The sequence below is a fragment of the Oncorhynchus nerka genome, linkage group LG25 (assembly GCF_034236695.1).
Source record: "Oncorhynchus nerka isolate Pitt River linkage group LG25, Oner_Uvic_2.0, whole genome shotgun sequence".
Taxonomy (NCBI): domain Eukaryota; kingdom Metazoa; phylum Chordata; class Actinopteri; order Salmoniformes; family Salmonidae; genus Oncorhynchus; species Oncorhynchus nerka.
The window spans coordinates 55254455-55326543 of record NC_088420.1 but is presented as its reverse complement, the minus strand read 5'-3'; the positions used below and the strand labels follow the sequence as shown (position 1 = coordinate 55326543).

The following is a 72089-nucleotide window of genomic DNA, read 5'->3' as shown; positions in this document are numbered from 1 at the left end:
GAGAGATTCGCAGCCCTAAAGGCGCAGCTCAGGGAGCTGCAGGAGCAGAAGGCTCGAGCTTTCCTGGAGCGTGCGCATAGTGGCTTTCTAGAACATAATGAGACTTGTTCCGCGATGTTCTTTAAGTCGGTTAGGGCCAGGCAGAGTAGGAAGGTAATGCATGGAGTTAGGGAAGAAAATGGTAGTATAGTAAGTAAACCAGAGGAAATGGTCAGGGTGACAACTGATCATTTCCAAGGTTTATTTAAGGAAAGGGAAATAGATGTAGAGCAGGGAAATGTGTTTTTAGAACACTTGTCCCGGCGGTTGCCAGAGGACATTAGAGACGTGATGGAGGCCCAGATCTCACTAGAAGAGGTTGAGAGCGCTCTTAGGAGGATGGGAAAAGGGAAGGTGCCTGGGATGGATGGGCTGCCGGCTGAGTTTTACCTCAAGTTTTGGGGTATACTTGGACCAGTGGTTCTCGAAGTCTTGAAGGCCATCCTTGAGACGGGGGGTCCGGGGGGATCAATGGCTGTTGGTGTGCTGTCACTTCTTTATAAGAAGGGGAAGCAACTGACCTTGGCAACTGGCGGCCATTGACCATGCTGTGCGTAGATTACAAGATTCTTGCAAAGGTTTTAGCAGACCGGTTGCGCACAGCCCTTCCCTACGTCGTCCACGAGGATCAGACGTGCGGGGTAGAGGGCCGCTCTATAAGATGGAACCTACAGTTGATCAGGGATTCCATCGCTTGGGTCGAAGATAGAGGGCTGCCTTTAATGGTAGCAGCGCTAGATCAGGCGAAAGCTTTTGATCGCGTGAATAGATCTTTTCTATTCAGGGTGTTAGGTAGATTAGGATTTGGGGAGAAGTTTATAGGATGGATCCGTACTTTATATGTCGGAGCGGGGTGTCGAGTTAGTGTAAATAGTCACTTAGGTGACGTTTTGACCTCTCGTCTGGGGTCAGGCAGGGATGCCCACTCTCGGCTCTCCTCTTCATACTGTACATGGAGCCTCTGGGGGCTGCCATTAGGGCAGACACAGGGGTGGAAGGCTTGTTGATCCCTGGAAGTGGTGGGCTGCGTGTTAAGATGACGCAGTACGCCGGCGACACTTCCTTGCTGTTGTGCAAGGACTCGTGCCTGACAAGGTCCCTTGCCATCTTTGGGGATTTTACCCGAGCGTCGGGAGCAGTTCTGAACCATGCAAAGTCTTCCGTCAAGTTTTTCGGAAGATGGCGCGGTAGAACGGATGTGCCTGGGGGGTTATCTCTCTGTGTAGGGGCCCAGAGGATTCTCGGGGTTCATTTTGAGACCTCCGGCTCAGCGACGCTAAACTGGAACATGCGTATCGCAGTGGTACAGAGGAAGCTAGCAATGTGGAAGGCTAGGTATTTGTCTTTTATGGGCAAAGTCCTGGTCCTAAAGGTGGATGTGTTGCCGTCTCTTTTGTATTTGGCATACATCTACCCATTGCCGGCTTGTCTGAGGAGGCCTCTAGTGAGGCTTGTGTTTCAGTTTATGTGGAGTGGCAGGTGCGAGTGGGTCGCCAGGGCACGCATGATCTGTCCCATCGGGGAGGGAGGTAGGGGGGTACCACATTTCCCCCTCAAGCTGGACTCAATTTTTGTTTCTTTCTTGTTAGCGGAGCTTGCTCAGCCAGTGATACACCCGTCCGGTTACCTCCTGCGGGTGTTCTTCTCGTACCAGGCGAGCGTAATGGTGTGGTCTAACGCGGGTCCTCGGGCGGAACAGCTGCCGTGGCACTTTGGCCATGCGGCCAAGTGGCTGCGTGCGCACCCGAGGTTGAAGTTGCCCGAGTAGGTTTAGACCACAGGCACCTGTACGAGGAGGTCAGGCAGGCAGGGAGTCCTGCGCCTGTAGCGGGCATCTCGTCAGTGGTCTGGGAGGGAGTGCAGGCGCGGGGCCTGGACAACGGGCTCAAGGACCTGAATTGGTTGAGCCTTCATAAGCGCTTGCCGGTACGTTCCATCTTGTACCGGTATAGTTTGGTGCAATCCCCCACCTGTCCAAGATCCTCTTGTGGCAGGGAGGAGACTGTGCGCCATGTCTTTTGGGACTGTGCCTTTGCCGGACTAGTCTGGGCTAGGGCACGGGTGATGCTAGGTGTGGTTAGGAGTGATTTTGTTTTGACATGGGCTAGGCTAGAGAGGCGTAGGGAGAGCAAAGGGAACGGATAGGGACAGGTTTCTGCTCTGGCTTCTCATGAGTCTCTTTAAAAGGGACTGTGGGAAGCCAGGAAGAATTTTGTCAAGACAGGGAGAGATTGGGGGTGGAAGGGATAGTGAGAAGGGTGGAAGGTGATTTGAGGGGAGGATGAAGAGGAGGAGAGGAAGTGGGGGAAGCATGCGGCACGGGAGAGGTGGAAAGGGGTTTAGGGCTGGGAGTGTTAGAGTGAGTTTGGTAAGGGGATAGATTAGGGAAGGGGAGATAGGGAAAGGGTTAGGTATTGGTTAGGTATGACGGGGAGGGACGATGCTCCCCTGAGGTTTGTTTTTGTTTGGTGTTTGGTGATTTGGTTTTGTAAATAAAAGTAAGTAATTAAGAATGAATGATAGATATGATTTTGTAAAGTGTGAATGGTATTGATTGTAAATAAATTATTTTAACCACCTTTTTGGCTTGCTGTTTATTCCTGTTTTTGATTTGCTTCCTGTTTCTAAGTTTGAGGTGGTGGGACGGGTGCGCCATCGTCCGTGAGGAGATGGCGCAAAGTACATATGGACCGTCGGTTCGGGGATTGGACTGGCCAACACGGTGCGCTTTTCTTGGCGGGGAAAAGAGATGGAGCCTTGGGGAGAGAAACCTTCGGGAGGAACATCCTAATGGGGCACCTAAAATTGAAGGTTAAAGATGTTCTATGCCTTCAGGGAACCCAATGGAGAAGGGGTTTGATGTAACCCTATATTTGGAAGAAAAACACAATGAGATTATGAAGACGGTGACGGAAGGGAAAGAAGAAGGTCCCTGTGTCATTACACGGTGACCAGCCTGGCAAGAAACAACTTCAGGGTGGTCACCGTAACCATGTACAATCCGCACGTGAAGGACGAAGAAGTGAGGGCCTTTCTGGGGAGGTACATGGACAATGTCTCCTCAGCGAGGTACCTCAGGGACTCCCTGGGTTTCTGGAATGGGAAGAGAGGCTTCCAGGCGTTACTCAGGGAGTCCCGAAGAGTGTGGATGGCTACCTCCATCCTCCGGCAATGTTCTCCCTGGGGGCTGACAGGGGAACCCTATACTATGCACGTCAGCCCCGTTCTGCAGGCGTTGTATGGCCTACGGCCATACCCTGGCCTCGTGCAGTAACAAGAAATGTCGGTTTTGTGGGTCGGAAGAGCACGAGGCCAGGGAGTGTGACGAGCCCAAGGCTTGCCACGGGTGTGGCTCAAGAGCACACCTGTGGCGTGATTGCCCGGCTCGTCACAGGTCATACGCGTCTGCAGCTGGGGGGGGAGCGGGGGATGGGGGAGGAAAGAGAGGGACGCATGCGGATTGTACGGATGGCACAGGGGAAAGGACGGAGAAGGACGAAGAAGGGAAGAATGAAGAGGCGAAAAGAAAGAGGAGAGAAGATGGACCCGAAGGAAAAAGAAGGAGAGAAGAAAAAGAAGGCGGAAGAACGGGAAGGAGCAGAGAAGAGGGAGAAGGGGACAGTGGTGCGAGAAGGAGTGGAAGAGGGAACGGTGACAGTGACGGGGACGGAGGGAGGTGTGGAGGTGGGAGGGGAGGATGGGGGGGGAAGGAGTGGGGGACAGCCTGCCAAGCTTCCTCGAGGACGAGACAAGGGAATTGGTGGGGGGGTTAGCGGGGATGGGACGTTGTGTCTCCCCGCTACCTCCTACACCAAAGAAGAAGGGGAAGAAGAGGGGAAGTTTGGCAGGTAGTGAGAGGGAGGGGGGTGTGGAGGGGGAGGGGGGCTAAGAGAGTGGCGGGGGGGGGAGGGTAATTTGTCCTCCCTGTTTGCCTCAGCCCCTTGCATTTTAGTGGATGACTCCAGTGAGGGGTCGGTGGGCTGTTTGCTAGAAGGATCCCAACTCCTCTTTGAGGAGATGGGGTCCCCTACATGCAGCCCCGAGGCAAACAGGGAGGGGGATGGGGGTGGGGAGGGAGGACCCAACACACTGCCTGGGTCATGGGTTGGGATGGAGGACGGGGGCGTCAGGAGTGGAGAGGACGTCCCCGCCGGTGGAGATGGACCAGGGGAGCATTGGGTGAGTCTCCTGTTTTTTCTTTGGTTTTTGGGGTTTTATTTGTTGTTAATAATTAAATGAATAGTTCTGTTTCTTTTTTAGTCTAAATGTTAGGGGGATAAGGAATAATGTTAAAAGGAGGGCGGTTTTTGTTATTTAGAGGGTGTGGGGTTTGATTTCTGTTTTTTACAGGAGGTTCACCTGAGGGATGGTGGGGATGTGTGTAGATTTAAGAGGGAGTGGGATAAGGGGGAATCTTTTGGGGGCATAGGAGGGTGCACTCAACAGGAGTAGGGATTTTGTGTGGGCATAGAGAGGTTAAAATAGAGAACACTTTTGTAATAATGCAGGGTAGAGTTTTGGGGATAGATGTTAAGTTTAGAGAAGCTAGATATAGGTTAATTGGGGTGTATGGGCCACAGGTGGCGGCAGACAGGAGGAGATGGTGGACTGTCTGGCGCCCCTGTGTGTTACAAACAGGCACTTGGTGATAGGAGGAGACTTTAATATAGATTTAGGGGTAGGCGGTGATAGCAGTGCAGGTGCCATCTCTGGGCTAATGGCTTGCCATGGTCTGGTTGATGGTGGCCTGCACACTACTCCGGCAATGGTCGGTCCTACATGGCGCAACTCCAGGGGGGTTGCGCGGAGGCTCGACTACATTTTTGTATCCAGGTCTTTGGGTCAGTTGTCTGGGCGGCTGTTGCCTGTTTTCTTCACGGATCACGACGGGGTGTTCCTGCAGGTGGGGTCGCCAGTCTGCCTCTTCGGTAGGGGGTACTGGAAGTTAGATCGGGATATACTGGAGGAGCAGGCTTTCGTTGACGCATTTTTTGTTTCTTTCGGAGGCTTGACGGCCTCCGGTCTATGTGCGAGGGGGTGTTAGAGTGGTGGGATTTAGTTAAGGGGAGGATTAGGGCTTTTATAATAGGATATTGTAGAAGGAAAAAAAGGGAGGAAAGGAGGGAGGTGGATCGTATCCAAGGTTAATTGAACTCGAGTACGAGGCAGGCAACCTCGGCGGGTCGATTGACTGGGAGAGATTCGCAGCCCTAAAGGCGCAGCTCAGGGAGCTGCAGGAGCAGAAGGCTCGAGCTTTCCTGGAGCGTGCGCATAGTGGCTTTCTAGAACATAATGAGACTTGTTCCGCGATGTTCTTTAAGTCGGTTAGGGCCAGGCAGAGTAGGAAGGTAATGCATGGAGTTAGGGAAGAAAATGGTAGTATAGTAAGTAAACCAGAGGAAATGGTCAGGGTGACAACTGATCATTTCCAAGGTTTATTTAAGGAAAGGGAAATAGATGTAGAGCAGGGAAATGTGTTTTTAGAACACTTGTCCCGGCGGTTGCCAGAGGACATTAGAGACGTGATGGAGGCCCAGATCTCACTAGAAGAGGTTGAGAGCGCTCTTAGGAGGATGGGAAAAGGGAAGGTGCCTGGGATGGATGGGCTGCCGGCTGAGTTTTACCTCAAGTTTTGGGGTATACTTGGACCAGTGGTTCTCGAAGTCTTGAAGGCCATCCTTGAGACGGGGGTCCCGGGGGATCAATGGCTGTTGGTGTGCTGTCACTTCTTTATAAGAAGGGGGAAGCAACTGACCTTGGCAACTGGCGGCCATTGACCATGCTGTGCGTAGATTACAAGATTCTTGCAAAGGTTTTAGCAGACCGGTTGCGCACAGCCCTTCCCTACGTCGTCCACGAGGATCAGACGTGCGGGGTAGAGGGCCGCTCTATAAGATGGAACCTACAGTTGATCAGGGATTCCATCGCTTGGGTCGAAGATAGAGGGCTGCCTTTAATGGTAGCAGCGCTAGATCAGGCGAAAGCTTTTGATCGCGTGAATAGATCTTTTCTATTCAGGGTGTTAGGTAGATTAGGATTTGGGGAGAAGTTTATAGGATGGATCCGTACTTTATATGTCGGAGCGGGGTGTCGAGTTAGTGTAAATAGTCACTTAGGTGACGTTTTTGACCTCTCGTCTGGGGTCAGGCAGGGATGCCCACTCTCGGCTCTCCTCTTCATACTGTACATGGAGCCTCTGGGGGCTGCCATTAGGGCAGACACAGGGGTGGAAGGCTTGTTGATCCCTGGAAGTGGTGGGCTGCGTGTTAAGATGACGCAGTACGCCGACGACACTTCCTTGCTGTTGTGCAAGGACTCGTGCCTGACAAGGTCCCTTGCCATCTTTGGGGATTTTACCCGAGCGTCGGGAGCAGTTCTGAACCATGCAAAGTCTTCCGTCAAGTTTTTCGGAAGATGGCGCGGTAGAACGGATGTGCCTGGGGGGTTATCTCTCTGTGTAGAGGCCCAGAGGATTCTCGGGTTCATTTTGAGACCTCCGGCTCAGCGACGCTAAACTGGAACATGCGTATCGCAGTGGTACAGAGGAAGCTAGCAATGTGGAAGGCTAGGTATTTGTCTTTTATGGGCAAAGTCCTGGTCCTAAAGGTGGATGTGTTGCCGTCTCTTTTGTATTTGGCATACATCTACCCATTGCCGGCTTGTCTGAGGAGGCCTCTAGTGAGGCTTGTGTTTCAGTTTATGTGGAGTGGCAGGTGCGAGTGGGTCGCCAGGGCACGCATGATCTGTCCCATCGGGAGGGAGGTAGGGGGGTACCACATTTCCCCCTCAAGCTGGACTCAATTTTTGTTTCTTTCTTGTTAGCGGAGCTTGCTCAGCCAGTGATACACCCATCCGGTTACCTCCTGCGGGTGTTCTTCTCGTACCAGGCGAGAAGCGTAATGGTGTGGTCTAACGCGGGTCCTCGGGCGGAACAGCTGCCGTGGCACTTTGGCCATGCGGCCAAGTGGCTGCGTGCGCACCCCGAGGTTGAAGTTGCCCGAGTAGGTTTAGACCACAGGCACCTGTACGAGGAGGTCAGGCAGGCAGGGAGTCCTGCGCCTGTAGCGGGCATCTCGTCAGTGGTCTGGGAGGGAGTGCAGGCGCGGGGCCTGGACAACGGGCTCAAGGACCTGAATTGGTTGAGCCTTCATAAGCGCTTGCCGGTACGTTCCATCTTGTACCGGTATAGTTTGGTGCAATCCCCCACCTGTCCAAGATCCTCTTGTGGCAGGGAGGAGACTGTGCGCCATGTCTTTTGGGACTGTGCCTTTGCCGGACTAGTCTGGGCTAGGGCACGGGTGATGCTAGGTGTGGTTAGGAGTGATTTTGTTTTGACATGGGCTAGGCTAGAGAGAGGCGTAGGGAGAGCAAAGGGAACGGATAGGGACAGGTTTCTGCTCTGGCTTCTCATGAGTCTCTTTAAAAGGGGACTGTGGGAAGCCAGGAAGAATTTTGTCAAGACAGGGAGAGATTGGGGGGTGGAAGGGATAGTGAGAAGGGTGGAAGGTGATTTGAGGGGGAGGATGAAGAGGGAGGAGAGGAGGTGGGGGAAGCATGCGGCACGGGAGAGGTGGAAAGGGGGTTTAGGGCTGGGAGTGTTAGAGTGAGTTTGGTAAGGAGATAGATTAGGGAAGGGGAGATAGGGAAAGGGTTAGTTATGACGGGGAGGGACGATGCTCCCCTGAGGTTTGTTTTTGTTTGGTGTTTGGTGATTTGGTTTTGTAAATATAAGTAAGTAATTAAGAATGAATGAGAGATATGGTATTGATTGTAAATAAATTATTTTAACCACCTTTTTGGTTTACTTCCTGTCTTTAAGTTTGTTGTGGGTTTTTCTTTTGTTTGCTGCTTCTTGGGCAGATTTAGTGGGTCTCATGGTGGGTGTCTTTCATGTCCCAGTTGTTGTTACTAGTCAACTTCCAGTGGACACCCCCATAGTGTCTTTCAGAGCCCTCCTAAAAAACAAGCTAGTATATTGCATCCAATTAATATTTCAATCAATGTAATTTCCTTAATGTTCATTAGTCTTTCAGTTGTTAATCTTCTGTTTGTTGTGTACTAAATATTGTTTATTTTCATTGTTTTTTTCCTGTGAAGCCATTGTGTTGCATCCATGTCTGAAATGTGCTGTATAAATAAAGTTTGATTTGATTTCAACAAATGAACCCCAACAGACTCTTGGTATGAAAAACAGTATCAATCCCACTTTTCTAGCGTGGTGGAGTAGTAAACACCACCCCCAGCTCTGCTTATGTCATGCTCTGTGGCCTTGCCGTTCCATTTCTTGACTGTACCTGCAACACAGAAATAAACATATTTAGTCATATTATATAAAACATAAGTAATGGATATGGAGCGTCTATGAGTTAAAGAGTTAAAGATGAGGACAAGGACGTTTCAGTGAAAGAAAAGATGACTGTCACATCGAAAAATGATGAAGAGGAAACTGGATATCTGGGCCCGGTTTCCCAAGGGTATCTTAAGGCATCCAATGGTTTTAAAGATGAATGGGCCCTGATTAACACTAGTAAGTACTGTCTTAAAAACAGAAGCACAAACTCTGCGGTTGTTGAACTGATGTGTGGTGTTAAAGGGGAAATTTCCAATTGCTACATCCATATTTTGACTTTTAAATTATTTATTTATAGGCATTGATTCTTGAAGAATATAACACATGCCTCATGAGCTTAGTTCAACTGTTGTACCCCATCAGAACCACAAATAAGCTTTTTTTACGCCAATGTTTAGAAACAATGTAAACCAACACTGTAGAGCCTCAACATGGTTAAAACTATAATGCTGATATTATGGATGGTCAGTCCTTGCATCCATAGGTCTGTCTATGCATTTGAGAGTAGTTACATTTCTCAAGCCCCATCCATCTTATTACCAAAACAGTAGTGGAAATACAGCTTCGTTATTGGTTGAACTGCAGATTGGTTGGTTGATTGATTGTTGTGTGGCTTTTTTAAAGGGGCAACCTAGTTTTTAAACAAACAAAATGAGCTGTGTTAGAATACGCATACTAACCATACTATTTGTGATGTTAATTGAGTATATAGTATGCTTATTGGTCATACATCATAATGTAGTTAGTATGCCAAAAGTTCCCGGATGTCGTACTAAATTCGCCAAAATATGACATATACACGCAGTACTTTAGGGCCCATAATGCAATTCTTCAGGAAATGGGCGTGGCTACACCGCGTTTTCAGATTTGAGGAAAATATGCAGCCAAAGTCCAACAAGAGCCGAGACAAATGTTAAGAAAATGTTGAGCAATGTAATAAAGTAATGACTTTTCAAATAAGTTACGTTACACATTGTTAGCTACACTATCCTTACAAAACGCATAGCATATCTTTACAGCAGTATGTATCGGTATGTTAACTAGCTACCTAACGTTAGTTGGCTACTTATACATCAAACTTGTCAGTATAGTAACTATATTCTAATTAACTACCCAATGTTTATTGACTTGATTAGAGCGCAGAATAACTGATGAATTTAATAACGCTCAACACCCGTTGAATATGGCCGGTGTCAGTAAACATCTGCAAAAAAGCTCAAATTAAATTGTTGCCAGCAGCACAGTTAGTCACCAATGTTCTGGATAACATGAAAACAGCCTAACCAGCTCTGCTAGGGCAAGTAAAATGGTAAGAGTGAGGTTTTCTCTGATTTGTGTCTAGCAAGCTATCCAACGTTAGCCAGTTAGCTTGGGTGCTTTACTGTCATTGTGAGGTCAGAACGCTTGGATCGACCCTACTCCTCAGCCATATACTATTGGTTTACAAACAGTGGCATTATACGAGCTTATGTTTTGGTTTCTGGTGGGGTAATACGGTTGAAATATTTGAGGCATTTATAAGTTCTATTCTTCAAGAATCAATGATTATATAGTAAATGGCTCTTTCTATAACTGCCCGTGTAGATTTCCTGTAGGGGGCAATTTGTTACAGCTGTTGATAAGTCATTGTATAATATTCTGGCAATTCTTTTCATGCCATTACATTAAAGGCAAAAGATTGTATATGTATTGTCTTAGCAAGGTGCTGCTCAAATAATGTTAGCTGCTAAACGCTAGTTAGCGGGCTAAATGTATTAAGAGTCAGAGCAAACGTAGCTAGCTAATACTGCCTGGTACCGGTGCTATTGTAGGCCTAGATAAGCATGTTTGTGCAGTGGTATCTTATCAGAGAGGAGTAAGCGAAGTATGAATATGTTGGCTGGCTAGCAGGCTACATGAAGTAAGAAAACAACATGTAATGTAACATCTAATTAGGGTCAACCGGAAACACTGACCAACACTTAGGTTCCTACCATGTCTTCTTCTCTGAGGTTTATAGTCAGACTACACTCAACATGTGTATTGCTGCCACCTACTGTAAGGGGTTGTAAAAAATAACCAAAACGCCAAAGAATTGGGATTAACAAATCATACTAATTATGTAAAATAAAAAATAAACACGGACCAAATTCACTCCACTACCCTGATTTTCCAACAAAAATGGTACTATTCAGATCCCTACACAGGTTCATGAACCTGGGAGGGGGGGGGGAACATCTTCATTCAGTACTCCCTGTAACATTTCGTCTCTGAAGTCCTGGAGATCCAGAAATCTATTTGCCGCCTTCACAATGATGTCTAGCTTCTTAATGTTTAATTAGTTTATTATATAATTTATCACTGTGGCAGTGAGGGCAATGCAAACTCAATTTTGTTGAAACTCCTCCATACTAATGCGGAAACTGCTAGTTTTGGACGAAGGTTACTAATAATTTATTAATGCAATTTATCACTTGCTCTATAAACACAAAGTCCACCTCGTTCACTATTTGTCTGTTGGGATCCTTCTCCTGCATAGCTTCACTGCAGACTGTGGGACATGAACTACCTTCTCCTTTCTACTCCTTCGGCTATTTTCACTGCCTCTACATAGGACACCTGCTGGATGGGCCTGATCATCCTAGCTACTACGACCTCCTTCATCCGTACAGGGCACTCCGGGAACGTGATTCCCAACACAACTATAACATGCTTCATCTGACTACGACATATGTATTCCTTCGACAAACACTTGCCACATGTCCAAACTTTTTTACAATTGTAACACTGCAGCAGCTTCTGAATATCTCACTTACCCAGGTTTTACATACGATGGGAGAACCACTTCACCAAACCACAGTAAAACCTTCCGTCTATCATTCATTTTAATCAACGTGCAGCTAACTGAAATGTTTAACCTAAACCACACAAAGCTTTCTCCTTTTACGCTGTTGACACACAATCGGCATCATACCACTCCTGGTCACTCAAACCGATTCCACTTTACCCAATTCATCCTACACCTTCTCTTTCCGTGACATAGACTAATCAGGTGAAAGCTATAATCCCTTATTGATGTTAAATCTTCTTCTCAGTGTAGATGAAGGGAAGGAGATAGATTTTTAGACAATTGAGACATGGATTGTGTCATTCACAGGGTGAATGGGCAAGACCAAAGATTTAAGTCCCTTTGAACAGAGTATGGTAGTAGGTGCCAGGCGCACAGGTTTGTGTCAAGAACTGCCATGCTGTTGGGTTTTTCACGCTCAACAGTTTTCCCTGAGAATCAATGGTCCACCACCAAGGGGGGGGAAACTCAATAGGAAGGTGTTCCTAATGTTTTGTTCAATCAGTGTAGATCAATCCATAGCATGTACTGATATTGTAAATACACAAATGATATTAATGTTATCGACAATATATTATAATACCGTAAGCCTCCCTGCTGCAGGGGCATTTCCTCCTACAATTTTGAGCTGATTTTCTTCACTTTAGCAATATTTTTTATCTTCTATCTTAACACATTTATTGTGTTTGGAATGGCACTGTTACTACAATCATAAAGTATTTGATGTAAGTATGTAGGATAATGCTCACTGACTGAACATCCCAAATTACCATGGCAATTATTGACGCATTCACATGCCACTTGGAACCTCAGAGTTAAAATGAATGTGTAGAGCTTCCTACTGGTTGATTCTGATACCTCACAAGTGGGAAACTTGGAGTTAGCGAGTCATAAGTTTCCTAGTTCCGACTTGAAGGGCCTTCTATGGTGTAGGGCAGGTCAGTAACCAAATTATTTTATGGTCACACAAGTTTCCACCGGTGGATTCAAAATGAGTAGCCTAACAATTATTTACATGGCCCCGGGTACATTTGCAACCAAATTATTTTTCTGTGAGAAATCAATACTAGTTGCACACATTGGGTAACAGTCAGCAATTGACAGTGAGCGATGTGAAATGGCTAGCTCGTTAGCGGAGGTGCACGCTGGTGGCTTTTCAATCGGTGACGTCACTTGCTCTGAGACCTTGAAGTAGTGGTTCCCCTTGCTCTGCAAAGGCAGCGGCTTTTGTGGAGCGGTGGGTAACGATGCTTCGAGGGTGACTGTTGATGTGTGCAGAGCGTCCCTGGTTCGCGCCCAAGTCGGGGCGAGGGGAACTGTTACACATAGACGGGAAGTTGACAATAGCTTATTATTAGTGTAAATAAATTGTATTTCTATGGTTGTAGGCCTCAAAGATTGAATTGCATTGAATTTAATTAATCAGATCCAATGATTTACAGCTCGTAGGGTGGGGTACCGCTAGTCATCATTATCACCATACACTTATTCTTCTGTATCTGACACTACCTTAGACATGGCAGTCTGCAACTCAATACACTGCCCCTGCATGGTGTTCAGCGTCCCCTGCATGTGGTTAATCGAATGCTTAACATCATTCAGCAGTATCTGAATCTCAAACCTGCAAGAAATCAGGTGGTTCAACATACTGAGATGACGAGAGGCTTCAGACCATGCCCATTGGACCATCTTTAGGATTCTTTCTCACTTAACACCAATCTTATTAAGAATGTAACTTTGTGCAGAAGATGTTACTATAGTGTTATTTAGAAGATAAAAAGTGTACTTTGTCAGGCGCCAAAAGGATGACGGCATGTCTCCCTGCTGTGACCTCTGCTGGCAGGTCTTGCTCACTGTTGGAGGAAAAGGAGCCAAAATAGAGGAAAATATCTATGGTTGTTCAGCAATGAAACGTTCATGACATAATGGGGATTGTCCTTCCCTGTGAAAAGAATGACAGCCGGGGTTTACTTTCTCACTATTAGATAATGTAATACAATCTTTAAACCCATCAGAAGTGTAGTGCTTACCTCCATGAAAATATTGGTCCATGTTATTTATGGCTGCATTGTCCCAATGTTGACCACTTGTTCCAACTTGTGATGAGAAGGTCTTGATGAAACGATCAAGTCAACATTTTGTTAGACATTTCAGAGATAGCATTAACAATTGTACATGAGACAGTGCTTCCAGATATTGAGGTATCTTCCTTCTGAGGTATGTAAAAAAAAAAAATCTGGTGTGTGAGTACTCACATGAAAGGTATCCATGATTCTAGATTAAGCCAATCATGTATGTGATTACCATCATATGGGTCAGCAATGGAATGATTGCTACACAGCTTTCAGGTGACTTTATGTCTTGGGCCTGGATGAATCATTGATATACAAGTAATATTGTGAATTTGTGATGAATAATTGCCATTGTAATTTGGAATATTAGTTTTGACAGTCAAAACAGCTAACTCTTACGATTAATCACTTGACTGGAGTAACTTGAGTTCGGAACTAAAACATTCAAAGTAGGCTATAGCTTGATGCATATCCTTACCTTGGACAAGCGTATCCGAAAGGCCTACTGTTAACCTCTTGCTCCTACCTGACACACAGGCGTCCCATCTAGACATCTGGAAATGCAAATGCGCTACGCTAAATGCTAATAGCACTCGTTAAACTCAAACGTTCATTAAAATACACATGCAGGGTATTGAATTAAAGCTACACTCGTGAATCCAGGCAACAAGTCAGATTTTTAAAATGCTTTACGGCGAAAGCATGAGAAGCTATTATCTGATAGCATGTAACACCCCAAAAGACCCGCAGGGGACGTAAACAAAATAATTAGCATAGTCGGCGCTACACATAACGCACAAATAAAATATAAAACATTCATTACCTTTGACCATCTTCTTTGTTGGCACTCCTAGATGTCCCATAAACATCACTTGGGTCTTTTTTCCGATTAAATCAGTCCATATATAGCCTAGATATCGATCTATGAAGACTGTGTGATCAACAAAAAAAATAGCGTTTTATAACGTAACGTCATTTTTTTTTAAAAAAGTCAACGATAAACTTTCACAAAACACTTCGAAATACTTTTGTAATGCAACTTTAGGTATTAGTAAACGTTAATAAGCGATCAAATTGATCACGAGGCGATGTATAGTCTATAGCTGTACGTCTGGAAATAATGTCCGGGTAAATCTCAACCAAAATATCCGGTCGGAGACCTGAAGAAATGGGCTGTCTCTTGTTCGTTTGACCAAGAAACAAAGCCTAGGCAAATGACAAGACTGTTGACATCGTGTGGAAGCTGTAGGTATTGCAACCTCAGCCCCATTTAATGTGGTTCACCTTTATCAATCGGTTGAAGTGGCGCATGTTTTATATTTTATTGTGCGGTTTGTGTAGCGCCGACTATGCTAATTATTTTGTTTACGTCCCCTGCGGGTCTTTTGGGGTGTTACATGCTATCAGATAATAGCTTCTCATGCTTTTGCCGAAAAGCATTTTAAAAATCTGACTTGTTGCCTGGATTCACAACGAGTGTAGCTTTAATTCAATACCCTGCATGTGTATTTTAATGAACGTTTGAGTTTTAACGAGTGCTATTAGCATTTAGCATTTGCATTTCCAGATCTCTAGATAGGACACCTGCGTGCCAGGTAGGAGCAAGAGGTTAAAGTACCAGGCCAGCTGCTGGCCAAACATGTCATCTAGCAGAGCCATCAGCCCACCCTGAAGAGAAAACCACACATAGAAAATGGCTCTGAGTTACTAGCTTATCAAGAGGAGAGAGACAATTAGAAATACTCTCCCTAAAATGGCATTGGAACCTGGTTAACCATGAATAAGGAAGTAAACAGGAAGTACACTAAGAATATTGAAGTAAACAGGAAGTAACCTCTTGACTCTTACATTGAGCAGCAGCAGGTATCTGTCAGCCTCTGGCTCCATGTTGGCAGCAGTAGGCAGGAAGGAGTACAGGAGAGCGTACAGACGCTCCACGAACCCACCAGGGTGCTAAAGGAAACAGGAGGAGAAAAGAGGAGAGAAGAGGAATTTAAGTGAAACTGCTAATAGAGAGAGATCAAAACATGTACCAGTGAGATGCTACTTACCACCATCAGGGACTTCTGAGCTGTCATCATCCCAAACAGCACCAGCTCAAAGAGGACATCTATCATGTTCACATGATGGATCTAGGACAAGAAAACACATTTGGAGAAAATAGGAACGATTTCATATAGATCAGCTACTGTGATGTATAAAAGACATGCATGTGGAAGAACTCAGTGAGACTTGAAAGAGTTAATGAACTCACCTTTGCTCAGCCAGCTCCCTCAATGTCATTCCGCTTGGAGGGGTCACTCAGGTAGTCCACAAAGTCGTTATAGGTACGGATGAATTTGGCCTCGTCCTATGACAAAGAAAATAGCATCTTAGTGAACAGAACACATTTCCCCTCAGGGATGCTCTAATTCCCTTGAAGGAGAATGAGTTAGTGAGTTACCATGTGGTTGGCCTGAACCAAAGCGCCCAGGAGGACCTTTCCCGCCACAAACAGATGGTTCCTGCTCAGGGTGGAACCAAGCAGGGTCTAGGAAAGAGGGAAGAGTTAGGGTGATACATCTTCCTCTAGGAGACAGAACAAGAAGTCACAGAGAGAAAAAGAAGTGGGTCCACTCACAGTGAAGGCCTGGCGCAGGGAGACGAGCCTCAGGGCGATGTCCTCCACTCTCTTGGTGGTAAGGTAGAGGATGTGAAAGGGAGGGAATGGAGCATGTCAACCATTAGAGTCAATGGGGGATAACAGCATTATGACCACTATCCTTCAGCATCTGACAAGCCCAGACTACACAGACAATTAGAGGAACTCACTTTAGCAGAGGAACCTCCCTCTCCTCAGGCAGCAGGTCCTCCTCCCAGCACTACGACAACAAAACAAGCATTCAAAATCAGTGACCATTGACAAAAAACAAAACAAAAAAAAGTCAATGGAAGGATCTTAATGCTCCTAGTCAATAGTATGTGTGTGTAACGTCTGACCTCATACCAGTTGTGGCCATAGAGTGGTGGGCGTAGAGAAGGAGGCAGCCTCCGACCACGCTGAAGAGGAGAGAAGCCCGTCCAGCCCCATGTGGAGAGTGGCGTACACCACTGAGTGTCAGGGATTTCTTCTTCCGAAGAGGAGAGGCGAAAAGGATCAGATGACCAATATGCGGCGTGGTAAGTGTCCATGGTTCTTTTAATACGTAAATGGACACATGAACACTACAAAACAATAAACATGGAAAACCTAAACAGTCCTATCTGGTGCAAACACAGAGACAGGAACAATCACCCACAAACACACAGTGAAACCCAGGCTACCTAAGTATGATTCTCAATCAGAGACAACTAATGACACCTGCCTCTGATGGAGAACCATTGGTAGGCTGAAACATAGAAATACCCTCTGGAAACATAGGAAAACAAACATAGACTGCCCTGGGCCCTACTCACTGCCATGACCATACTAAATAATGACAAAACAAAGGAAATAAAGGTCAGAAGTTCTCTCCAGACATCAGTCTGCTGCTCTCCAAACACACACAACACACCTGTTGCTTACCACACACACGTTATTAGAAAACACACCAAAATCTAATGGAAAAATGCCCAGTAATGTCTAGTCTATATACAAGGAAATTGTTTATTTACCTGGTAGCAGCTAAGCATCACGTCCATGAGGAAGTCTTCCCGTGGCGGAGGTGAGACCCAATGGTGGAACACCCTGCCAGCCACACGCTGACAGAGAGAGAATACATGTTAAGGCCAAATGGAATAAGTGAAGAAAAGACTCATCTAATACTATTTCAGTAGTATTTACTTCTTACCTGGATCTCAAGTGATGGACTGCACATTGGTGGCACAGTAGGGGATGCCCTCTGGACTAAGCCTGGCTGTCTCCTTGGAGATGGCCCACACCAGTTGAGTCTCCAGGCCTCTCACCCTACTCACGTGGTGCATCCTCACCACCACCTGCTGTTGAGATAAACAACAAGACAACATCAACAAAACCACTTCAGCAATGGCTGTGACACATTTCCATCAAGATCAAATGACTGACAATGTAGATTAGGTAGTTACAAAGACACATACCTGGGATCCCCCACGCATGTAGGTGATGATGGGGCTGATGAACTGGAAAGTTCTCCAAGCTTTAACCACCGGACCGGCATTGTTCTGCACATTACAATACATTCATGTTGTAAACAGTAAACATTGTAACCGTGATGTGACTGTGTGTGACTGTGTGTGGGGGTGGGGGTACTCTGAGGTGTCCATGTTTGTGTCTGTCCTTCCAGAGGGATCTTTCTTGGCCTCATCACATGTCTCATTGGCTGGGTGTTTGGAGGGAGGGGGACACCACCACGGGACAGACCCCACAGCCATCGCTAGAGATCGAACTTCAGACTCCCTCCAAAACCACTGAACCCCTCAACACACAAAGAGATTACGGTGCACACCCTTAGAGGAAGTCGGAACAGGATAACTCCCTCCAAACTCACAAAGACACAGAGGAGGAGGAACTATCCAACACCCAGTGAGAGAGAACAAGTCAGAAAGAGGAGGTGGAAGAGGCGTTAGATAGAGGAGGAGGTTACCCCAGAGGCCATTCCTCCTGTTCATGTGAGCAAGAAAGAGCAGAATGCTTCTGATTAGCCAAATGGCAGGTAGAGGGAGAGGTCATGGTGATTCACACCCACAGAGAGAAAGACAACCCACACAACCTCTTGGATTAGATGAACCACACAGAGGTAGAGGCAGAGGGCCTTCAGGGCTAGCCAGTCAGCCTGCCTGCTCTGATCCTCAAGTCAATTGTATTTAAATTCATGTTCATTAAAGACTTTTATTCAAGAATTGACAAGTCCCATTTATTTAATGATCATTTTCACTGTCTTCAACCCTCAAGAACCAGGGTGAGTCTGGGTCACCCTTTTCCTGGGCAAACACAACTTGCATATCATCATAGACTAGGCCGAAACGTTAAACTTTTAACCTTGCCTGAATAAAACAATGCATTTTTTATAGTGAGCAAGAGTTGCGCTATTTCCTTTTCTATGATGATTCAAATTCAACTCAACGTTGGTTGAGCTCCCTGTTTTTTTGTTGTGAAATAATACATATTTTTTTTTAATGTACAAAGTAAATTATTAAAAGCATTAAAATTGGGATGTTTCCCACTTATTTACACAACCTACTCCACACTTGCAAAGTGAAAGTTTATAGAAATTTTCTGAAATTAAGTAGTAAACAGAAGAAAAGCAGAATTGAGTCCAATTATAATTTAATAGTTTAATGGTCTATGGTTCCATCCCATTTCTGAAGGTCTGATGAATAATTAATATTGTTCCTCCTCTTCCTTGTGGCAGGCGCAGCAGCACACTGCCCTCCAAAGCCTGCAAAATAATCGCCGGACTGCCCCTTTCCTAGTTTTGCATGGAACATCCAGTGTCACGTCCTTGGTGACGGGTGGGGTGACATCCGAGATGACCACAGCAACATCCTCTGGAAAGGGAAAAAAGAGGAACAGAATGTAAACAAATGCAAACCGTAGCTTCTAAACACTGGCCAGTTGAAAGGTTCTACTAAGATGTCATGACAAACGGCACCTGTCAAGAGTGCTCTCTAAGTGTTACTCACCTGCTTGGATGTCAGCTGGCAGAGTGGCGAAGACGGCCATCGTGAGAGTCCTTTCTTCAGGTTTGACGTCCACAACCTCCAAGAGGGAAGAGATGGGCTCTGCCTCTGTATTAGGGGTTATGTCCACAACATTCAGGTGGGAAGAAGCCGGGTCTGCCTCTGTATTAGAGTTGATGTCCACAACATTCAGGTGGGAAGAAGCCGGGTCTGCCTCTGTGTTAGAGGGGATGTCCACAACATTCAGGTGGGAAGAACCCGGGTCTGCCTCTGTGTTACTGGTGATGTCTACATCCTCCAGGTGGGAAGAAGCCGGATCTGCCTCTGTCTTACGGGTGATGTCCACAACCTCCAGGTGGGAACAAGCCGGGTCTGTGTTATGGGTGACAACAACAATCCTGATGAGCTCTTCTACTACAAGGCACCAAGATGTCATCAGAACAGGCGTCTGTCAGAGTGCTCTCTATCATTGCTACTCACCTGCTTGGATGTCAGCTGGTAGTGTGGTGGAAACGGCCACCGCGAGGACAGGGGGGACTGGTAGGGTGGCTGCAGGGGGCTGGAAGCAGCTCTGCACCTCATCCGCCACAAAGGCACAAACAGAGCTCATATAAAAAGGGCTCTGCAGGTCATCGGTGGAGAAGGACTGACTGATTCTGTTGAGGATCGACCGCACAGAGTCAAAAGCAGCAGCCCGGGAGAAAGGGATGTGAGGGGAAGGGTCCTTTAACATGCAGGAGAGCTTCTCCACTACGGCCGCCACCATGCCCACGGCCATCCCGCTTATTAGGATTGGGTGCTCTGAATGTCCTTCCTCTGGCTGCAGCCACAGGGCCAGGAGGAGCCTGGGCACCACCTCCACCACCACCTGAGATGGGCTGAGCAGGTTGCTACGGGGCTCATTGGACTGCTCGCCCAGAATGCTTCTCACGGCTCTTTCCACGATGCTGTGGACCTTAGGATCGCTGAAATCAACAAAAGGAGAAGACAAAGCTAAACGATGTGCAATGTGCTCACATAGAACACTGTCTTAGTCTGTTTCTGCGTAGTTCCAGATGTGTAGATAAATGGATCAAGTCATATGCAGGGCAGTACATGGAACTCACATGTCAGCAGGCGAGGTGGGGTGCATGGAGCGGCGGAGCTTGCAGAAAGCCTCGTGCTCTATGTTCATCATTTTTAGGCAAGTGTTTACTTCCCAGGCCTGCAGTATGAAACAGGAAGTCGCATTAGTGTAATTTCACAACAGATCTATTCTGCTGTGCTAACTCGTTGTTGAAAGGCTAGTAAAAGAGCTCACTAACTTGTAGTATGTTTTTAACTGTCATTCTCTTACCAGCCGAGCGAGGTCATTTCCCTCCTCCAGGGTTTCCTTCCACACCCTTCAAATAAAACACAGAGCAATTCAACTTTCCTGGCTTCTGATTTTTCTGTTGTTTATTTTACCCACATCTCCTGGAGTGCTGCTGGTGGCAGGGAATGGCAGTGAAGGTGAGTGCTGACGTGGTACTCACCTCTCCCTAAGGGATTTTTGCCCTGAGACACCAGCCAGTTGCTCATGTGCTCTGTGGTGACATGGGGCGGGACCTGGCCTTGACTCTGGAGCAGCAGATAGTGGACCATGAGCTTCTTCTGCAAGATGAGGTAAGGTGTGAGACCGTGCCACGAAATACCATATAATGTGCTTTCAGAAGGGCCTCAGGCAACATTTCACAACTGCTCATGCCTCACAATTTGCAAGTGATATTAAGAACTCTTATGACCACCTTCTCTAAACTGTCTTGAAATACAACTCTCTTTCTGTTGTTTATGTTTTTGTGGGATGAATCTTACCTGTTTATTGTAATATGTTTCCTCCCAGCAGGCCTGCAGAGTCTGAAAATAAAGGCTGCTTCTACAGAATTCCTTTGAAGATAATGAAAATAATGATGCTTTGTTATGAACATTATGCACAGGCATTTACAGTATGCTAAAATTAATTTCTCCTAAGATTACCTTTGTGGGACCATAAGTGAACTCCGGAATGCACCAAACCCTATCCATGGTAAGATGGGGAAGAAATGCAGCGCTATAGATATATGGGATGCTCTAGAGATAGCAGGAATGACTTAAAGTCGCGAATGATCAATGACTGTGGAGTCGTCCAATATGCTGCACTTAGAATGGAGTTGTAGGCGATGTTTGGCGCACAAATTAGAATGTTTACATTCTATTGCCATGGAGAAATGGAATGTGTAGAACCTGTATAAATGGGTATGCTTCTATGTCTTTATTTCGTGAACGATTAAACTCTTTATTACGTCATAATGTGTATATGAGGATGTTGGAGCCTGTCCAGATTCATGACGCGATTATCCAGGTGCATGTTGCTTAGACCAACTAATCCAACCTTGCCTTACAAGTTAAATACATTATTTATATATGCCTATGTTGCGTGGTTCGTTCTGCGTTGTGTACTTTTAATTAGGACGCTGCCACAACTGGAGGTCTGCTAGTTGAACAATGTTTTATTTGCCCTGCACACGAAGAGACAAGACACATTATGTTAACCCTTGGCGCAGTCCTAGCTCTCAGGCACCTGCGCAAGCACACGGACACTCACTCAAACACTGTCCCAAGTACTCACAAGTTACAATAGATACCCCAGTTAGCGAGCTTTGTGAACCTTGTTAACATAAATCTTTATATTATCCACATTCTAACAAACGTATGGTTGCATAACAGTACATTGTGTAACATTACCACGGTTTAAAATATTTCCAAGCTCTGAATTGACACAAGGAACACCTTTGCAAAGATATTCGGTTAAAAATAAGAGCATGAATGACAATAAACGTATGACTTGTATTGTATGCATAATAGTGTAGTAAACAATATCGCTCAGCGTGGGAACTTTTGAGGTTTGGAAAGTATCCGTTATAAGTCTCCATGACACGTATCACTTCGTTGTCTTGTTGGTAATAGTAAAAATGCATGACAGTCCGCATTGTAATGGTCTAACAGGTGTTTTTCATTTTGTTTCTCACATTAAACAGACATTTGAGAACGGAATTGCTTACAGTTGTACCTACGACCTCAACACCAAATCTACTCACACGCGCAAATACTCACATTCATACTCATACATACAGCTGTCCTTCTCTCCCCTTACCTTCGTTGGCCTCGATTTTTTACATTTGTCCGAGAAAATGACCATTTTCGTGGTGTTGCTTTGTGCACTGACTTTACTGAACTCTGGAGAAAACGAACATTGCCGCTGGGTGAGTACATCTGACAATGTGCTCTCCCGTCCATTAGACATTTTGTCTGCAGGAACTCGCTCTTTTTCACTCGGTCCACTCGTCCAAGTGCCGATGTATTTGTGGCCTGATGTGAACAGTACGAATTTGTGTCACTACCAAGGTCGAATGGTTTTAAATGACTGTTTTGTATTGTCTGGAAACTCACTTGTAGATTTCGCTTGCAGTAGGTCTCTTAAAAAAGAGAGGCCGTGCAAGGTTATTAAACCGAGGTGCCTAGTTATTCTTCTTTTGTTGATCAGGTAACGTGCAACCTAACCCTGGCTCTGATATGCAATGTCTCCAAACTCTCTCTGATTTTAAATCAATATCTGGTTTTGGAATTTTTCATTTAAATGTACGCAGTCAAAAATGGAAGGGGTTAGGATTTGGGCTAAATCAACTGATGCTGGTGTAATTGTGTTTTCTGAAACCTGGCTCAGCAAGTCTATTTTTGTGGTTACAATGTTTATCGCACTGATCGGGTTAAGAAAGGTGGAGGTGTGGCTAAATTTGTAAAAACTAAATTCCCTGTAAGTGTGGCAAAGTCTGAAGCTATATGTAAACAGTTGGAATTTCTTGCTTTGAATATTGAGGTTTCAAAAGGTCTCTCTATAACTCTCTATAACTGTTATAGACCCCCCTGTGTTCTTGGTGATGCATTTTCTTCTTTGACACACCTTATGTCTAAACTTCTTTACAGTGAAATGATCTTGATTGGTGATCTCAACTGGTGTTGGTTAAAGCCGGTGTCTGATGATTTAAAAATGTTTTGTAATTCTATGAATCCTACCCAGTTGATTAACTCACCCACTCGCCCAAATCTTAAATGCCCAGATCAATCTACCCTGATTTATTTGATATTTACAAATGTTCCACATAATTATTCTGCGGTTGGTGTTTTTTTGTAATGATTTAAGTGACCATTGTGCTGTTGTTGCTGTTAGAAATACTAAGGTTCCTAGAACAAACCCACATTTTATTCATAAGAGAAATTTGAAGTGTTTTAATGAGCAGGATTTCTTTCATGATTTGTTTTATTTTGACTAGAGCAGATTGAGTTTATCCCTGATGTGAAAACTGCCTGGAAATTCTTTCACGTGTTTTTTTCCAAATAGTAAACAAACATGCCCCATTCGGCAGGTTCAGGGTTAAAGGGCGGGTTAATCCATGGTTTTCTTCTGAGCTGTCTTGTATTATTCACAACCGTAATCTAGCCTGGGCTAAAGCAAGGAAATCATGTTCTGATGCTGATTGGCTTATTTTTAGGCAGTTACGAAACAAGTGTTCTTTTCTTTTCAGGAAGGCCAAATCTGAATATTTTATGTCTGTTACCACTGATAACCTGAATGACCCTGTCACGTCCTGACCTTAGTTCCTTTTTTTTTTAGGTCTCTATTTTAGTTTGGTCACAGTGTGAGTTGGGGAGGGCATTCTATGTTTTGTTCTGTGTGTTAGATTTCTATGTGTTTGGCCTGGTATGGTTCCCAATCAGAGGCAGCTGTCAATCGTTGTCTCTGATTGAGAACCATACTTAGGCAGCCTGTTTTCCCACTATGGGTTGTGGTTAGTTGTTTTCTGTTTTGTGTGTATTGCACCTTGCAGAACTATTCGTTTGTCGTGTTGTTGTTTTTTGTTCAAGTATTCGTATTTATTAAAAGTATTATGAATACTTACCATGCTGTACCTTGGTCCTCTTCTCCTTCTCCCGACGACAATCGTTACAGACCCTAGAAAGTTTTGGAAGGCTATTAAGTCTATGTCTGGTAATAGTAATGTTAATGAATTACCGTCATGTGTTTTGAAGGACTCTGTTGCTGTATATGACAAAACGGAATTGTTTCAATGAGCACTTTGTATCATCTGGTAGGCTGTTTGATTCAGTGTTCTCTGTCTCTGTACAACCCTGTGTGGATGAAACAGTGAGAGGTGGTCAAGCGTTTAGCTTTTTGCCATTCTCAGTGCAGGTGGTACATAACGCCCTGAAATCCTTAGATCAGAGAAAGCCTGCAGGTCCTGATCTTTTGGATCCCTGCTTTTTAAATCTGGCAGCTGATTTCATAGCTGAACCACTTACATATCTGTTCAATCTAGCCCTGGAATGTAGTGAAATTCCAAAGATCTGGAAATCAGCATTTGTCCTACCACTTTTATAAGGGAGAGATCCAACTCTTTTAAAGAATTATAGGCCAATCTCAAAGCTGTCACCCCTGGTGAAAATACTTGAAACCCTTGTGAGTGAACAGCTAAAAGAGTTTTTATTTACTCAATTACAGCAGCCATGAAGGTTTTAAATGATATCACTGAAGCGCTTGACAAAAAACAGCACTGTCTCACTTTTTATTGATCTCTCTAAGGCGTTTGATACAGTTGATCATGCTATACTAAGGCAGAGATTGTCGAGTGTAGGTCTTTCGGAGCATGCAGTTGCATGGTTTGCTAACTATCTGTCTGATAGAACTCAGTACACTCAATTTGATGGGCTTATGTCTGTTAAATTGTCTTTCTTTAATGGTGTGCCCCAAGGATCTGCACTTGGTCCTCTTTTATTCACTATATATATAAATGATTTAGAAAATAATGTCCACAATGCACAACTTCATTTTTATGCTGATCATACTGTTATTTACTTGTTGTGCCTCGTCTCTTACAAAAGCTTCCCAGAACTTGCCAACTGCTTTTTATACTGTTCAACATACCTTGTGTCAATTGAAGCTTATCCTCAATACTGACAAAACTAAACTAATGGTGTTTTCTAATGCAAGAAATAGACCTTTCACCTATTACTACCTGTCAGGGCAATGAGATTGAGGTTGTAACCTCATATAACTATCTTGGAATTTTAATTGATGACGGCTTCTCATTTAAATTGCATATTCAACAATTTACAAAATAATTGAAGCTGAAATTGGGATTTTATTTTAGGAATAAGGCCTGTTTTTCTTTTGAAGCCAGAAGGAGGCTAGTACCAGCTACATTTATGCCTTTACTAGACTATGGGGATATTTTATATATGAATGCTTCCGCTCCGTGTTTGAGATCAATTGACACCCTTTACCATGGCACTTTGAGATTGAATTTAAACTGCAAAACCCTTACGCACCACTGCACTTTGTATAACAGGGTTGGCTGGCCTTCTCTAGTCACTTGTAGGCTCAGTCACTGGTATACTTTTATTTACATAGCCATTTTGGGTTTACTAACTTTTATTTGGGCATTTTTATTGTTCAGAAATGTGGTGGGTACACTCTTCGTTCGCTGGACTTTATCATGCTAACTGTTCCAAATGTCCAAACTGAATTTTGTAAAAGGGCTTTTATGTACTCTGCGCCATCTTCTTGGAACGCCTTACAAAATACTTTTAAACTGGAAGAACTTGTCCCGATTGGTATTTTTAAATCACTGATGAATGATCTTGAGACTGATTCCCTGACTTGTCAATGTTTTTAATTAGCTGTTTTTGATTTTGTTATACTCTTGTGAATTCTATGGTTTTTACTAGATTACTTGTAGTTTTTCATGTTGTATGTCTGTAATTTTTGTAATGACTTGGTGCTGCCTATCTTGGCCAGGACGCTCTTGAAAAAGAGATTTTAAATCTCAATGATCCCTTCCTGGTTAAATAAAGGTTAAATAAAATAAATATTGCACAGACACACTAAAGCTGTACAGTGTAGTTTGATAAGTCTGTTTCAATTATTTGCAGATGTATTCCCTATTATTTACAAATTGAAAGATGTAACATTTGAAATGAATGTGGCAGAACAGTTTAGCATAGAGTTCCTGTGGGTGTCTTCTCCTTTAGTCTTTTTGCCTCCTAGACCTCGTTTCTCATTACATGGAATTTCCCCAGTTCCAACTTCACATGAGATGGCCGATGTCTACTCTCATGTGGTGCTGAAAGACAGATATCGCTATGCCGATATCGCTGCTGTCCATGGTCCTGAAATATACAATCTCGGCTATTTGCATATGTACGACCGTCCAAACTTGACCCCACACACATTGATTCTCTCACATTTTTGAACATTGCACAACCTGCAACAAGACACCAAAAGAGCATTTTATTCCAAGTGTGTTTGTGTATGAATTAAGACCCGAAGAATGAAATCAATGTGTGGATGTTGATTGGACAATGTATATGTGCTTTGCAGAAGCAACATTTTTTTGCATTTCCTGTAGCGTGTATTTTACTGGAGTATGATCAGATTGCTTTGTTTATACCAGAATTAAGATTTGGTCTGAGAAACTATGCCGATTATAGCATGATAGCTATTTTTTTAAACAAGGCAATGTATAAATGACCCCCTTGAGTCGCTCATTTATCACTTTCTTGCAGATATACAGTGCCTTCAGAAAGTGTTCATACCCCTTAACTTTTCCCTCATTTTGTTTTCTTACAGCCTGAATTCCAAATGGATTAAATTATAGTTTTTTTTATCATCTCACCCAGCTGCAGACAATAACCCATAATGACAAAGTGAAATCATGTTTTTCATTTTTTTGTATTGAAAATGAAATACAGAAATATCTCATTTACATAAGTATTCACAATACATGTTAGAATCACCTTTGGCAGTGATTAAAGCTGTGAGTCTTTCTGGGTAAGTCTCCAAGAGCTTTGCACCCCTGGATTGGACCATATTTGTAATATCACAATATTTACAGTACCTGTCAAAAGTCTGGACAGACCCACTCATTTAAGAGTTTTTCTTAATTTTTTAAATAATTTTTACATTTTAGAATAATAGTGAAGACATCAAAACTATGAAATAGCACAATTGTAATCATGTAGTAAGCAAAAAGTGTTCAACAAATCAAAATATATTTTATATTTGAGAATCTTCGAAGTAGCCATCCTTTTCCTTGACCACTTTGCACACTCTTGGCATTATCTCAAACATTTTCATGAGGTAGTCACCTGGAATACCTGGAAACAACCAATATGTTGTTTTGTGACAAGGTAGGCATGGTGTACAGAAGATAGCCCTATTTGGTAAATGACCAAGTCCATATTATGCCAAGAACAGCTCAAATAAGCAAAGAGAAACAAGTCCATTGTTACTTAAGACATAAATGTCAGTCAAAACGGAAATATTCAAGAACTTTGAAAGTTTCTTCTAGTGAAGTCACAAAAACCATGAAGCGCTACGATGAAACTGGCTCTCATGAGGAAGACCCAGAGTTACCTTTGCTGCAGAGGATAAGTTCAGTAGAGTTAACTGCACCTCAGATTGGAGCCCAAATAAATGCTTCACAGAGTTCAAGAAACACACACATGTCAACATGCACTGTTCATAGGAGACTGCGTGAAAGTAAAATGGAAAATACATGGAAAGGAACATGGAAGAACCTCAAAGAACATTGCATTTTCAAGATCACGTAACATCAAACATAACATCAAAATGCATCTTATATTCCTGCCCTGACAGAAAAACCACATGATTCCAACTTACATTTTATGTGAGCACAAATTTCATTTTGGAACACAACGTGATCACATTTTCACAAGTGTAGTTTAATGTAATCACATGTTGCTTTACATGTTATCACATTATCTTCACATAAGATTACATGAAAACATGTTTTTGGAACACTTCCCGTGTTCACATGTGAAATTCATGTGTTTTTGCTTAAACGCCCTGCAGTTCCACACTCAAGGTTCTTAATAATGCTTTAAAATGCACGTGTACGATTGTGCATGTGTAATGGCTTGAAAACAAAGTCACTAAAAACAGACACCCATTTATACCCCCAAATTGTTTATGTATTTGTCTTAATGAATCTAAATGGTATTTTCTACATACTTTAGCGTCAGCAGTCCATCAGGCCAATAGATGGCGGTGTTGCACTGTTGTAGCAGGAGAAACATTAAGTTCAGGCCAAGCGCTCACCATTCTGCAGAATAAGGACCAGAACTTTACAGAGGTAAACTGTGTCAGTTCTTTTACTATTACAGGTATGTAACAGCACTTCAAATGTTCAAATATGTACACAATATGTAATAACATGCTATTTAACAACTTTGTCCATATATTATCACGTTAGGAAAGGTTTTGTTTTGGCTTTGTGTCGAACTGAGTGAGAGATGAAGGTGATTTACATTGAGTGAGAGTATATGTTAGCTTGATGCTAGCTGAGGTAAAAAAACAAAACATTTACGAGTCACAGAGACTATGTTTACTGAGTAGTTTACTTGTACTGGATTTTGTCTTTGTGTTTTTTAATCAAGAATCCATTTGTTAGAGATTTCTGAGTTGGTTTTTACATGTTATTGGTTGTTTTGTGTAAAATTGTGTTCACTAGCTGGTAAACTGGCCGAGCACACTCAGTCTGGTGGACTTTTAGTGCATACAGTGAGAGAGAGACGATTTTCTGGAGGTGTCACTATCTTAAAGCTGAATGTAATGTTGTCACTTTTCTATAGAGGTAGCGGTATATAGAGAAACATTCAGTTATTTATGGTTTCATATATAGGTGTTTCTATTGTATGAATGTGAAATACATTGTGGTTTTCATGTGAAACCATACACTAAGACAGGGTTATTTGTGGAACATGTTTTAATTCTGCTTTAGGTAAAGTGCATTTATGTAGTGTAATTTAAAGTGTGCACTTGTTTGATATGAATATTTTCAAAGTACTAACAAGAAAATAGACAATTGAACAAGAGAAACGTTCTTCAGAATAAAGAAAGCGGCAGAACTTTGCAGACTTAAACTTGTGTCCATTCTTTTTACAGGCCACCTCAGCTACACATGTACTCTGTCTGCACACGCATCCACGCATGCACATACACACGGACCATCACATACTAATGTTCCCTCTCTTGTGTTTGTCAGCAGTTCATCGTGGCCCTGTTGTTCGCCTCCTTCACCAAAACTCTGTCAGGGACCTACATGAACAGTGCCATCACTCAGAGAGACACTTTTTCCCTGTCCAGCTCTCTCATCGGACTCATAGACGGCAGCTTTGAGATGGATATCAACAATAACATTGAGTTGCTTGAGAATTCATGTAGTAAAAACCAGATACAGACTACAGTATGATCCATTTTTTTGTGGTTCAATCAGAGTCTGCTCTCAATTACTGTCCAGTGTTATAGTTGTTCCTATTAATTGATTGACTGGCGTTTGTCCATGACTCTACTGTCAAACCCCTAACATTGTTTTATTTGATGCTGTGCTGTTGCAGCCTAGTTTCCAAACTGATATGCCATTTTTAGTTTAAAAAATAACAGTGTTTATAATTTGCTCTTCCTGACTACTGCAGTGTTGTGGTTTCTTGCAGGTAACCTGCTGTTCCTGGCTGTGGTCAGCCATTTTGGGGCGAAGCTGCACCGGCTCAGGTTCAATGCTGTGGGCTGTTTCCTCATGGCTGTAGGATCCTTCCTCACACGCCTGCCACACTTCTTCATGGGACGGTAAAAACAACTGAAATACTGGAAAACTTGTACTTGTAGAGATACTCCAATGCGGAGGATAGTTTCACTTGAGAAATAAAGAAATGTATCCAGTTGTTGATTAATCTCAGTTACCTTCGAACTAAAGTCTTGTGTAATTGGTCAGCTGCTTGATTATGCTTTGGGGCCATACATGTTAAGAGAAGGGATTAAGAGATGCTATAACTGTGATGTGGTAAGGTTGGACCCAGGTGCAGAGAAGAGACCAGAAGATGAAGCAGTGGTTCCAACCAGTGTCTCCACCCCTCAAGGGCCCACTTAACTGCCAAAAGCTCCCAGTTTCCTACATCGTAGTTGCCTTCCGCTGGCGAGGCCCGCTTGGAGAGAAAGGTGCATGGGTGCAGTTTCTTGTCCTCCTCGTTCCGCTGTGAAAGTACCGCACCAGCTCCGGTGTCCGAGGCGTCCACCTCTACCACAAAGGGGCGAGTAGGATCAGGATGAACGTGGATGGGTCCGGAGGTGAAACGTCCCTTGAGCTCTATGAATGCCCTGTCAGTCTCGGGATTCCTGCAAAAACCTGCTTGCGTGAGGTGGGACAGGGCTGTATGTGTTCCGGAGGTTTTTTTGGAGAAGATCAGGATGTCGTCGAGGTGAACAAAGACGAACCGGTTCAACATATCCCTAAGAGTGTCATTGATCAATGCCTGAAAGACGGCCGGTGAGTTCGATATTCCAAAGGTCATGACTAAATACTCAGTGACCACTAGGGGTGTTAAAGGACATTTTCCTCTCATCTCCCTAATTCTCTCCAGATTTTAAGCGTTGCGGAGGTCCAGTTTGGTGAAGAATTGGTCTCCTAGGGCCAACTCCAAGACGGCGGACATCGGGTAGGGGGTAACGATTCTTGATCCTAATCCTTTTCAGCCCTCTGTAATAGATGCAAGGACTGAAGTTTGGGTCAGAGACAGAGAGACAAGGGATGCGATTAGACATGCAGCCCAATTATGATATTTTTTCCACTAATTGGTCTTTTGACCAATCACATTAGATATTTTCGTATCAGCTCTTTTTCAGAGCATATCTGATTGGTCAAAATACCAATTACTTTAAAAAAATGACTGAATTGGGCTGCCTGTCTCAACGAATCCATAGAAACCTGGACATGTTCCAACTGAAATGTTCCATCCTGTCAGTACTGATGTTGAATGCAATTAAATACACTTGTTTCGTTCGCTCCCACCCCCTGTAGGTTTGTTGAACATGAGTGGAAATGAAACTCCAGCACACTGGTAGCACTAAAGACGTGTGAGTATAACTATTCCTGGTGAGTTGGGTGTGGTGGGGATATTCCTGGGAGGTCTACTGATGAAGAGGTATAAGCTTGGCGTTGTGTCTGGAGCCCAGAAGTCTTTCGTCACCTCCTTCATGGCCTACCTCCTCCTCCCTCTGCAGTTTGGCACTAGTGTGACAACGTTCAGGTGGCTGGTCTGACCGTGTCCTACAATAGGTAAATATGACATCTGATTGGTTGGTTGGTGGGTGGGTGGGTTGATTAAAACAAAAGTTTTGTTCAGTGGAATATGAGGGAGAGTTAGACCAAAACACACATGGGCTTGTGCCGGGGTTCCCTCTTGTGTGAATATTCAGTATGGTTGTTACTGAGCCAGGATTCCTGGCTGTTTTGTCACTGTGCCTGTGTCAATGATAGTTCAGCAACAATTATTTAAACATCATTAAAAATGTCAAATTCAGTGCAAAGTAATGTAGTGCATTGGTGTCTAGATCCCTGTTGGGTGGCAAAGTGTCACAAGAATCATGTGGGGAGAGAAAACAAGAGAATGCATTAAATTAATGGGTGTTAACTAATCAGGGTTCAACAAAGCACTTCAAGACCTCAATTCCTTCAAAAGAGAGAGAAGGAGAAAGGAGTATGGTCCCTGCAGTAGGACTACATGCTGGCCATGAGGTTCTCCAAGTGGTACTCCAGGAGGCTGGAGAGCTCAGTGACCAGAGACTCTGGGTTAAAGTACCAGGCCAGCTGCTGGCCAAACATGTCATCTAGCAGAGCCATCAGCCCGCCCTGAAGAGAACACCACACAACACATAGAAAATGGCTCTGAGTTACTAGCTTATCAAGAGGAGAGAGACAATTAGAAATACTCTCCCTAAAATGGCATTGGAACCTGGTTAACCATGAATAAGGCAGTAAACAGGAAGTACACTAAGAATATTGAAGTAAACAGGAAGTAACCTCTTGACTCTTACATTGAGCAGCAGCAGGTATCTGTCAGCCTCTGGCTCCATGTTGGCAGCAGTGGGCAGGAAGGAGTACAGGAGAGCGTACAGACGCTCCACGAACCCACCAGGGTGCTAAAGGAAACAAAGGAGGAGAAAAGAGGAGAGAAGAGAAGAGGAATTTAAGTGAAACTGCTAATAGAGAGAGATCAAAACATGTACCAGTGAGATGCTACTTACCACCATCAGGGACTTCTGAGCTGTCATCATCCCAAACAGCACCAGCTCAAAGAGGACATCTATCATGTTCACATGATGGATCTAGGACAAGAAAACACATTTGGAGAAAATAGGAACGATTTCATATAGATCAGCTACTGTGATGTATAAAATACATGCATGTGGAAGAACTCAGTGAGACTTGAAAGAGTTAATGAACTCACCTTTGCTCAGCCAGCTCCCTCTCAATGTCATTCCGCTTGGAGGGGTCACTCAGGTAGTCCACAAAGTCGTTATAGGTACGGATGAATTTGGCCTCGTCCTATGACAAAGAAAATAGCATCATAGTGAACAGAACACATTTCCCCTCAGGGATGCTCTAATTCCCTTGAAAGAGAATGAGTTAGTGAGTTACCATGTGGTTGGCCTGAACCAAAGCGCCCAGGAGGACCTTTCCCGCCACAAACAGATGGTTCCTGCTCAGGGTGGAACCAAGCAGGGTCTAGGAAAGAGGGAAGAGTTAGGGTGAGACATCTTCCTCTAGGAGACAGAACAAGAAGTCACAGAGAGAAAAAGAAAAGTGGGTCCACTCACAGTGAAGGCCTGGCGCAGGGAGATGAGCCTCAGGGCGATGTCCTCCACTCTCTTGGTGGTAAGGTAGAGGATGTGAAAGGGAGGGAATGGAGCATGTCAACCATTAGAGTCAATGGGGGATAACAGCATTATGACCACTATCCTTCAGCATCTGACAAGCCCAGACTACACAGACAATTAGAGGAACTCACTTTAGCAGAGGAACCTCCCTCTCCTCAGGCAGCAGGTCCTCCTCCCAGCCCTACGACAACAAAACAAGCATTCAAAATCAGTGACCAATGACATAACAACAAAATCGGTCAATGGAAGGATCTTAATGCTCCTAGTCAATAGTATGTGTGTCTAACGTCTGACCTCATACCAGTTGTGGCCCTCAGGCTCTGGGTCAGTGAACTGCTGAGTGGTGGGCGTAGAGAAGGAGGCAGCCTCCGACCATGCTGAAGAGGAGAGAAGCCCGTCCAGCCCCATGTGGAGAGTGGCGTACACCACTGAGACATCAGTCTGCTGCTCAAAACACACACGACACACCTGTTTACCACACACACGTTATTAGAAAACACACCAAATCTAATGCAAAAATGCCCAGTAATGTCTAGTCTATATACATAGGAAATTGTTTATTTACCTGGTAGCAGCTAAGCATCACGTCCACAGACGTTTCGTGGCGGAGGTGAGACGCATAGTGGGTCACCCTGCCAGCCACACGCTGACAGAGAGAGAATACATGTTAAGGCCAAATGGAATAAGTGAAGAAAAGACTCATCTAATACTATTTCAGTAGTATTTACTTCTTACCTGGATCCAAGTGATGGACTGCACATTGGTGGCACAGTAGGGGATGCCCTCTGGACTAAGCCTGGCTGGATTACTGCAACTCGCTGTTGGCTGGGCTCCCTGCCTGTGCCATTAAACCCCTACAACTCATCCAGAACGCCGCAGCCCGTCTGGTGTTCAACCTTCCCAAGTTCTCTCACGTCACCCCGCTCCTCCGCTCTCTCCACTGGCTTCCAGTTGAAGCTCGCATCCGCTACAAGACCATGGTGCTTGCCTACGGAGCTGTGAGGGGAACGGCACCTCAGTACCTCCAGGCTCTGATCAGGCCCTACACCCAAACAAGGGCACTGCGTTCATCCACCTCTGGCCTGCTCGCCTCCCTACCACTGAGGAAGTACAGTTCCCGCTCAGCCCAGTCAAAACTGTTCACTGCTCTGGCCCCCCAATGGTGGAACAAACTCCCTCACGACGCCAGGACAGCGGAGTCAATCACCACCTTCCGGAGACACCTGAAACCCCACCTCTTTAAGGAATACCTAGGATAGGATAAAGTAATCCTTCTCACCCCCCCCCCCCCTTAAAAGACCTAGATGCACTATTGTAAAGAGGCTGTTCCACTGGATGTCATAAGGTGAAAGCACCAATCTGTAAGTCGCTCTGGATAAGAGCGTCTGCTAAATGACTTAAATGTAAATGATGTAAATGATGGCCCACACCAGTTGAGTCTCCAGGCCTCTCATCCTACTCACGTGGTGCATCCTCACCACCACCTGCTGTTGAGATAAACAACAAGACAACATCAACAAAACCACTTCAGCAATGGCTGTGACACATTTCCATCAAGATCAAATGACTGACAATGTAGATTAGGTAGTTACAAAGACACATACCTGGGATCCCCCACGCATGTAGGTGATGATGGGGCTGATGAACTGGAAAGTTCTCCAAGCTTTAACCACCGGACCGGCATTGTTCTGCACATTACAATACATTCATGTTGTAAACAGTAAACATTGTAACCGTGATGTGACTGTGTGTGTGTGTGTGTGTGGGGGGTCCATGTTTGTGTCTGTAGAGGGATCTTTCTTGGCCTCATCACATGTCTCAGTGGCTGGGTGTTTGGAGGGAGGGGGACAGACCCCACAGCCATCACTAGAGATCGAACTTCAGACTCCCTCCAAAACCACTGAACCCCTCAACACACAAAGAGATTACGGTGCACACCCTTAGAGGAAGTCGGAACAGGATAACTCCCTCCAAACTCACAAAGACACAGAGGAGGAGGAACTATCCAACACCCAGTGAGAGAGAACAAGTCAGAAAGAGGAGGTGGAAGAGGCGTTAGATAGAGGAGGAGGTTACCCCAGAGGCCATTCCTCCTGTTCATGTGAGCAAGAAAGAGCAGAATGCTTCTGATTAGCCAAATGGCAGGTAGAGGGAGAGGTCATGGTGATTCACACCCACAGAGAGAAAGACAACCCACACAACCTCTTGGATTAGATGAACCACACAGAGGTAGAGGCAGAGGGCCTTCAGGGCTAGCCAGTCAGCCTGCCTGCTCTGATCCTCAAGTCAATTGTATTTAAATTCATGTTCATTAAAGACTTTTATTCAAGAATTGACAAGTCCCATTTATTTAATGATCATTTTTCACTGTCTTCAACCCTCAAGAACCAGGGTGAGTCTGGGTCACCCTTTTCCTGGGCAAACACAACTTGCATATCATCATAGACTAGGCCGAAACGTTAAACTTTTAACCTTGCCTGAATAAAACAATGCATTTTTTATAGTGAGCAAGAGTTGCGCTATTTCCTTTTCTATGATGATTCAAATTCAACTCAACGTTGGTTGAGTGCCCTGTTTTTTTGTTGTGAAATAATACATATTTTTTTTAAATGTACAAAGTAAATTATTAAAAGCATTAAAATTGGGATGTTTCCCACTTATTTACACAACCTACTCCACACTTGCAAAGTGAAAGTTTATAGAAATTTTCTGAAATTAAGTAGTAAACAGAAGAAAAGCAGAATTGAGTCCAATTATAATTTAATAGTTTAATGGTCTATGGTTCCATCCCATTTCTGAAGGTCTGATGAATAATTAATATTGTTCCTCCTCTTCCTTGTGGCAGGCGCAGCAGCACACTGCCCTCCAAAGCCTGCAAAATAATCGCCGGACTGCCCCTTTCCTAGTTTTGCATGGAACATCCAGTGTCACGTCCTTGGTGACGGGTGGGGTGACATCCGAGATGACCACAGCAACATCCTCTGGAAAGGGAAAAAAGAGGAACAGAATGTAAACAAATGCAAACCGTAGCTTCTAAACACTGGCCAGTTGAAAGGTTCTACTAAGATGTCATGACAAACGGCACCTGTCAAGAGTGCTCTCTAAGTGTTACTCACCTGCTTGGATGTCAGCTGGCAGAGTGGCGAAGACGGCCATCGTGAGAGTCCTTTCTTCAGGTTTGACGTCCACAACCTCCAAGAGGGAAGAGATGGGCTCTGCCTCTGTATTAGGGGTTATGTCCACAACATTCAGGTGGGAAGAAGCCGGGTCTGCCTCTGTATTAGAGTTGATGTCCACAACATTCAGGTGGGAAGAAGCCGGGTCTGCCTCTGTGTTAGAGGGGATGTCCACAACATTCAGGTGGGAAGAACCCGGGTCTGCCTCTGTGTTACTGGTGATGTCTACATCCTCCAGGTGGGAAGAAGCCGGATCTGCCTCTGTCTTACGGGTGATGTCCACAACCTCCAGGTGGGAACAAGCCGGGTCTGTGTTATGGGTGACAACAACAATCCTGATGAGCTCTTCTACTACAAGGCACCAAGATGTCATCAGAACAGGCGTCTGTCAGAGTGCTCTCTATCATTGCTACTCACCTGCTTGGATGTCAGCTGGTAGTGTGGTGGAAACGGCCACCGCGAGGACAGGGGGGACTGGTAGGGTGGCTGCAGGGGGCTGGAAGCAGCTCTGCACCTCATCCGCCACAAAGGCACAAACAGAGCTCATATAAAAAGGGCTCTGCAGGTCATCGGTGGAGAAGGACTGACTGATTCTGTTGAGGATCGACCGCACAGAGTCAAAAGCAGCAGCCCGGGAGAAAGGGATGTGAGGGGAAGGGTCCTTTAACATGCAGGAGAGCTTCTCCACTACGGCCGCCACCATGCCCACGGCCATCCCGCTTATTAGGATTGGGTGCTCTGAATGTCCTTCCTCTGGCTGCAGCCACAGGGCCAGGAGGAGCCTGGGCACCACCTCCACCACCACCTGAGATGGGCTGAGCAGGTTGCTACGGGGCTCATTGGACTGCTCGCCCAAAATGCTTCTCACGGCTCTTTCCACGATGCTGTGGACCTTAGGATCGCTGAAATCAACAAAAAGGAGAAGACAAAGCTAAACGATGTGCAATGTGCTCACATAGAACACTGTCTTAGTCTGTTTCTGCGTAGTTCCAGATGTGTAGATAAATGGATCAAGTCATATGCAGGGCAGTACATGGAACTCACATGTCAGCAGGCGAGGTGGGGTGCATGGAGCGGCGGAGCTTGCAGAAAGCCTCGTGCTCTATGTTCATCATTTTTAGGCAAGTGTTTACTTCCCAGGCCTGCAGTATGAAACAGGAAGTCGCATTAGTGTAATTTCACAACAGATCTATTCTGCTGTGCTAACTCGTTGTTGAAAGGCTAGTAAAAGAGCTCACTAACTTGTAGTATGTTTTTAACTGTCATTCTCTTACCAGCCGAGCGAGGTCATTTCCCTCCTCCAGGGTTTCCTTCCACACCCTTCAAATAAAACACAGAGCAATTCAACTTTCCTGGCTTCTGATTTTTCTGTTGTTTATTTTACCCACATCTCCTGGAGTGCTGCTGGTGGCAGGGAATGGCAGTGAAGGTGAGTGCTGACGTGGTACTCACCTCTCCCTAAGGGATTTTTTGCCCTGAGACACCAGCCAGTTGCTCATGTGCTCTGTGGTGACATGGGGCGGGACCTGGCCTTGACTCTGGAGCAGCAGATAGTGGACCATGAGCTTCTTCTGCAAGATGAGGTAAGGTGTGAGACCGTGCCACGAAATACCATATAATGTGCTTTCAGAAGGGCCTCAGGCAACATTTCACAACTGCTCATGCCTCACAATTTGCAAGTGATATTAAGAACTCTTATGACCACCTTCTCTAAACTGTCTTGAAATACAACTCTCTTTCTGTTGTTTATGTTTTTGTGGGATGAATCTTACCTGTTTATTGTAATATGTTTCCTCCCAGCAGGCCTGCAGAGTCTGAAAATAAAGGCTGCTTCTACAGAATTCCTTTGAAGATAATGAAAATAATGATGCTTTGTTATGAACATTATGCACAGGCATTTACAGTATGCTAAAATTAATTTCTCCTAAGATTACCTTTGTGGGACCATAAGTGAACTCCGGAATGCACCAAACCCTATCCATGGTAAGATGGGGAAGAAATGCAGCGCTATAGATATATGGGATGCTCTAGAGATAGCAGGAATGACTTAAAGTCGCGAATGATCAATGACTGTGGAGTCGTCCAATATGCTGCACTTAGAATGGAGTTGTAGGCGATGTTTGGCGCACAAATTAGAATGTTTACATTCTATTGCCATGGAGAAATGGAATGTGTAGAACCTGTATAAATGGGTATGCTTCTATGTCTTTATTTCGTGAACGATTAAACTCTTTATTACGTCATAATGTGTATATGAGGATGTTGGAGCCTGTCCAGATTCATGACGCGATTATCCAGGTGCATGTTGCTTAGACCAACTAATCCAACCTTGCCTTACAAGTTAAATACATTATTTATATATGCCTATGTTGCGTGGTTCGTTCTGCGTTGTGTACTTTTAATTAGGACGCTGCCACAACTGGAGGTCTGCTAGTTGAACAATGTTTTATTTGCCCTGCACACGAAGAGACAAGACACATTATGTTAACCCTTGGCGCAGTCCTAGCTCTCAGGCACCTGCGCAAGCACACGGACACTCACTCAAACACTGTCCCAAGTACTCACAAGTTACAATAGATACCCCAGTTAGCGAGCTTTGTGAACCTTGTTAACATAAATCTTTATATTATCCACATTCTAACAAACGTATGGTTGCATAACAGTACATTGTGTAACATTACCACGGTTTAAAATATTTCCAAGCTCTGAATTGACACAAGGAACACCTTTGCAAAGATATTCGGTTAAAAATAAGAGCATGAATGACAATAAACGTATGACTTGTATTGTATGCATAATAGTGTAGTAAACAATATCGCTCAGCGTGGGAACTTTTGAGGTTTGGAAAGTATCCGTTATAAGTCTCCATGACACGTATCACTTCGTTGTCTTGTTGGTAATAGTAAAAATGCATGACAGTCCGCATTGTAATGGTCTAACAGGTGTTTTTCATTTTGTTTCTCACATTAAACAGACATTTGAGAACGGAATTGCTTACAGTTGTACCTACGACCTCAACACCAAATCTACTCACACGCGCAAATACTCACATTCATACTCATACATACAGCTGTCCTTCTCTCCCCCTTACCTTCGTTGGCCTCGATTTTTTACATTTGTCCGAGAAAATGACCATTTTCGTGGTGTTGCTTTGTGCACTGACTTTACTGAACTCTGGAGAAAACGAACATTGCCGCTGGGTGAGTACATCTGACAATGTGCTCTCCCGTCCATTAGACATTTTGTCTGCAGGAACTCGCTCTTTTTCACTCGGTCCACTCGTCCAAGTGCCGATGTATTTGTGGCCTGATGTGAACAGTACGAATTTGTGTCACTACCAAGGTCGAATGGTTTTAAATGACTGTTTTGTATTGTCTGGAAACTCACTTGTAGATTTCGCTTGCAGTAGGTCTCTTAAAAAAGAGAGGCCGTGCAAGGTTATTAAACCGAGGTGCCTAGTTATTCTTCTTTTGTTGATCAGGTAACGTGCAACCTAACCCTGGCTCTGATATGCAATGTCTCCAAACTCTCTGATTTTAAATCAATATCTGGTTTTGGAATTTTTCATTTAAATGTACGCAGTCAAAAATGGAAGGGGTTAGGATTTGGGCTAAATCAACTGATGCTGGTGTAATTGTGTTTTCTGAAACCTGGCTCAGCAAGTCTATTTTTGTGGTTACAATGTTTATCGCACTGATCGGGTTAAGAAAGGTGGAGGTGTGGCTAAATTTGTAAAAACTAAATTCCCTGTAAGTGTGGCAAAGTCTGAAGCTATATGTAAACAGTTGGAATTTCTTGCTTTGAATATTGAGGTTTCAAAAGGTCTCTCTATAACTCTCTATAACTGTTATAGACCCCCCTGTGTTCTTGGTGATGCATTTTCTTCTTTGACACACCTTATGTCTAAACTTCTTTACAGTGAAATGATCTTGATTGGTGATCTCAACTGGTGTTGGTTAAAGCCGGTGTCTGATGATTTAAAAATGTTTTGTAATTCTATGAATCCTACCCAGTTGATTAACTCACCCACTCGCCCAAATCTTAAATGCCCAGATCAATCTACCCTGATTTATTTGATATTTACAAATGTTCCACATAATTATTCTGCGGTTGGTGTTTTTTTGTAATGATTTAAGTGACCATTGTGCTGTTGTTGCTGTTAGAAATACTAAGGTTCCTAGAACAAACCCACATTTTATTCATAAGAGAAATTTGAAGTGTTTTAATGAGCAGGATTTCTTTCATGATTTGTTTTATTTTGACTAGAGCAGATTGAGTTTATCCCTGATGTGAAAACTGCCTGGAAATTCTTTCACGTGTTTTTTTCCAAATAGTAAACAAACATGCCCCATTCGGCAGGTTCAGGGTTAAAGGGCGGGTTAATCCATGGTTTTCTTCTGAGCTGTCTTGTATTATTCACAACCGTAATCTAGCCTGGGCTAAAGCAAGGAAATCATGTTCTGATGCTGATTGGCTTATTTTTAGGCAGTTACGAAACAAGTGTTCTTTTCTTTTCAGGAAGGCCAAATCTGAATATTTTATGTCTGTTACCACTGATAACCTGAATGACCCTGTCACGTCCTGACCTTAGTTCCTTTTTTTAGGTCTCTATTTTAGTTTGGTCACAGTGTGAGTTGGGGAGGGCATTCTATGTTTTGTTCTGTGTGTTAGATTTCTATGTGTTTGGCCTGGTATGGTTCCCAATCAGAGGCAGCTGTCAATCGTTGTCTCTGATTGAGAACCATACTTAGGCAGCCTGTTTTCCCACTATGGGTTGTGGTTAGTTGTTTTCTGTTTTGTGTGTATTGCACCTTGCAGAACTATTCGTTTGTCGTGTTGTTGTTTTTTGTTCAAGTATTCGTATTTATTAAAAGTATTATGAATACTTACCATGCTGTACCTTGGTCCTCTTCTCCTTCTCCCGACGACAATCGTTACAGACCCTAGAAAGTTTTGGAAGGCTATTAAGTCTATGTCTGGTAATAGTAATGTTAATGAATTACCGTCATGTGTTTTGAAGGACTCTGTTGCTGTATATGACAAAACGGAATTGTTTCAATGAGCACTTTGTATCATCTGGTAGGCTGTTTGATTCAGTGTTCTCTGTCTCTGTACAACCCTGTGTGGATGAAACAGTGAGAGGTGGTCAAGCGTTTAGCTTTTTGCCATTCTCAGTGCAGGTGGTACATAACGCCCTGAAATCCTTAGATCAGAGAAAGCCTGCAGGTCCTGATCTTTTGGATCCCTGCTTTTTAAATCTGGCAGCTGATTTCATAGCTGAACCACTTACATATCTGTTCAATCTAGCCCTGGAATGTAGTGAAATTCCAAAGATCTGGAAATCAGCATTTGTCCTACCACTTTTATAAGGGAGAGATCCAACTCTTTTAAAGAATTATAGGCCAATCTCAAAGCTGTCACCCCTGGTGAAAATACTTGAAACCCTTGTGAGTGAACAGCTAAAAGAGTTTTTATTTACTCAATTACAGCAGCCATGAAGGTTTTAAATGATATCACTGAAGCGCTTGACAAAAAACAGCACTGTCTCACTTTTTATTGATCTCTCTAAGGCGTTTGATACAGTTGATCATGCTATACTAAGGCAGAGATTGTCGAGTGTAGGTCTTTCGGAGCATGCAGTTGCATGGTTTGCTAACTATCTGTCTGATAGAACTCAGTACACTCAATTTGATGGGCTTATGTCTGTTAAATTGTCTTTCTTTAATGGTGTGCCCCAAGGATCTGCACTTGGTCCTCTTTTATTCACTATATATATAAATGATTTAGAAAATAATGTCCACAATGCACAACTTCATTTTTATGCTGATCATACTGTTATTTACTTGTTGTGCCTCGTCTCTTACAAAAGCTTCCCAGAACTTGCCAACTGCTTTTTATACTGTTCAACATACCTTGTGTCAATTGAAGCTTATCCTCAATACTGACAAAACTAAACTAATGGTGTTTTCTAATGCAAGAAATAGACCTTTCACCTATTACTACCTGTCAGGGCAATGAGATTGAGGTTGTAACCTCATATAACTATCTTGGAATTTTAATTGATGACGGCTTCTCATTTAAATTGCATATTCAACAATTTACAAAATAATTGAAGCTGAAATTGGGATTTTATTTTAGGAATAAGGCCTGTTTTTCTTTTGAAGCCAGAAGGAGGCTAGTACCAGCTACATTTATGCCTTTACTAGACTATGGGGATATTTTATATATGAATGCTTCCGCTCCGTGTTTGAGATCAATTGACACCCTTTACCATGGCACTTTGAGATTGAATTTAAACTGCAAAACCCTTACGCACCACTGCACTTTGTATAACAGGGTTGGCTGGCCTTCTCTAGTCACTTGTAGGCTCAGTCACTGGTATACTTTTATTTACATAGCCATTTTGGGTTTACTAACTTTTTATTTGGGCATTTTTATTGTTCAGAAATGTGGTGGGTACACTCTTCGTTCGCTGGACTTTATCATGCTAACTGTTCCAAATGTCCAAACTGAATTTTGTAAAAGGGCTTTTATGTACTCTGCGCCATCTTCTTGGAACGCCTTACAAAATACTTTTAAACTGGAAGAACTTGTCCCGATTGGTATTTTTAAATCACTGATGAATGATCTTGAGACTGATTCCCTGACTTGTCAATGTTTTTAATTAGCTGTTTTTGATTTTGTTATACTCTTGTGAATTCTATGGTTTTTACTAGATTACTTGTAGTTTTTCATGTTGTATGTCTGTAATTTTTGTAATGACTTGGTGCTGCCTATCTTGGCCAGGACGCTCTTGAAAAAGAGATTTTAAATCTCAATGATCCCTTCCTGGTTAAATAAAGGTTAAATAAAATAAATATTGCACAGACACACTAAAGCTGTACAGTGTAGTTTGATAAGTCTGTTTCAATTATTTGCAGATGTATTCCCTATTATTTACAAATTGAAAGATGTAACATTTGAAATGAATGTGGCAGAACAGTTTAGCATAGAGTTCCTGTGGGTGTCTTCTCCTTTAGTCTTTTTGCCTCCTAGACCTCGTTTCTCATTACATGGAATTTCCCCAGTTCCAACTTCACATGAGATGGCCGATGTCTACTCTCATGTGGTGCTGAAAGACAGATATCGCTATGCCGATATCGCTGCTGTCCATGGTCCTGAAATATACAATCTCGGCTATTTGCATATGTACGACCGTCCAAACTTGACCCCACACACATTGATTCTCTCACATTTTTGAACATTGCACAACCTGCAACAAGACACCAAAAGAGCATTTTATTCCAAGTGTGTTTGTGTATGAATTAAGACCCGAAGAATGAAATCAATGTGTGGATGTTGATTGGACAATGTATATGTGCTTTGCAGAAGCAACATTTTTGCATTTCCTGTAGCGTGTATTTTACTGGAGTATGATCAGATTGCTTTGTTTATACCAGAATTAAGATTTGGTCTGAGAAACTATGCCGATTATAGCATGATAGCTATTTTTTTAAACAAGGCAATGTATAAATGACCCCCTTGAGTCGCTCATTTATCACTTTCTTGCAGATATACAGTGCCTTCAGAAAGTGTTCATACCCCTTAACTTTTCCCTCATTTTGTTTTCTTACAGCCTGAATTCCAAATGGATTAAATTATAGTTTTTTTTATCATCTCACCCAGCTGCAGACAATAACCCATAATGACAAAGTGAAATCATGTTTTTCATTTTTTTGTATTGAAAATGAAATACAGAAATATCTCATTTACATAAGTATTCACAATACATGTTAGAATCACCTTTGGCAGTGATTAAAGCTGTGAGTCTTTCTGGGTAAGTCTCCAAGAGCTTTGCACCCCTGGATTGGACCATATTTGTAATATCACAATATTTACAGTACCTGTCAAAAGTCTGGACAGACCCACTCATTTAAGAGTTTTTCTTAATTTTTTAAATAATTTTTTACATTTTAGAATAATAGTGAAGACATCAAAACTATGAAATAGCACAATTGTAATCATGTAGTAAGCAAAAAGTGTTCAACAAATCAAAATATATTTTATATTTGAGAATCTTCGAAGTAGCCATCCTTTTCCTTGACCACTTTGCACACTCTTGGCATTATCTCAAACATTTTCATGAGGTAGTCACCTGGAATACCTGGAAACAACCAATATGTTGTTTTGTGACAAGGTAGGCATGGTGTACAGAAGATAGCCCTATTTGGTAAATGACCAAGTCCATATTATGCCAAGAACAGCTCAAATAAGCAAAGAGAAACAAGTCCATTGTTACTTAAGACATAAATGTCAGTCAAAACGGAAATATTCAAGAACTTTGAAAGTTTCTTCTAGTGAAGTCACAAAAACCATGAAGCGCTACGATGAAACTGGCTCTCATGAGGAAGACCCAGAGTTACCTTTGCTGCAGAGGATAAGTTCAGTAGAGTTAACTGCACCTCAGATTGGAGCCCAAATAAATGCTTCACAGAGTTCAAGAAACACACACATGTCAACATGCACTGTTCATAGGAGACTGCGTGAAAGTAAAATGGAAAATACATGGAAAGGAACATGGAAGAACCTCAAAGAACATTGCATTTTCAAGATCACGTAACATCAAACATAACATCAAAATGCATCTTATATTCCTGCCCTGACAGAAAAACCACATGATTCCAACTTACATTTTATGTGAGCACAAATTTCATTTTGGAACACAACGTGATCACATTTTCACAAGTGTAGTTTAATGTAATCACATGTTGCTTTACATGTTATCACATTATCTTCACATAAGATTACATGAAAACATGTTTTTGGAACACTTCCCGTGTTCACATGTGAAATTCATGTGTTTTTGCTTTCTTCAAACGCCCTGCAGTTCCACACTCAAGGTTCTTAATAATGCTTTAAAATGCACGTGTACGATTGTGCATGTGTAATGGCTTGAAAACAAAGTCACTAAAAACAGACACCCATTTATACCCCCAAATTGTTAGGATCCTTCCTCAAACACTTCTTCATGGGAGACCACTGAAATACTGGAAAAACTTGTACTTTAGAGATACTCAATGCGGAGGATAGTTTCACTTGAGAAATAAAGAAATGTACAGATTAATCTCAGTTACCTTGAACTAAGTCTTGTGTAATTGGTCAGCTGCTTGATTATGCTTTGGGGCCATACATGTTAAGAGAAGGGATTAAGAGATGCTATAACTGTGATGTGGTAAAAGTTCCTGGCTGTTTTGTCACTGTGCCTGTGTCAATTATAGTTCAGCAACAATTATTTAAACATCATTATTACCAGCCATTTTCTCTGTCCCCCAGGTCCCCTGGTGTACAATGGCAGCCTGTTGTCAGAGTGTAACAGAGACTGCTCCTGACCACTAGGGGTGTTAAAGGCTGGATTTTAAGTGCTGTGGGACCCTGTGTGTTCAGACAATGGCATCAGCTACACCTCCCCTGCTTTTGACCAGGCTGCTCCACCTTTACAGGTTATGGCAAGAAAAAAACTCCAGCACTGAAGCACTAAAGACACGGTACCAATACTATTAATGTACTGAGTGTACAACACATTCACAGTGATGCTGGCCCATGTTGACTCCAATGCTTCCTACAGTTGTGTCAAGTTGGCTGTATGTCTTTGAGTGTGTCAATTATAGTTCAGCAACAATTATTTAAACATCATTATTACCAGCCAAAGGTCCCCTGGTGTACAATGGCAGCCTGGACCATTCTTGATACACATGGGAAACTGTTGAGTGGTGGACCATTCGTAAACAACCCAGCAGCGTTGCAGTTCTTGACACAAACTGGTACCCCTGGCACCTACTACCATGCCCCGTTGAAAGGCACGTAAATATTTTGTCTTGCCCATTCTCCCTCTGAATGGCACACATACACAATCCATGTCTCAATTGTCTCAAGCCTTACAATATATTTTTAAACCTGTCTCCTCCTCTTTATCTACACTGATTTAAGTGGATTTAACTAGTGACATCCATAAGGGATTATAGCTTTAACCTGGATTCACCTGGTCAGCATATGTCATGGAAAGAGCAGGTGTTCTTAATGTTTTATAGACTCAGTGTAACTCATGGCACTGACATGTACCACTGCATATACATTCAGAGAGTTTGGTATTTTTCCTGGAGGGCCACAATGTGTAGTAATCTTTGGCCAAACCAGGCACACTAGAGTCTATGGAGCGATATGATGTTGAATCTGAAATTCAGTTTATGTTGGCACTAATATCACTCCATAACATTCTAGCTATACGTATTGGTTAATGCCTGGTTGGAAAAAATGAAAAAGACTGTAGCTCCTAAAGACATGATGGGCCACCACTTGGGTAGAAGCACTATATGGTCCTGTAGCCTACTTTGTCACATGTAAACAAGTTTAGGATGCCAAATGTTACCGAACATCCTACGCTTCCACTAGTCCCAGTCAAACTTATCTTGACCTTTATCAACCCTACTGCATATTCCCTTTAGCTTTCATTTCAATTTCATTTTATTGTACTTTGTTTGGGACGGCATAAGACACTTTAAAAATAAAATGGTGTATATTTTTGTTCTAGTGTTCAATTTTCTTCTCTATTGCTCAATACTGTATGCTATGCGCACACAGTTGTCTGTTGTAGATCTGGAACCACTGACAGAGTAGGGGAGTATCTGTGGCCACATGATAAAACACTAGTCTGGCATCAGTAGTCTGAAAATAGGAGGAAACCAGTTGGACATGTACATCAACATATGGCAGTTTACATTAATATTGTCAAAAACTCATCATAGATGTCTCACACTCTTTGAATGAACTTGTGCCTTTGGCCAGGATCCAATTTTCCCACGGAGCTGGTGTGTAAAGGACCATATAAAATCATCTGAATGACGCTTATTTATGATTCAGTGGGATTATAGCATAGTTGAATTCCATTTAATTTCCAATGAGTTTAAGAAATTAATGGAAAGCCATGTACTGATTGTATTTGTATGTTATGAATCGCTACTTGAATATGTACAAAAACAGTTTGTTGATTTAGTGTGTCAGTTTGGTGTAGGTCCAAAATGAATGTAAAATCCAGACAGTTGAGGAATGACACGCAGTATGACATGAGCGATACCAAAAACATAGCTACTGCACTCAGTTTACAACCAGAGATTTTATTTTTTAAATTTGTTTATTGCTTAAACACAAATTTTAACACAGCATAAACCAATACTGATCAGATTAGAAATCAAAGCAGTGGTAGGTTTTATGGGGAAAACATTCAATCAATTCACATACACATGGTTAGCAGATGTTAATGCGAGCGTAGCGAAATGCTTGTGCTTCTAGTTCTGACCTTGCAGTAATATCTAACAAGTAATTTAACAATTTCACAACAACTACCTTATACGCACACAAGTGTAAAGGAATTCATAGGAATATGTACATATAAATATATGGATGAGCGATGGCCAAACGTCATAGGCAAGATGCAGTAGATGGTATAGAGTACAGTATATACATATGAGATGAGTAATGTAGGGTATGTAGTGGCTTGGGTGGTTGTTGTCCTTGATGGTCTTTTTTGCCTTCCTGTGACATCGGGTGGTGTAAGTGTCCTGGAGGGCAGGTAGTTTTACCCCGGTGATGCGTTGTGCAGTTGCTGTACCAGGCGGTGATTCATCCTGACAGGATGCTCTCGATTGTGCATCTGTAAAAGTTTGTGACCGTTTTTGGTGACAAGCCAAATTTCTTCAGCCTCCTGAGGTTGAAGAGTCTCTGTTGTGCCTTCTTCACCATGCGGTCTGTGTGGGTGGACCATTTCCTTCCTGTTTTGCCCTGTCTGGGGGTATCATCGGATGGGGCCACAGTGTCTCCTGACCCCTCCTGTCTCAGCCTCCAGTATTTATGCTGCAGTAGTTTGTGTCGGGGGGCTAGGGTCAGTTTGTTATATCTGGAGTACTTCTCCTGTCTTATCCGGTGTCCTGTGTGAATTTAAGTATGCTCTCTCTAATTCTCTCTTTCTTTCTCTCTCTCGGAAGACCAGGCCCCAGGACTACCTGGCATGATGACTCCTTGCTGTCCCCAGTCCACCTGGCCGTGCTGCTGCTCCAGTTTCAACTGTTCTGCCTGCAGCTATGGAATCCTGACCTGTTCACCGGACGTGCTACCTGTCCCAGACCTATTATTTGACCATGCTGGTCATTTATGAACATTTGAACATCTTGGCCATGTTCTGTTATAAATCTCCACCCGGCACAGCCAGAAGAGGACTGGCCACCCCTCATAGCCTAGTTCCTCTCTATGTTTCTTCCTAGGTTTGGGCCATTCTAGAGAGTTTTTCCTAGCCAACGTGCTTCAACACCTGCATTGCTTGCTGTTTGGGGTTTTAGGCTGGTGCCAGGGGTACCAGTTTGTGTACAGCACTTTGAGATATCAGCTGATGTACGAAGGGCTATATAAATACATTTGATTTGATTTCAATTTGTCTGTGATGTGTACGCCGAGGAATTTAAAACTTTCCACTTCTCCACTACTGTCCTGTTGATGTGGATGGGGGTCCACGATCATCTCCTTTGTTTTGTTGACGTTGAGCGTGAGGTTATTTTCCTGACACCACACTCCCGAGCGTGTAGCATAACAGCTTCATTGGCACAATGGACAATAACCTTGCACAATGTTGTAATCTAACATTCTAATCTATATCTGCTTCATTTGTAAATTATGTCAGTGTTGGAGCCCCTTTATGGAAAAAAAAAAAAGAATATGGTGCCGTCTGGTTTGCTTATTAATATAATTATTTATAGGTTTATATGTATATTTTATCCAATTACATTTTTTATACTTAAGTATATAACCAAATACTTTTAGACTATTACTCTAGTATTTTACTGGGTGTAAATCATCCATATATACCAGTCAAAAAGGTTCTTCAAAGTAGTCACCCTTTGCCTTGATGACAGCTTTGCACACTCTTGGCATTTTCTCAACCAGCTTCATGAGGTAGTCACCTGGAATGCATTTCATAAATTAACATGTGTGCCTTGTTAAAAAATTAAGTAAAGGAATTTCTTTCCTTCTTAATGCATTTGAGCCAATCCGTTGTGTTGTGACAAGGTAGGGTTGGTATACAGAAGATAGCCCTATTTGGTAAAAGACCAAGTCCATATTATGGCAAGAACAGCTCAAATAAGCAAAGATAAACAACAGTCCGTCATTACTTTAAGACATGAAGGTCAGTCAATCCGGAAAATTTCAAGAACTTTGAACTTTTCATCAAGTGCAAAAACCATCAAGTCCATAAACCATCAAGCGCTATGATGAAACTGGCTCTCATGAGGACCGCCACAGAAAAGGAAGACAGAGTTAACTCGGCTGCAGAGGATAAGTTCATTAGAGTTAACTGCACCTCACATTGCAGCCAAATAAATTCTTCACAGAGTTCAAGTCACAGACACATCTCAACATCAACTGTTCAGAGGAGACTGCGTGAATCAGGCCTTCATGGTCAAATTGCTGCGAAGAAAGCACTAACTACTAAAGGACACCAATAATAAGAAGAGACTTGCTTGGGCCAAGAAACATGGACATTAGACTGGTGGAAATCTGTCCTTTGGTCTGATAAGTCCAAATTCCAACAATGTCTTTGTGAGAGGTGTACAGATGATCTCCGCATGTGTGGTTCCCACCATGAAGCATGGAGGAGGTGTGATAATGTGGGGGCGCTTTGTTGATGACACTGTCTGTGATTTATTTAGAATTCAAGGCACACTTAACCAGCCTGGCTACCATAGTATTCTGCAGTGATACGCCATCCCATCTGGTTTGCGTCTCCAGGCTGTGTAAGGGCTATTTGACCAAGAAGGAGAGTGATGGAGGGCTGCATCAGATGACCTGACATCCACAATCACCCAACCTCAACCCAATTGAGATGTTTTGGGATGAATTGGACCACAGAGTGAAGGAAAAACAACCAATAAGTTCTCAGCATATGTGGGAACTCCTTCAAGACTGTTGGAAAAGCATTCCAGGTGAAGCTGGTTGAGAGAATGCCAAGAGTGTGCAAAGCTGCCATCAAGGCAAAGGGTGACTACTTTGAAGAACCCTTTTGACTGGTATATATGGATGATTTACAAAGCCAGGCACATTTAAAAATTAGGCTTTTGATTGACAACAGGCAGACGAAAAATCAAAATAGTATCCGTAAAGTTAGTAGAAACATGTCAAATGGTGTTTATAATCAATCCTCAGGTTGTTTTTAGCCTACATAATCTATAATATTTCAACCGGACAATAACGTCAATATAAAAGGTAAACAAGAAAGGCGCACTCTTGGTCGTGCACATGAAAAAGCTCTGGGACTTTCCACTATCCACTCATTCATTGAGGTCTTACTCTCATTTTTCAGAATACAAGCCTGAAACAATTTCTAAAGACTGTTGACATCTAGTGGAAGCCATAGGAAGTGCAATTTGAGTCCTAAATCAATGGATACTGTAATGGAATTCAATAGAAAACTTCACTTCCTGGATGGATTTTTCTCAGGTTTTTGCCTACCAAATCAGTTATGTTATACTCACAGACATTTTAACAGTTTTGGAAACTTTAGAGTGTTTTCCATCCAAATCTACCAATTATATGCATATCCTAGCTTCTGGGCCTGAGTAGCAGGCAATTTACTTCGGGCACGCTTTTCATCCGGAAGTGAAAATAGTTCCCCCCACCCTAGTGAAGTTAAGAGAAACTCAATAAGTCGAAGACGGTGTAAAGCGAGGAGGTCTGGACCAAAAACTGCAAAAAGAATACTCAGAAGTATTTTCTAAAAGAACAAGCAACTTGTGTCTTTTATACCGCATGTCCTCTGAAGCTATAAAGACAGAGCTCGATCTTTTCACGGCCCCCTTAACCCAATTTTCAATAGATAGTTCATGTTATGTGGAGAAAGCCCCACTCTCTGCTATTACAGACAACAGTCCTCTAGAATTTTTCATCCCAGGCCATGGTGACAACTACTTGGACCTCAACAGCAGTTTATTAAATGTACCTCTCAAAGTGACCAAATGGTACTAATATTGCAAATGATGCCAAAGTGAGTCTCATTAATTACATCTTGGCAACCATGGATGTAACTGGGTGAACGCCTTATCAGTCAAACCAGTGCCACCTATCCTTATAGGGCTCTCCTGGAATGTTTACTAAACTACTTCGAAGACACTCTGAAGAAACAATTCAGCGCTGGGCTGTTTAGCACGGATACTGCAGGAGGATCTATGGAAGACAGACCCCACCACCGGTGAAAACAAAGGACTGGAGGCACGTGCTCGCTACTGTGCTGAATCTCGGGAGTTTCTTCTGCTAGGGCCTATACACTCTGACATTTTCTTTCAAGAACGTTTACTCTTAAATTCGGTTGATTTAAGGCTAAAATTAACCAGGGCCAAGGATGAGATTTGTCTGATGTCTGCCCAAGACGGTAACTTTAGTTTAAAAGTGTTGGGGGCTACGCTTTTTATTTAAAAAAGTGTCTGCATCTCCGGCCATTCGTCTGGGTCATTCACAGGCTTTGATGAAAGGAAATGCCCTTTAACCTCTCCAAAGAATTACCATGAAAACCTTTAGCATACCGGTGGGCAGTAGAATCTGTAGTCAAGAAAACCTTTTTCTAGGCCCTTTACCCCGCTACATGGTTATAGGCTTGGTTGATCATGCCTCTAATATGGGCAGCTTGCATAAAAAAAAACTTTAATTTTCAACACTTCAATGCAGAGTATGTAGCTCTCTGTCAGGGCGGACGTCAGGTCCCTGCTAAGGCTTTCCAATCACAATTTAATAACAGCATATCTGTGTGAGAATTATACAATCTATTCCTGGCTATCGGGAGGCATCTAAAAGATTTCTCTTTACCTATTGACAGAAATTATTTCTCAGAGGGTTACACATTGTATGCGTTCAATTTATCACCGGATGATGACACCTCAGGAAATCTGTCTGTGGTGTCCCAAGGTAACCTCAGGCTGGAAATGCGTTTCCTTACACCTTTAACTTGTACAGTTAATATGATTGTTTATGCATGCTCTGATTCAATCTTGGAAGTGAATTCCCGAAGACAAGTCTTAGTTGATTATTATTAAGATATTAAAGATCGTTGAGCAAAAACATGAATACTCAAGAGCTAGAAGGTCTCATGAGCCGCTGGATTGGAAAACAATTTTGTGGAGTATGGGCTTGTGATGAACTACCTATTGAGAAATGGAAGGAGCGACCGGTCATGTTTTTGGTCAATACTCATTCTAAACACATGTCGGGTGAACATTGGCTAGCTGTGACATTAGAAGATGAAGAAGGAAGAAAAATCTCAACTTTTTTCGCTTCCTGCGTCTTTCCCCCCGGGTTTTTCACATTCCCCCCCATCTATTAAACAGTTTTTGACAAAAAATGGATCAAAGATCTACTACAGCATCAAACAAGTACAAGAACCTTTTCACTACATGTGATCAACACTGTGTACTCTACCTATGCCAAAGAGCCCGTGGAGTTTCTTTTGAAGATGTTATGTCTCTTTATAATGATGATTTAAGAAGTAATGATAGCACCGTAGATTGTTTTGTTAGAAAATATCAAAAGTATTCAAGTATGTGTCCTTTAATTAAGACCCTGTAATCAAGGTGTATGCTCACGTCAAATGTTTAAAGAATGTCACAAATGTTAAATTGTATCAAATAAAATGTATTCAATTTAATCTAAAGTAATTCAAAGTCTAACCACCCGGAGAGATCAGGATTAGGAAATGGTAATAAATGAGTTATCATCAGCCCTTTCAAAAGGGGGAGGGGTTGCAAGAACATCTTTAGGGGTGCTGTAGCTCTTTGAAGGGTTTTGTTTTAAAGTTTGAATCTGTTGGTGAAGATTATAGTTTGGTAGACTTGAGAGTGGAATGTTGAGGACTGCCAGGGCTTTAAGAAACTGACGCCACCCAGGAGGTCTTCTATCCTCAACAATCTGGTGGTGAAGCTTATAGTTTGGTAGACCTGAGAGTGGAATGTTGAGGACTGCCAGGGCTTTAAGAAACTGACGCCACCCAGGAGGTCTTCTGTCATCAGCAACCTTGTGGGCTGCTGTGGTACTTTTAAGCAAGTCCATCATATGAGAACCCCTGACAACATCCCCCTGAAAGATAAACTCTCCTTTTTAATTCCAAGTAGCGGCCCCCTTTGAGTCTTTTATCTTGTTCATAATGTATCTAACATTTTTCCTGTTACGTGCTGGAACATGTGTCAACATGTCATGCATAACATTATCTTAAACATCCATTTGATCTTCAACCGGTAAGATCACATGTCCAGGCATTACAGGGGCATGGCTCTCTCTATGCGCATCATCCTTTAAGGGTTCCGGTAGGGAAAGCAATAAATGGGTGGTCTCTCTCTCACCTTGTTTAACCAAGGCCAAATACCTTTGCATGAGGTTTGTGTATTTTTGGACCTTATCATAGGGATTCAAACCTTTTCTGTTCAAAATATCCTTCATGGCCATATCCAAATAATTTCCCGCTGTTTGTCTGATACATTGCAAGGACCATGTAATTGCTGTTTAAGTCTATCCAACTCTTGTTGAGGCACTAAGTACATTTTATTTGCCATCACACTCTGTGTTCAAACCCCACGTCTGGCAGCAATAAGGCTGGTGATGAAGGGCACGGCTATACTTAGTAAAGGTAGAAGAAAACCCCCAGACTGTTGTATGGTATGCCTTTTCTTTTGAAGACTGGCCCTTTTATTGGCAAAGAGTTTGATTGCGGTCTTTTGTCTCTTTAATTTTGTAAATTGGGTCAGGGTGAGTGGAATGTGTCCTTTGAGAAGATTCAAAGCAATCTCACATAGTGATAATATGAGATCAATGACCCAAGATGGCCTTCCGTTCTTTAGGGGCAGCCCCAACTAGGGATCTCAAGAGCGGTAGGTTTCTTTTTAAACGCAGAGACATATTGGTTACTTTTCAGGAATGTAAAACTGTCGTCCACTCCCACGGAAACAATCCTGTTCTGAGCCTCAGGTGTTCTGGAGTATTTGATTTTAAATCCACGATTAAATAAGAAAATGGTGCTCTGGTAGCGTCCTCATAGCTTTCCTTCCAGGGTACATCAGCTGAGCTAGAGTGTTTATTTGTAGTTTGTCTCTAGGGTTTTTGAACAAAACCAAGTAATTGCCGTTCAAACTAATGGTACGGCTATATTTACCTTGGTGAAACACATTTTGTACTAAGTAAAGCACTGACAGGTTTCGATGATGAGTATATTGAGTAAAAGCTTGTGCAATTTCAGGATTTTCGCTACCGGCAAATAGCATATCGTCCAAAACCAGCAGATTGTTTTTATGAGGAAGTAAAAGTTCATCATCAGACAGGGATGTGGGTATTCCTTCAACAAACTTGATTTTTATTTTCCTCAATAACTCATCATACAAAGTTTGATAAGATGAATATCCCCACACAATATTGTCAGGTTTCTGAGATAACACATGTGTCACGCCCTGACCTTAGAGATCCTTTTTATGTTTATATTTTGGTTTGGTCAGGGCGTGAGTTGGGGTGGGCATTCTATGTTTTTGTGTTCTATGTTTTCTATTTCTGTGTGTTTGGCCGGGTGTGGTTCTCAATCAGCGACAGCTGTCTATCGTTGTCTCTGATTGAGAACCATACTTAGGTAGCCTTTCCCCACCTGTGTCTTGTGGGTAGTTGTTTTGTGTCTTTCTGCACCTGACAGGACTGTTTCGGTTTTCGTTCATTCGCCTTGTTATTTTTGTTATTTCAGTGTTCAGTTCTAATAAAAGCATGAACATGTACCACGCTGCTCCTTGGTCCTCTCCTTCCAACAGCCGTTACAACATGTTCAGAATTCTCTAAAATACTTTTACAAAACAAGTTTCACCGGTATTGGATGGCCCTGCGATTAAGGCCGAAAATGGTAGTTTTAACCTGGGATCAAAACCTTCTACAGCAACCATTATATCTTAAGGTTTAATTAAGACACATGGGGCTTGTAACATAAGTCAGTAAGCAAAGGGCAAGGTGGTCCAGTCAGGTAAAAGCAAAATCTTGTAGTATTTTTTTTATATTTTAGTATTTTTTTATATTTAGTATATTTTAGTATTTTAGTAATCTTTTAGTTTTAATTTTTAGTTTTAGACCCACTGGTCATTACGTAGATGGATCCCTTTTTTTATCCCTAACAATCTTTTTGTAGGAGTTCAAAATGTCCAACTCACTAATTCCGGTCATTTATGAACCCCTCGACTAAGCGTGTGATTGATTCCAAGTTTACACGCAAGGCATTTTCATAGATTTGAGTCACGTCTTTGATACTGTTGTGTACTCTATCGCCCGCCCTGCTGATCATGCTCTATCTGAACTACAGTATGCTTTCATTATTTTGCAGAAAAAATGTATTGACCTTAAATTATGATTGAATACATGGATAACTAAGTATATGTACACAAGTACACAAAAATGATTCAACTCTACGTACCTAGTACGGTGTGTTTTTGTTTAAAACATATTGATGAGTTAATTAAGATGCTGAATATAAAAAGGGGCTTCTTCTATAGAAATAGGTCAGGCCTCTTGCTTAATAGTACCAAGCAGCTAATTCAATCCATGTTCTTACTGGTGCTAGACTATTGCAAAATCATATGAATACAGCTGCCACTTCATTAAAGCCTTTAGATGCATTTGACCATCGACCACTTTAATTTATTATGGGTACAGGTTCAGTACCCATCCCTGCAATCTCTATTATAAAGTAGGTTGACTCTCTGAGGTCACGTAGGTCAATTTGCTGCTCTGTTTGCCTTTATAAAGCTCTTTTGAGGTCACGTAGGTCAATTTGTTGCTCTCTTTGCCTTTATAAAGCTCTTTTGAGGTTATTTAGGTCAATTTGTTGCTCTCTTTGCCTTTTGTGAAGCTTTTTTACATACTGTAAACTCCCTCTGTAGCTAACATCTACAATAACCATTAGACGTACGAGTCAGAGTTATCATACACAGTCTCAGGGATTGCTAACTCTGGAAATTCCTTTGGTCTGTACAGAGTTAGGTAAATCAGCTCTTTGCCCCTTACTTGTGGAATAATCTCCAAGCTTCTCTAAACATTGATGTTTTGGTGTCTATAAATTAATCTCTAGATTGCTGAATGAGGCCTGTTACAACTTACATACAAAACCTTTAAAGGAGTTCGTTAAACCATTCAGTCATGGATGTACAGCGAGGGAAAAAACGTATTTGATCCCCTACTGATTTTGTACGTTTGCCCACTGACAAAGAAATGATCAGTCAATAATTTTAATGGTAGGTTTATTTGAACAGTGAGAGACAGAATAACAACAAAAAATCCATGTCAAAAATTGTATAAATTGATTTGCATTTTAATGAGGGAAATAAGTATTTGACCCCTCTGCAAAACATGACTTAGTACTTGGTGGCAAAACCCTTGTTGGCAATCAGAGGTCAGATGTTTCTTGTAGTTGGCCACCAGGTTTGCACACATCTCAGGAGGGATTCTGTCCCACTCCTCTTTGCAGATCTTCTCCAAGTCATTAAGGTTTCGAGGCTGACGTTTGGCAACTCGAACCTTCAGCTATGCGATTAAGGTCTGGAGACCGGCTAGGGCCACTCCAGGACCTTAATGTGCTTCTCCTTGAGCCACTCCTTTGATGCCTTGGCTGTGTGTTTTGGGTCATTGTCATGCTGGAATACCCATCCACGACGCATTTTCAATGCCTTGGCTGGGGGAAGGAGGTTCTCACCCAAGATTTGACGGTACATGGCCCCGTCCATCGTCCCTTTGATGCGGTGAAGTTGTCCTGTCCCCTTAGCAGAAAACCCCCCCAAAGCATAATGTTTCCACCTCCATGTTTGATGGTGGGGATGGTGTTCTTGGGGTCATAGGCAGCATTGCTCCTCCTCCAAACACGGCGAGTTGAGTTGATGCCAAAGAGCTCCATTTTGGTCTCATCTGACCACAGCACTTTCACCCAGTTGTCTTCTGAATCATTCAGATGTTCATTGGCAAACTTCAGACGGGCATGTATATGTACTTTCTTGAGCAGGGGGACCTTGCGGGTGCTGCAGGATTTCAGTCCTTCACGGCGTAGTGTGTTACCAATTGTTTTCTTGGTGACTATGGTCCCAGCTGCCTTGAGATCATTGACAAGATCCTCCCGTATAGTTCTGGGCTGATTTCGCACCGTTCTCATGATCATTGCAACTCCACGAGGTGAAATCTTGCATGGGACCTCAGGCCGAGGGGGATTGAGAGTTCTTGTTTCTTCCATTTGCAAATAATCGCACCAACTGTTGTCACCTTCTCACCAACATGCTTGGCGATGGTCTTGTAGCCCATTCCAGCCTTGTGTAGGTCTACAATCTTGTCCCTGACATCCTTGGAGAGCTCTTTGGTCTTGGCCATGGTGGAGAGTTTGGAATCTGATTGATTGATTGCTTCTGTGGACTGGTGTGTTTTATACAGGTAACAAACTGAGATTAGGAGCAGTCCCTTTAAGAGTGTGCTCCTACTCTCAGCTCGTTACCTGTATAAAAGACACCTTGGGAGCCAGAAATCTTGCTGATTGAGAGGGGGTCAAATACTTATTTCCCTCATTAAAATGCAAATCAATTTATAACATTTTTGACATGCGTTTTTCTGGATTTTTTTGTTGTTATTCTGTCTCTCACTGTTCAAATAAACCTACCATTAAAATTATAGACTGATCATTTCTTTGTCAGTGGGCAAACGTACAAAATCAGCAGGGGATCAAATACTTTTTCCCTCACTGTACGTAAACATATTTAATACGTATTGTTTGTTACAGAAGACTATTGTTGTACATTGAATAGCCGTTCATCCCTGTTACACCTTGATGTGATGGTTCCCTATGTCTGTACATGTTTATAATCCACATAGTGTGAATAGTGGTTTCCATAAAGTTATTACCCCCCCTAAACCTGAATCTGAAATGACCTTTATGATCTTTCTTACCACTATTACTTTGGGGTTCTAATCCCCCTCTTTCAAAATCCCCACTGTGAACAAATCTTTAACATTCATTATCCTTCACTATATTTATCCCTAAACCTCCCACAATAACTGTTGTCTTTTGTTAGTCTCAATGACCTTACTGACAATATCAAAGTTTTACACATAGCTAAATACATTGTTGGAGACAGTTTCCAGTTCTTTCATTATGCAAACATTTGTTTATTAGATTGTATTTCTCATGAAAAATAATGTTGTTTTAATTCTATATGGTTCATGTTTTGCTTTGGTCATGTGTTCTCTTATGGGTCAATGATTTTAATTACAATTGAGCAATTATGTTCTCAGCTCAATTACATAGAAGGGCATGTGGTCCCACCCCTCCCATGTGTTCCCATGCACATATTTGGGAGCCCATACACATTCAGGATGTATGTACTAGTTATGGCAAATGTTAGGAAGACCTGGTGGCTGTAACAAAAACAAAACAAAAAAATAAATAAAAAAACAGCAAAGGTTTATACTTTGGCCACATCCTTTCACATACGTTTTATTAGGGTCTTTTACCCTGTTGCTTGGCTCCAGCCATTGGAAGCTCGGTGCATGTAACGAAGAAAAATAACATAGTTCAACCATTGATGAATGGTGACGAAAATAATGAAATTGCAAGTAGTCATGTTAAGGTTCTCAATGTTTTATTGGTGGAGTTTTGCATGTGGCTGTGCATTATATGATGCCTGAATAGGGAAGAGGATCTGATCAAGCCAATTAGTATTTTCTTGATCAATTCTTGATCCAAAAAGACACACACCTGTTAATGGGGTTAATTACACATCTGTTTACATGGCTTGGTAGTGGATTAGCATGGTATGAGACAAGATAAATAATACAATTTAAGTACAGTATAAAATAAACAGTATTATCCTAAATTGATGAATAAAAAAAATGTGTTATCACATCAACATCAAAATCTTTCAGAATGTACCTGTTTTCAGTATAGAATGACATGTATACAGATTATCTTACAACTTTTTGTGTTTTCTCTCACTGATTGTTCTTTAGTCAATAGGAAACTCAACAGTGTGTTAGTCCGAGAAACATTAATTAGATAGTCGTTTTATGTTTGTGAAACCTTGAAATGTACTCATTGAAAAGAGATTTTGTAACAACAGTTTTGATTGGGTAATTGTATAAAATATATATCATTGTATGTTTGAATTAGAGCTCATTTAAAATGTTTTCATCACTGCCTGGTAAACACATTCTTGAAAGTTGGAGCTACTGTACGTGATTATATGGGGCTGCTGTACAGATCTGAGCACTTGACAAGACGTTGACATTTCTGGGTATGTCTCACCTGTAACATAATAATAATAAAGATTATGATAATAATAATGTTATACATTTTTTAAAATAATAATACAAATCTGTCAATCAGCTAAATGTATTTCTTAAAAGCCCTTTTTGCATCAGCAGTTGTCACAAAGTGTTTTACAGATACCCTGTCTAAAAATCGAAGACCCATCAATGCATATGTCGAAGCACAGCATCTAGGAAACACTCCCTATAAGTCATAAACTTAGGAACAAAAGTTTAGAGGAACCATGCTCCGAGGGCTGTGCTGAGTCAAATTTTAAGAGTACATGTGTCCCTTATTGTTATTCAAGATGTTCCAGCGTTCGGAGATGACCCTCAGGGTCATATAATAACCAGGGTGGCTGTAGAGTTGGCAAAAGTTCAACACTCAGGAGTCATGGTCATGTCTTTTTCATAGCCTGAGAGAGAGAGAGAGAGAGAGAGAGAGAGAGATCCAACAGTGCAGTTATATCTAACATGTAATATCAATCAATTCCCCACAAACTAGCTAACGCACACAAAATCTAATATAATATATATACACTGCTCAAAAAATTTAAGGGAACACTTAAACAACACAATGTAACTCCAAGTCAATCACACTTCTGTGAAATCAAACTGGACCCAGATAGCAGATGTTCTGAAAGAGCTGCAAAACCTGGACCCGTATAAATCAGCTGGGCTTGACAATCTGGACCCTCTATTTCTGAAACTATCCGCCGCCATTGTCGCAACCCCTATTACCAGCCTGTTCAACCTCTCTTTCATATCGTCTGAGATCCCCAAGGATTGGAAAGCTGCCGCAGTCATCCCCCTCTTCAAAGGGGGAGACACCCTGGACCCAAACTGTTACAGATCTATATCCATTCTGCCCTGCCTATCTAAGGTCTTCGAAAGCCAAGTCAACAAACAGGTCACTGACCATCTCGAATCCCACCGTACCTTCTCCGCTATGCAATCTGGTTTCCGAGCCGGTCACGGGTGCACCTCAGCCACACTCAAGGTACTAAACGACATCATAACCGCCATCGATAAAAGACAGTACTGTGCAGCCGTCTTCATCGACCTTGCCAAGGCTTTCGACTCTGTCAATCACCATATTCTTATCGGCAGACTCAGTAGCCTCGGCTTTTCGGATGACTGCCTTGCCTGGTTCACCAATTACTTTGCAGACAGAGTTCAGTGTGTCAAATCGGAGGGCATGTTGTCCGGTCCTCTGGCAGTCTCTATGGGGGCCACAGGGTGCCACAGGGTTCAATTCTCGGGCCGACTCTTTTCTCTGTGTATATCAATGATGTTGCTCTTGCTCACCACACTGCGGGCGATTCCCTGATCCACCTCTCTCCACGCAGACGACACCATTCTATACACTTCTCGGCCCGTCATTGGACACTGTGCTATCTAACCTCCAATCGAGCTCAGTCGAGCTGCCATATTTCCGTGGCCTCAACAAAGCTAGTAAAACCAAATGCACTTTTCAACCGATGCTGCCTGCACCCGCTTGCCTTACCCTAGTAAACCTAGGTGTCTGGCTAGACTATCAATGCCATACAACACTCCTTCCGTGGCCTCCAACTGCTCTTAAACGCTAGTAAAACCAAATGCATGCTTTTCAACCGATCAGCTGCCTGCACCAGGCCAGCTTTGTTTGGGTGTAGGGCCTGACTAGCATCACCACACTGGATGGTTCCGACCTTGAATATGTGGACACCTATAAGTACCTAGTGTCTGGCTAGACTGCAAACTCTCCTTCCAGACCCACGCCAAGGTTCTTATCAAACATCTCCAATCGAAAATCAAATCAAGAGTCGGCTTTCTATTCCGCAACAAAGCCTCCTTCACTCCTGGGGGACGCCAGTGGTGAGAGCCAGGAGACTTACCCTAGTAAAACTGACTATCCTACCGATCCTCGACAGAGAAGAGCAGTCTCAGTTGAATGACTAGTCTTGAAACGATGTCATCTACAAAATGGCTTCCAACACTCTTCTCAGCAAACTGGATGCAGTTTATCACAGTGCCATCCGTTTTGTCACTAAAGCACCTTATACTACCCACCACTGCGACTTGTATGCTCTAGTCGGCTGGCCCTCGCTACATATTCGTCGCCAGACCCACTGGCTCCAGGTTCTCGCCACGCCACCTGGTAGGAGCGACCTTTGGAGGGCAGAAACAGAGAAGAGGATCTGAGGTTCACAGTATCGAAGGCCAGAATGACTAGTCTGTGAAGAATGACTATCTTGGAGGATAAAGAAAGGGGAGAGATGGGGAGGCTTTTTTCATCTACAAGGCCTTGCTAGGCAAAGATCCGCCTTATCTCAGCTCACTGGTCACGAGGAGGCAGAATCAGGAGATAGGTTGGAGAAGGTTTGAGCAGAGGAAGAGATGATAGGATGGAAGAGGAGAGATCCGGATACAAGGTAGTGGTCGGAGACTTGGAGGGGAGTTGCAATGAGGTTAGTGGAGGAACAGCAAAGATGAGGTCGCGTATCCTGCCTTGTGAGCTCCAAAAGAGGAGCAGGTAGAAGGTTAAAGTCGCCCAGAACTGTGAGAGGTGAGCCGTCCTCAGGAAAGGAGCTTATCAAGGCATCAAGCTCATTGATGAACTCAGGGCGATAAATGATTGGGCTGGTAGCATCCCCACTTGGGAGAGTGGTCCAACACCTCATTCTCATTGAGCATCCCCAAAGCCAACACCTTTTCGTTCCAGTACTCTGCTGCCTGTGACTGGAACGATTTGCAAAAATCGCTGAAGTTGGAGACTTTTATCTCCCTCACCAACTTCAAACATCAGCTATCTGAGCAGCTAACCGATCGCTGCAGCTGTACATAATCTATTGGTAAATAGCCCACCCATTTTCACCTACCTCATCCCCACAGTTTTTATTTATTTACCTTTCTGCTCTTTTGCACACAAATATCTCTACCTGTACATGATCATCTGATCATTTATCACTCCAGTGTTAATCTGCAATATTGTAATTATTCGCCTACCTCCTCATGCCTTTTGCACACATTGTATATAGACTCCCCTTTTTTTTCTCTACTGTGTTATTGACTTGTTAATTGTTTACTCCATGTGTAACTCTGTGTTGTCTGTTCACTCTGCTATGCTTTATCTTGGCCAGGTCGCAGTTGCAAATGAGAACCTGTTCTCAACTAGCCTACCTGGTTAAATAAAGGTGAAATAAAAATAAAATAAAAAACTGTCCACTTAGGAAGCAACACTAATTGACAATACATTTCACATGCTGTTGTGCAAATGGAATAGACAACAGGTGGAAATTATAGGCAATTAGCAAGACACCACCAATAAAGGAGTGGTTCTGCAGGTGGTGTCCACAGACCACTTCTCAGTTCCTATGCTTCCTGGCTGATGTTTTGGTCACTTTTGAATGCTGGCGGTGCTTTCACTCTAGTGGTAGCATGAGACGGAGTCTACAACCCACACAAGTGGCTGAGGTAGTGCAGCTCATCCAGGATGGGACATCAATGCGAGCTGTGGCAAGAAGGTTTGATGTGTCTGTCAGCGTAGTGTCCAGAGCATGGAGGCGCTACCAGGAGACAGGCCAGTACATCAGGAGACGTGGAGGAGGCCGTAGGAGGGCAACAACCCAGCAGCAGGACCGCTACCTCCGCCTTTGTGCAAGGAGGAGCAGGAGGAGCACTGCCAGAGCCCTGCAAATGACCCCCAGCAGGCCACAAATGTGCATGTGTCTTCTCAAACGGTCAGAAACAGACTCCATATGGGTGGTATGAGGGCCCGACGTCCACAGGTGGGGGTTGTGCTTACAGCCCAACACCGTGCAGGACGTCTGGCATTTGCCAGAGAACACCAAGATTGGCACATTTGCCACTGGCGCCCTGTGCTCTTCACAGATGAAAGCAGGTTCACACTGAACACATGTGACAGACGTGACAGTCTGGAGATGCCGTGGAGAACGTTCTGCTGCCAGCAACATCTTCCAGCATGACCGGTTTGGCGGTGTGTCAGTCATGGTGTGGGGTGGCATTTCTTTTGGGGGCCACACAGCCCTCCATGTGCTCGCCAGAGGTAGCCTGACTGCCATTAGCTACCGAGATGAGATCCTCAGACCCCTTGTGAGACCATATGCTGGTGCGGTTGGCACTGGGTTCCTCCTAATGCAAGTCAATACTAGACCTTATGTGGCTGGAGTGTGTCAGCAGTTCCTGCAAGAGGAAGGCATTGATGCTATGGACTGGCCCGCCCGTTCCCCAGACCTGAATCCAATTGAGCACATCTGGGACATCATGTCTCGCTCCATCCACCAACGCCACGTTGCACCACAGACTGTCCAGGAGTTGGCAACAACTCCCTCACGACGCCAGGACAGCGGAGTCAATCACCACCTTCCGGAGACACCTGAAACCCCACCTCTTTAAGGAATACCTAGGATAGGATAAAGTAATCCTTCTCACCCCCCTTAAAAGACTTAGATGCACTACTGTTCCAGTGGATGTCATAAGGTGAAAGCACCAATTTGTAAGTCGCTCTGGATAAGAGCGTCTGCTAAATGACTTAAATGTTAAATGTTGGCGGATGCTTTAGTCCAGGTCTGGGAGGAGATCCCTCAGGAGACCATCCGCCACCTCATCAGGAGCATGCCCAGGCGTTGTAGGGAGGTCATACAGGCACGTGGACGCCACACACACTACTGAGCCTCATTTTGACTTGTTTTAAGGACATTACATCAAAGTTGGATCAGCCTGTAGTGTGGTTTTCCACTTTAATTTTGAGTGTGACTCCAAATCCAGACCTCCATGGGTTGATAAATTTGATTTCCATTGATAATTTTTGTGTGATTTTGTTGTCAGCACATTCAACTATGTAAAGAGAATATTTCATTCATTCAGATCTAGGATGTGTTATTTTAGTGTTCCCTTAATTTTGTTGAGCAGTGTATATGAAAAGCATTCTTTAGAGGGTAATTGCAACTCACCTTCAAAATTCTCCATGTGTAAAGGCTTGCCGAAGGGGGAACAAACCATACAGATTTTTAAAGACTTGAAAAGAGTTTTCAGATGAGCCTATGTTACCTAACTGAGATATTGTAGTGAATGAACTTATTGATCTTAGAGGATGTCTAGGCCTATTCTCTGTTGGAGGGAGTGATTGACTGTTGATCCCCCCCTCCCCCCATCTTCAGGAAAAAAAAACCTGTTGTTTGGAGATCCTTATGTGCAAATGACCCCCTAATGTTGATATTGTTTAAAAGAAAAACATTGTTTCAAACACAAATGCAGAGACACACACCACACACACACACACACACACACCTTTCCCAGAGTCCTTTCTCTGAGACAGACAGATATCTAGAGAGGGAGAGAGAGAAAAAAATGGAGATTCCATTCATTAAAGGTAAGATACAATTTTAAAACCCTTTATTTAATTCTAAATCTTTAGTACAGACCATTTATATATGTTATAATTAGTTAAACAATTTTACTATGCAATATTTAACCAAGCCATAATGTTTTTATACACCTAACATTTTTTTAATCAACATATATATATTATTACCGCACAGTACTACACGTTAATACCCTTTTAAAAGTTTATATTTATAATTATCTGTTGTAGGAAAGACTGTATTGTCACGTTCTGACCCTAGTTATTGTGTTAATTGTTTGTTTTAGTTGGTCAGGACGTGAGTTGGGTGGGCATTCTATGTTTTGTGTGTCTAGGTTGTTTTTCTGTGTTCGGCCTAGTATGGTTCTCAATCAGAGGCAGGTGTCGTTAGTTGTCTCTGATTGAGAATCATACTTAGGTAGCCTGGGTTTCACTGTTTGTTTGTGGGTGATTGTTTCTGTGTCTGTGTTTTACACCACACGGTACTGTTTTAGGTTTCGGTTATTCACGTTACGTTTATTGTTTTTGTATGGAGTGTTCAGTTTATGTGTTTAAATAACAACCATGGACACTTACCACGCCGCATATTGGTCCTCTGATCTTTCTCGCCTCTCCTCTTCAGACGAAGAGGAGGAAAACCATTACATGTATTCATATAAAATAAGGCCTTTTGATTATTTTCAAGATTCTCTAGGTGTGTGTAAACCCTGCTCGTAACCCCCATCCTTGGGAAAAATAACACCTGTTGTTTGGAGATCCTTATGTGCAAATGTTGATTTTGTTTAGAAAAAAACATTATTTCAAACACAAAATGCAGAGACACAGACACACCCTGAAAAAAAACATTGTTTCAAACACAAATGCAGAGACACACACACACACACACACATCCATCCATCTTTCCCAGAGTCCTTTCTCTGAGACAGACAGATATCTAAAGAGAGAGAGAGAAAAAACGGAGATTCCATTCATTTTCGGAAATACGGAGAAAGAGTAATCTGGTTGATAGCCCATTCACTGCTCAATAGGGACGCATTGGAACGCAGCGCTTTCAAAACATGAGGCACTTCCGGATTGGATTTTTCTCAAGCTTTCGCCTGCAACATCAGTTCTGTTATACTCACAGACAATATTTTTACAGTTTTGGAAACTTTAGAGTGTTTTCTATCCTAAGCTGTCAATTATATGCATATTTTTAGCATCTTGTCCTGACAAAATATCCCATTTACTACGGGAACGTTCTTTTTTCCAAAAATGAAAATACTGCCCCCTAGTCACAAAAGATTAAAGGTAAGATACAATTTTAAAACCCTTTATGTACTTCTAAATCCTTAGTACAGACCTTTTAAACATGTTATAATTAGTTTATTGAACTATTCCTTTCTTGCAGAAAAAAGCAGGGGGGAGGCTCTATGGTCAACCAACACTTCCACCAGTCTCTAAATCCCCATCTTCAAGATGGAGCTGTTCAGACAATGTCTCTTCCCTGCACGATATCCCGCTCCATCCAGGTTCCGTATGTTTTCTTTCCCTGGATTCATTGTCTTAAGGATAGAAGTGCCATTCGTCGTAATTGATTTAGAATATTTTCCACTTGTTTCATCATGTCAAGGAATGTATCCAGCGATCATACACTGTTTACCAGGGGGCAGGGCTACCGACGTTAAGGCTAATTTGAAGATGGTGCTGGCTAAAACTGGCGAGTGTAGAGAGTAGAGGGATATTGTTATCCACGTCGGCACCAACGATGTTAGGATGAAACAGTCAGAGGTCACCAAGCGCAACATAGCTTCAGCGTGTAAATCAGCTAGAAATATGTGTCGGCATCGAGTAATTGTCTCTGGCCCCCTCCCAGTTAGGGGGAGTGATGAGCTCTACAGCAGAGTCTCACAACTCAATCGCTGGTTGAAAACTGTTTTCTGCCCCTCCCAAAAGATAGAATTTGGAGATAATTGGCCCTCTTTCTGGGACTCACCCACGAACAGGACCAGGCCTTGCCTGCTGAGGAGTGACGGACTCCATCCTAGCTGGAGGGATGCTCTCATCTTATCTACGAACATAGACAGGGCTCTAACTCCCCTAGTTCACAATGAAATAGGGTGCAGGCCAGGCAGCAGGCTGTTAGCCAGCCTGCCAGCTTAGTGGAGTGTGCCACTATCACAGTCAGTGTAGTCAGCTCAGCTATCCCCATTGAGACCGTGTCTGTGCCTCGACCTAGGTTGGGCAAAACTAAACATGGTGGTGTTCGCCTTAGCCATCTCACTAGAATAAAGACCTCCATTCCTGCCATTATTGAAAGAGATCGTGATACCTCACATCTCAAAATAGGGCTACTTAATGTTAGATCCCTCACATCCAAGGCAGTTGTAGTCAATGAACTAATCACTGATCATAATCTTGATGTGATTGGCCTGACTAAAACATGGCTTAAGCCTGATGAATTTACTGTGTTAAATGAGGCCTCACCTCCTGGTTACACTAGTGACCATATCCCCCGCGCATCTGGAAAAGGCGGAAGTGTTGCTAACATTCACCATTGCAAATTTCAATTTACAACAACAAAAAAACGAAGTTTTCGTCTTTCGAACTCTAGTCATGAAATCTATGCAGCCTACTCAATCACTTTATTTTAGCTACTGTTTACAGGCCTCCTGGGCCATATACAGTGTTCCTCACTGAGTTCCCTCAATTCCTATCAGACCTTGTAGTCATAGCAGATAATATTCTAATTTTTGGAGACTTTATATTGACATGGAAAAGTCCACAGACCCACTCCAAAAAGCTTTCGGAGCCATTATCGACTCAGTGGGTTTTGTCCAACATGTCTCTGGACATACTCACTGCCACAGTCATACTCTGGACCTAGTTTTGTCCCATGGAATAAATGTTGTGGATCTGAATGTTTTTCCTCATTTTATTGCGTTTGCAATCGATAACAAATAATCTGCTCAGACCCCAACCAAGGAGCAGAAAATTTGTGCTATAAATTCTCAGACAACCCAAAGATTCCTTGATGCCCTTCCAGACTCCCTCTGCCTACCCAAGGTCGTCAGAGGAAAAAAATACAACAGCTATGCCCTAAGTTCACTAGAACAGGGGCCATACTCTTTCAAATGTTCAAACACATTTCACAGTTGAACCAGGTCACTACACATCAATCATCATGACAGCTTTAACATAAACAAATGCACTATCAGGTTACATAAACACTCACTCGGTAGTGGGAGAACGGAAGGACAGGATGTACATATATGGGCATAACCACGTGATCCATAAAATACCTCATCTATCACTTTTTGGCGTGTGCCGTCTACTGTATTCTCTCCCAACGTTTGTAACTAAAGTTACATTCATAACTCTAAATTAAGTATAATTCAATTGCATTCCTCATACTATAAAACAATTCCACGGAATTCTAAACAAATATTTTCTGTTATTCAAAATAGTGTTGCCCACAGCCATTTGGCATAGCCAGATCAGGACCTAACATAAGGACAACTCAGTGTATGCTATTCTGTTCTTCTGAAATAGATGACATTTTCTTCATATCATGCTTCTTTTGACCGCCACAGCCCTTGAAGTAACTACTGTATAATGTTGTTGATCCATCCTCAGTTTTTTCCTATCACAGCCATTAAACTCTAACTGTTTTGAAGTCACCATTGGCCTCATGGTGAAATCCTTGAGTGTCCTTCCTCCCCGGCAACTGAGTTAAGATGGACACCTGTATGTTTGTAGTGACTGGGCATATTGATACACCATCCAAAGTGTAATTAATAACTTCACCATGCGCAAAGGGATACAATGGCTACTTTATTTTTTGCCATCTACCAATAGGTGCCCTTTTTTGAAAGGCATTGGAAAACTTCCCTGGTCTTTATGGTTGAATCAAATTCACTGCTCGATTTAGGGACCTTGATAAAGATGCAAAGATGAGGTAGTCATTCAAAAAGCATGTTACACTATTATTGCATACAGAGTAAGCCCATTTAACGTATTATGTCACTTGAATTTTTACTCATGAACTTATTTAGGCTTGCCATAAAGGGGTTGAATACTTATTGAACATTTTGACAATTCCATTTTGACATTATGCCAAGCCTAAATATTGTGTGTAGGCCAAATTCAGGTTGTAACACAACAACATCTTGAAAAGGTAATGGGGTGTGAATACTTTATGTTGGCAATGTAGGCTACACTACCTTTTAACTGACTGAACACAGACCACTCGTGGTGTGTATTGCAGTTATCGCAGACAAGTTAGACAGCCGACATCAGATGCTTTTTTTTGTTTGTTACTGCAATAGCATAATAATACATGAAAAACGTTGTGGTGGAAGAGGATGACGACGAAATAAACGATTTGATGCGTGTTGCTTTAAATCTGCGCGTGCTCAATCTCAACTGGTCTATGCGCTATGAGCAATCTGGCGGTGCAGACTAAAGAACATTCATTTGCGAGTATTTTTTTTCCTTTCCATCCATCCATCCCTCCTCTCCGAATCATTAATCTCCCCTCCTCCAGACTTCACATCCGGTTCACCCGCTAGTAGCCTATCTTCTGTGTCTTGCCTGTGTGTGTGTGTGTGACGGCCTGATTCTCCACCGAGCTGTACTGCAGACCCCCTACCTGAACGCGCTGCGTGCTAGACGGATACTACGCCTGGCGTGCATCGGTGATGGAGGTACCGTCGGCGCTCTGATCTGGTGGTGGGAGCCGATCTGTATGACACAAAGGCCGGGATGAGACGATAGGCTATCGGATGGGCGCCCCGGTTTGGTGATACTCGCTCAACGATGTCCAAGAGCCTGACGAAAAAAAATCACTGGACCAACAAAGTCCACGAAGCGGTCGTCACCAGGAGCATAGAGGGAGAATTTGGCTTCGAGCTGAAGGGGGGCGCGGAGATTGGGCAGTTCCCCTACTTCGGGGAGGTGAAACAAGGAAAAGAAACCGTCCAGAGCGGCAAGCTGGCCCAGGATGAGTTGCTGCTTGAGGTCAACGACACGCCGGTGGCCGGGCTCACCACCCGGGATGTTCTGGCTGTCATCAAACACGGCAAAGATCCCATACGCTTCAAGTGTGTCAAACAAGGTGAGGTATGCCAGACGGGGCCAAAGGCGTAAAAGCATGAACACTGAATGAGTGTGTGTGAGCCGCCGCCAAACAGCGAAAGATAAGGAGCCATTTGTCTGGTTGTAGCCTATTTTATGTATGTCTACTCATCAGAAATAGCCTATATATGTGTCGTCAATGGGTAGGCCTATTGCAAACTATGTCACTCAAATGGAAGAGAAATAGTGTCCAGAAGCATAGACTATTGGCGCATTTCCATACAGGATTTACCCCAGTGTTTATACCCAGAAGGGCGTAGGTGCACATTTTGCTATGGGGTCACCTCTGATGTTGACATGCACTACTACTACCAGAGGTGGAACCAAATACTAACAAGCAAGTCACAAGGTCTGAGTCTCAAATTGAGTCCCAAGTTGAACTGGTCAAGTCCAAGTTGTGTATTCTAAGAGCAAGTCAAGTCACAAGTCACAAATTTATACATGCACTGACTTCAATGCTACCAGACAGCCCTTTTTTTAATAAAAAAAAATAATCTACAATACATTTTGATGATGTAATAATGAATTCCAAATGTAACCTTATTAAGTAAATTATTAATATCAATACATTTTTACATGCCAAAAGACCAGTAGGCCTATGCTAGTAATTCTTGCTTGGTTCCCCATTATTGCTGGTGAGCTTACAAAGTAGATAGTGAATATTCTTGATCACCAAACCATTTTTGGAGCTGCATATTTATTTATGGCAATCCTCTCTCCCTATAATTTGATGTTTGCGCTGCACCCAATTATATAGCTGTACAGCAAACCAGCGGTCTGTTTGCTAGCTCAGTGGTTAAAAGTTTGCGACCCCCACCCCCCCAGCACATGCTCGCGAATACACGTGAACATGCGCACACAATCTCTGCGCAAAGGTAGCCTGTCATTACAGCCATAAACGGTGATGCTTTTTTAAAACATAAGAGACAGAAATAATCTGCATTTTATAACTTCATTTTGAGATGAAAGTAATTCATTTTAGCAGTCAATATCAACCAAGGATATCATGTCACATTCTCACTCAGCCTTTTGAGGGCCCTAAGTGAGATTTGGTTGGTGGGCCCCCCAATCTTCTGGCAAAACGTTTTAGTGGCCCCTCTCTTGACGAAGGACTTTCCTGCAATTCTACTAGTTTTGTCATGGGCCAGAGAGACTTAAAAAAAATGTTTTACAGCTCATTTCCCAGAAGCAAGGCAATTCACTTTTTTTCAGTAGAAAGACAATGCCCATAGCTTCCCCCATGAAGTTGCACAACGATTTAAGTTAATCGTTTTAATCAGTATGATATATTTGGGGTTGAAGTGGGAAATCTGAAGTGATAACTTCAGATATTTTCAGTGCCAATGTCATGCGTTTTCTCTTATGATATGACATGCTAATACTTTTCAGTCTACGTTTCTTTTCAGGGCTGGGTTTGATTTAAATGTTACTCATTCAGAAACACCTGCAAAGTTCTTCCTCTTTCTTCCTTAGTCGTGACTGAGCCAAACAACTTTTTGCCGTAGCCTACACTTCACCGTCTGAGCCATGGAGCAAATTAAAATAGGGGGTGCAAATTTACGTTTGAAACTTTAGCACCAAACTATCATAATCTGTTGAATAATTTGAAGTTTCACTTATTTTTTAGCTAGTCTGCATAACAAATATTTTATAAATGGTAAAATTGCGTGTGTATGATTGTATTTTGCAACCCTCCTTCCCATCGCTCCAAGATGAGTGTGGTTTTGACCACGCTCCACTGCTTTGATTGGTGCAGCAAGAAGTCTCTATCCTATAATGAAAGGACAACCTCGTAAGAAGTCAGAACTTGTTTATCTATTTTTTTTGCTGTTTTTACAGTTGTATTGATGTTTCATGTCCGATGCACTCAGGGTGTTTTTTGTTGTTGTCTCTTGACAACAACTGAGAGCTGGGATGGTTGTATCCTTCATATACCAGTCAAAAGTTTGGACACACCTATTCCGTCCAGGGTTTTTCTTTATTTAGACTATTTTCTACATTGTAAAATCATAGTGAAGACATCAAAACTATGAAATAACACATGGAATCATGTAGTAACCAAGCTGATTTTTTTGGGGTCCTTAAATGAAACTGGTGTATTTCTTTATTTATCACAATTTAGCCAATTTTCGTTTTTAATGCAAGGCCGACAGACAAGTTCCTTACTTTCTCCCCCTTCCACTTGCCTCTTCCATTTGGGTGGTAATGCTGAAATTAGTTGGCTGTAATTTTGAGTGGAGTAGACCAGGCCTGATGATATAATTTACAAAGATTATACCTTTTATTTTTTCCCCAAATATATATATACAGTGGGGCAAAAAAAGTATTTAGTCAGCCACCAATTGTGCAAATTCTCCCACTTAAAAAGCCTGTCATTTTTAT

The 72089-nt window shown here is 42.8% G+C and overlaps 3 protein-coding genes and 1 long non-coding RNA gene across 4 annotated transcripts in view; 2 read left to right on the top strand and 2 right to left on the bottom strand.

Moving 5' to 3' along the window:
- Positions 1 to 18143: 18143 nt before the first annotated feature.
- LOC135564554 (uncharacterized) lies at positions 18144 to 20281 on the bottom strand. Its single transcript, XM_065009880.1, has 4 exons — positions 20011 to 20281; positions 19385 to 19869; positions 18908 to 19276; positions 18144 to 18772 (listed from the first exon to the last, which is right to left on the bottom strand). The coding sequence occupies exons 1-4, from the start codon at positions 20079 to 20081 to the stop codon at positions 18606 to 18608; spliced, it is 1092 nt and encodes a 363-aa protein (XP_064865952.1). The 5' UTR covers positions 20082 to 20281; the 3' UTR covers positions 18144 to 18605.
- A 7771-nt stretch (positions 20282 to 28052) lies between these two features.
- LOC135564605 (uncharacterized) lies at positions 28053 to 31088 on the top strand. The gene is made up of 5 exons (XR_010461165.1): positions 28053 to 28141; positions 29023 to 29603; positions 29823 to 30300; positions 30395 to 30469; positions 30832 to 31088. It is a non-coding gene; the product is annotated as an uncharacterized LOC135564605 (long non-coding RNA).
- A 3915-nt stretch (positions 31089 to 35003) lies between these two features.
- LOC135564553 (uncharacterized) lies at positions 35004 to 37182 on the bottom strand. Its single transcript, XM_065009879.1, has 5 exons — positions 37141 to 37182; positions 36911 to 37008; positions 36284 to 36768; positions 35807 to 36175; positions 35004 to 35671 (listed from the first exon to the last, which is right to left on the bottom strand). The coding sequence occupies exons 2-5, from the start codon at positions 36979 to 36981 to the stop codon at positions 35505 to 35507; spliced, it is 1092 nt and encodes a 363-aa protein (XP_064865951.1). The 5' UTR covers positions 36982 to 37008; positions 37141 to 37182; the 3' UTR covers positions 35004 to 35504.
- Positions 37183 to 69080: 31898 nt separating this feature from the next.
- LOC115109742 (membrane-associated guanylate kinase, WW and PDZ domain-containing protein 2-like) overlaps positions 69081 to 72089 on the top strand; it is a 257310-nt gene continuing 254301 nt past the window's right edge. The window contains exon 1 of the mRNA XM_029635036.2: positions 69081 to 69687. Coding sequence (XP_029490896.2) covers positions 69390 to 69687 — 298 coding nt within the window. The 5' untranslated portion in view covers positions 69081 to 69389. The remainder of the gene's footprint in view (positions 69688 to 72089) is intronic.

Bases quoted from the DNA above. Each gene is read 5' to 3' on its own strand.
- LOC135564554 (XM_065009880.1), bottom strand. From the start codon at position 20,081: ATGATGAACATAGAGCACGAGGCTTTCTGCAAGCTCCGCCGCTCCATG. The intron at 19,870-20,010 runs GTGAGTTCCATG...TGTTGATTTCAG, and splicing joins CCCACCTCGCCTGCTGACAT to CGATCCTAAGGTCCACAGCA. The intron at 19,277-19,384 runs GTGAGTAGCAAT...CCCATAACACAG, and splicing joins ACCAGCTGACATCCAAGCAG to ACCCGGCTTGTTCCCACCTG.
- LOC135564553 (XM_065009879.1), bottom strand. From the start codon at position 36,981: ATGATGAACATAGAGCACGAGGCTTTCTGCAAGCTCCGCCGCTCCATG. The intron at 36,769-36,910 runs GTGAGTTCCATG...TGTTGATTTCAG, and splicing joins CCCACCTCGCCTGCTGACAT to CGATCCTAAGGTCCACAGCA. The intron at 36,176-36,283 runs GTGAGTAGCAAT...CCCATAACACAG, and splicing joins ACCAGCTGACATCCAAGCAG to ACCCGGCTTGTTCCCACCTG.